Source organism: Diplotaxodon limnothrissa, linkage group LG23 (assembly GCF_057381915.1).
Source record: "Diplotaxodon limnothrissa isolate DT_005_m linkage group LG23, D_limnothrissa_male_GT1.1, whole genome shotgun sequence".
NCBI classification, from domain to species: domain Eukaryota; kingdom Metazoa; phylum Chordata; class Actinopteri; order Cichliformes; family Cichlidae; genus Diplotaxodon; species Diplotaxodon limnothrissa.
In genome coordinates this window covers 10,853,823-10,924,554 of record NC_140617.1, presented here as the reverse complement: position 1 = coordinate 10,924,554, position 70,732 = coordinate 10,853,823, and the positions used below count along the sequence as shown (strand labels likewise).

Sequence of the window (70,732 nt, the reverse complement as noted above, 5' to 3'; positions counted from 1 at the left end):
TTTTCTTTACCCTTTTTCTATACATTCATGGGTCTAAATAATCAAGAGAGTTTGGAATACTGAGTGACAACACTGTAAGCAGACAGATTCTTCCCATCCCAACTGATCCCATCAAAGTAAAAGAGCTTTTATACCACTGACATGCTCAGACTGTTACACAAGCAAATGTAAACTCTGCAATCTCAGGTGAGACTTAAAAGAAGCTCTCAGTCTGGATGAATATTCATGTTGCTGATTCTTGTGTTTTTGTCCTTTTCAAATCTTCAGATGGCAAAGGCAGACCAGCGTTTCGGCCAGCGGGATGGCTCTGACCAGAACTTCGACTACATGTTCAAGCTGCTGATCATCGGCAACAGCAGCGTGGGGAAGACGTCCTTCCTGTTCCGCTACGCCGACGACTCCTTCAGCAACTCCTTCGTCAGCACCGTGGGCATTGACTTCAAAGTGAAAACGGTGTATCGCAACGACAAGAGGATCAAGCTGCAGATCTGGGTGAGGACGGTTTGCTTGTCTGAGATGCCGGAGACGAACTGGCTTGTGGAAACAGATGCTGATGTCACAAATTATGCACATGGTGTCTTGTTGCATTGATGTCTTCAGTCTCTGCCTCTGTGATATTCTTTTTTTTTTTTTTTAGCTATAAAGTAAAAAATAATAGAAAGAAGTTGTAAGGCTGGTGGTTAGATGTTAAACCTGGTTCGCTTTGACGTCAGAGGACACCTGCATTGGTGTCAGGCCTCAGAACCAGCCCCTCTGTTAGGAAGAAGTGGTTTTGCAACCACAAAATGTTTTAGTCATAAAATTAATTATTGATCATCAGATTATCAGTTTAAACTCTGTGTTTGTGTGTCTGTTTTTTTGTGTGGCTCTTTTGTTAGTCAGGGAATGCGATGGTAGCGTCAATTAGCAGTGAGGAGTCAGCAGGAACTTCTCTTTGTTTATATTTTGTCTCATTTGCATCATCCTTACCTGGGCAGGTGGTAGGGTCCATGCAGGTAAGGCTGAGACGGTGAAAGGTGATGCAACATTACCTGGATTCTGTAACAGCCCTTTAAAAAGTTGGTACCAAACAATAACCTCTTTCCCTCATACAGACTCAGGGCTCAACACTGATGGTCATTCAGGGACGTAACACACAGCTGCTTCAGTATCTCAGGATGTTGTTTAAAAGGGATGATAAAAGCATGAGATGCACCAATGTGTCAGTCGGACCTCGGACTTAATGCAAGCTTCTTATCGGTGTGTCGTGGTGACGATGAATGCTGAAGCGGAGCTGGTTTACAGAAAAGTTTAAAGGGGGAATAATGATTTGATCCCAGTTGAAATGAAGAGTCTCTGTTTTTTATGGTGGTTTCATTTTAATGATGAGAGATGAATATCAACCAAAAAAACCCAAAAAAAACACATTACATAAAAATTATAAACTGACTTGCATGTCTTGTTGCCTTGTTGGCGATCAGAGCAGTAAGATGTTTCTTGTTGTTGGTCATTAGGTTTGCTCACTTCTCAAGTTGCCAACTCAAAGCCTTAGTAGCTTCACAGGACTTGCTTCTTTTTTAGCCACTCCTTTGTTGCCTTGGCGATATGTTTTGAGTCATTCTCATGCTGGAAGTCCCATCCTTGACCCATCTTCAGTGATCAGGCTGAGGGAAGGAGGTTCTGGTTCTAGTTTGGCGTCATACATCGGCCCCCTCATCATGTACCCTCAGCAGAAAAACAGCCCAAAGCATAATGTTTCCACCTCTGTGCCTGACTGTGGGGATGCTATTCTTTGAGTCGTACTCAGCATTTCTCTTCCTCTAACCTCAGCAGGAGACCGATTTTGGTTTCATCTGACCACAGGTCTTTCTCCCAAGCCTTCTCTCATTGATTTAAGTGTTCACTGGTAAACTTAAGATGGGCCTGAACATGAGCCTCCTTGAAGATTCCAATCCATTACAGTGTAACACGATAACATTATGAAGCTCATCCCATGGAGTTCTGGGCTGATCCACTACTTTTCCTATGATTATCCTCATCGCATGAGGCAAGATCTCGCATGAAGCTCCAGACTTAGACTGATTGATGGTCACTGAGTTTTTGATTGATTGATTGATTGATTGATTGTAATCTGTTCGCCACATGGCAAACAGCCAGTCTGTAGGAGGTTCTGGCTGGTTCGCAGAGCATCAAATACTTGTTTCCCTCAATGAACATACAGATGTATTTATAACGTTTATGTAATGTCAATTTCTGGATTTTCAAATAATATTCTGTCTCTGTCCATTAAAATGAAACTATCATAAAAAATAGAGACAGTTCATTTATTTGTAAGTGAGCAAACTTACACACTCCTACCCCACATATGACCAAGAGCTGTGGGCAGTGATGGCAGACTGAGTATACAGGCAGCAGAAATGAGCTTCCTCTGAAGGTTGTCTGAGCTCACCAAATACAAAGTTAACCTCAGGTTACCCGCTCAGATACAGTCGCTGGAAGAGTGACACATTTTCTCCAAGGTCTCTCCTTTTTTTAGATACATCTCTGTGCAAAAGTGAAGATGAACCATAGAGAAAGTCACAGTTTGTGAGCCAATCAGCCCCTCTTACAATGCTGAGCATCTCAGCTGACACAGCACCAAGTGAGCTGTTAACAAGGATGAAAGGTTTTCTAAGAGAGATCTTTCAGCTGAAAATGTTGTTGGGGAAATGGATGTCTGCTCACCTGCAGCCATTGGGGAAGTCTGGAGGTCGGGCCAGCTCCATGGACGCACCATGTTCCTCATCCTGTTCCTGGTGAGGTTTTGTGGTATGGCAGAACACGCTGTCCTGATGGGTCAGGAGGATGCTGACTGAGCGGACCCATTCTAAATACTGGAAATACTCCATGTGGTTTAGATGTTGAGCTGCAGAGCCAAAGTGCTTGAAGATGCACTTTTCACCAATCAGCAGAAATTCGGAAACACCTTAAAGCACTTGCCTGATCAAATCTTATGTGATTTAACTTCCTGTTCAAAGGGAGTTCTTTCTTCCTCCTGTTGCCACGTCCTGCTCACACAGGGGATCGTCTGATTGTTGGTGTTTTCTCTTTATCTTACACTATGAAGCATCATGGGACAATTGTTGCTCTGAATTGGTGCTGTCTGAATAAAACTGAATTGAACTGGAGCAGTTATTGTGAAGAATTACTGAAATTAACTTTTTTTTTTTTTTTTTAAATTTTTGCTTTCATGTCCATAAATAAAAACTGCATGAATAGAATGATCTCACATTAAGTCGAGATCAGACCACATCTTTCATGCATACTACACCAAAACAATCAAAAACCTTCCACAAACTGACCACAGACATCATCTGATGTTCATTTGACAGCCCAACGCTGATCTAAGGTTTGATCGAATCTTTAGCCGCTGCAGATTGCACTGATGCTTCCTGCTCTGTTTTTTATTTGATTGGCTTGATTGATGTGGATTTAGCCTTTACTTGTTCCATTCGGGCAGTTTTTGTAAAATTGTCTGTTTATTCCTTTAAATTAAAGTTTAAAAAGCATCTTTTCCCTGCAGGTTAAACTTGTGCCTCCATCTTTGCTGATGCTGAATCTCTCAGAGGGTTCAGTGATGTGTCTCCTCGTCCTTTAATGTCTCTGCTCTCGCTGCTTTAATACACTGTGACGAAACGTTACAATTCTGTGACGTCAGCTGTAATGTTGAACGTGCTGTGACAGAGCGCACGTCTTCATAAAGCGCAGTAATGATCAGCTGCATGCGTTTAAAGTGGATCAGCAGACTGAGCTCTGCTTGCAGCAAAAACACACTCACAGCTCCTTTTATCAGTGGTGATGTTGTTGCCATGGCAGCGGCCCTTTACGCTCACACACACAGGCACACACACACTCCGTTACTGTGTTGACTTTAGTGGCAATTAAAAGGAGCTCTCAGGGTGGAGAGGTTGAGACCTGGCGGGAGACAAAGGGCCCAGAAGGTGTTTGTGTGCATGCATGTGTGTGTGTGTGTGTGTGTGTGTATGTTGTTGACATAATTGGAGCCAATCAGAGCCAGCTGATTCAAACTGAAAGCATCGTTGTGAGTAAAAATAGACTGAACACAAACTGTTGGATGGAGAGCTATGACCAAAGCATCATGGGAGGTGTAGTTTATGGCTGTTAACTTCAACATGTTAACACAGATTTTAGATCACTGGCTCTGCTTACAGACACATGTAGTCACTACGGGCGACACCTCTGGTTGTCAAAAGTGTGATTGGATAGAAGTTTAAGAGGAGATTGATCCTCCCGCTCAGCCGAGCTCAGTGCAAACCTCTGATGAGTTTATGGCCTCAGGTCTTATGGAATAAAACGTGATATTTATTTTGGACTTTTTGGCTCTGTTAGTGTCATACAGGAGTAGGAAGTAGGAGAGTGTTTCAGCTGTCTGCATATTTTTGAGGCTGATCATCCTCCATCGTAAACACACACACACACACACTCCACAGTCTGAATTAATTAATCGTATACGAGCTCTCGCTGTGTCTCTCCGGATAAAGGCAGAATCAGGAAGTGTTGAGTCAGAGCTAAAATTAGCAGAGTGACTCGGGGCAGCTGTAGTGATACGGAGGATGAAGTGGTGGAGGACGGTGGCGTGAAAGTCACACTGTGGCCCGGCTGCTTGTTGCAGAGATCAATGGCCTGAGACTAGCTGAAAGAGTCTCTGGTGCTTTCTTAGATCATTTTTATTGATCGTCTTCAGTTTCCACAGTAATGATGTGTATTCAATCTGTCATATCACAAGTCAGAGTTATTAAAGCAGCACTGACACATATACATTAGCACAGGGAGGGATGCTGATGCCGTTAGCTGAATGACTGTTTTGCTTAAATATTAAAAACGAACTTTTTATTCATCACCCTTTACTCTTCAGAAGTTGTTCTTTCAAGCCTTTGAGCTTCTGCAGAAACCCAGCAGGTGTCTAAAGAAACACTTAAGCTGAATCAACACACTCATATTTTAGGTTCCAAACAAATTATCTATAATGAACCTGCTGTGTAGTTTATGTATTTGTGAGGATGTTTGTTTCAGGAGTTTTTCCCCGCTGTGTCTCAATCCAGCGTCTTCCTCTCTTTTTCTTCTCCTGCAGATTTACAGACATTTTTACAGCTTTATTTCTGGAGCTTCAGCACTGATGGCTTCATCATGGTAGATTCATAGAGTGGACCTTAAATATGGATGCAGCCACGAAGTCTGGAAGTTTTGGAGTTTACTTTCGGCCTTCACCGTGCTGTTTTTTTTTTTTTTTTTGATTGTTTCCAGATCATATTCAGACGAGAGGCTGGAATGCTAAGTTATCAGCTAATGCTCTTGTTATCAGTATGCATCTACAGACTGTATGGGTACATCACACAGACACAGATACCTAGAATTTCACTTCCTAGATGGTCTGTTAGTACAGTAACCTCACAGCAGCCATATTATTGGTCACATAATGTCATTAAAAAGGCTCTAACAGCACAAACAGGGTCCAGAGGTATTGACTGGTAGCAGCTACAGCCACTTGTGTCACCATTTACCTGTCAGTCAAAGAGGCCACGCCTCTAATAATGCAAACTTTCCAGGCGAGTGCTAAAACCACTCCCCCCATACTGTTGTTATAAAGGGGGAAATTATCGATAGAGACCAGACAAGCTTGTGTATCGAGCTGTAAATATGTTTATTTTTGCTGTAAACCTTTAACATCGGAGTCTGAAGGGGCTGACTCACTGCTGGAGCCTCTGCTGGACGTTGGAAGAACTGCAGCTTTTAGTACTTGGAGGCTGCTGATTAGTTAAAGTCTGTTTGCAGCTGGCACAGTCATGTGCAGTGTTGGTCAAGTTACTTGAAAAAAGTAATCAGTAACTAATTACTGATTACTTCCCCAAAAAGTAATCCCGTTACTTTACTGATTACTTATTTTCAAAAGTAATTAATTACTTAGTTACTTAGTTACTTTTTAAAAACATGATTTACAACCTGAATAGGTGATAAAGCGATAGATCTTTCAGCCCAATTCTACTCTTTCTACATAATCCATCACACAAAATGTAATCAAATGGAAAAGTATCTTTTTAAAACTTGTTTTATTAGTTTTAATCTTTTAACTTTATGCATCAAGCAAAAATGTAATTATATGCAACATTCTCTGACTGGAAGAAATTTGTTTAATATTTAAACCTATTTTCTGCACAGTCCAGCACATAAAATAAAATATTTTTTTGTGTTTACACTCACTCTTTCAAATAGATGAAAGTAAAACACAGCAGAAAATAAATAAAATCAAAGACTAGCGGTCCTGTTGCTCTATTTTCACCTGTAAAGCAGGAGTGGGGTAGGCGGAGGTTTACCCTGGTGTAGGTGTGCCGCAGCGGTCAGTGGAAGAATCCGCGAGTTTCTCTGTGAATTTCCCATTACGTCGTAGCGCACTCGGTGCTTGCTTGGAAGTTTAGGGGTTTTTTTGCTAATAAGGGGAAGTTTTCTTCCCACGCACAACGGACACTAATGTTTTTGTCACTTTTTACGAAATCAAACTCAAAGTAAGGTCAGTACCTCCACGCTTTAAACGCTGCACGCTCATACTCTCTCCCGCACTCCATATATGATCCCTTGTTGATCTGCACACAGCTGTTGTCACGAACGTCGCACTCGCTTACGTCACTGTCATGAGACATTCTCGCAAAAAAAAAGTAATCAGATTACACTAACGCGTGCCCATCTCTGGTCATGTGACTAGCTGTGTGTTTGTTTTCAGGACACGGCCGGTCAGGAGCGTTATCGCACCATCACCACAGCCTACTACCGCGGTGCCATGGGCTTCATTCTCATGTATGACATCACCAACGAGGAATCCTTCAACGCCGTCCAGGACTGGTAGGTGATTGGCTGGAAGCCTGTGATTCAGCTCAGAAAGTGAAACTCAGCTCAGGTCATGTTGCTGTGTGTTTGCAGGGCCACGCAGATTAAGACGTACTCGTGGGATAACGCCCAGGTGATCATGGTGGGCAACAAGTGCGACATGGACGAGGAGAGAGTGGTACCCCCTGAGAAGGGAAAACACCTGGCTGATCAGCTAGGTGAGACTCAGCTCTCTTTCACCTCAGGTGGTACAGACAGCAGAAGAAACGTTTCTTCTTCATTAGTTGAGATGGTTGCAGTGAGAGAAACACTGCCTCAGGGCCCCAAAAAGGAACCTAAAGAGAAAATTATATGAGCTTATTTAGTTTAACTATTCAAAGAAAAAGGGATGGCTCATCTCTTCCTTCAGCAGCTCTGTGCTGAGGCTCATGGGACATGTAGTATGTATGATGTAGTAAAAAAGTAGAAAAACCCATAGTGTGATTAAAATACATACACACAATCCCTCCCCTTCCTCATATTATCTAACATTTACCTGCAAACACCTGAGCATGAAGGCAGTGCAGGAGGAGCCTTCAGACTAACAGGGATGGTTTCTGCAAACAGGTGCGTTTTCACCAGGTGAGCCCTGTCTGCCGAAGAACTTTCTTTAAATTATACCTGTTGGAGGAAATCTGATTATAAGTTCATTTTATTTTTGCTTTTTCTTGGTCTGAACATTTAGAAAGTACTCAGTTTAGCTTTAATTTTTCTTTATGCACAAGAACACGAAGAACAAGAATATGAAAGCAGGTAAAAGCTGCGGCTCTCAGCACTGACAGGGCGAGTAGCTTTTTATTCCAGTAAAAGCAGCATTGCACTTTATTGTTGATAGATTTTATTAATGCACCACCCTACGTGAATTCATTTTCACACACCGTGTGCTGACTGCAGAACAAAGAAATGAATAACTGTGATTCAGAGCGCCAGCATTGATTTTTCCTTTGTTTGATGGTGTTTAGCCTGAAAATTATTATTAATTAAAGCACACTCATGAAAACACCTTCAAACTTTTTCGGCCTAATTTTACATATGATCAATAATGAACATGCAGAAAAATAGAAATAAACATTATCATGTCTGTACTTTACTGACATCAGACTTCACTCCCAATGTTTTTAGACGAGCTCAGGTGTTATTCAGGGCCCTCTGTTCAGGTCACGTGTATTCAAAGCTGCTCTGAGGTCAGTCCATCAGAGAGCTGTGCTGACACTGAGCCGAAAGCCTGAAACACCTTAAACACACAAATATGGGATGAGATGCTTCACTCTTCATGCTTTCTGTCCTAATGCAGATAATTGAGCTGAAACTGAGCCTTGCTGCAGCTCTATTAACTGTTTAACTCACCTTTCATGTAGCCTGAGAAAGAGAGTGAATCAGATTCTCCACATCAGCTAAACGAGCGTCTGTTCAAGTGTCTGCTTCTCACACAGTCTGATTTATTAAAAAAAAACAAAAAAAAAAAAAAAACCAGAAAATAATTTCCATGACACGGGAAAAACCTACTCGAATAGAAATGAGGAGGACCTCATGTCTGTCTGACAGCTCTTACATGAACCAATGTTCGCTCTCCAAACTTTAAGCTTTATTATATTAAGGATCTCTCTGGTATCAAATATGGAGTGTATTCCCTTTCATTTTTAAAACTAGAGCAGACATTGACACGTAGCTGAATGGCAACAGTTTTCATAAAGCAAACAGACAATATAAACAGTTAAAGTTCAATATAAACAGCATCTATCTTACTAAAGCTAGAAGTGAAAATACTCAGCTTAAAAGAAGAAAACTCTTCTGGTTCTTTTCCAGTAAGCGCCTCCATCTCATTCTCAGGGTTTTTTGTCTTTCCTCTTGCATTAATATTCAAGAATGTACTTAGTAAAAACATATATCTAAATGATCTTTCATATATAGCCCTTTTCTACTCTTGCAGAGCACTCAAAGCTATGTGCTTAAATTGTCAAAATCCGGTTGTAGGAACTCAGGCGCAGAGCGTTTAGACGCCTCCAAAAGACAGTTTATTTACAGCACCAGTGCACAGTATATACAGTGAGGGGAATCCAAAACTCCAGGGAATCACAGGGTAGCTCTCTCACACTCACACACGGCAGGGAGGTCACAGGTCCGGGGAGGAAGGTCTGAAGCAGAAGAGAAGGGAAGTCACAAACTAATCACGAATCTCAAATTACTAAGCACGAGTTCGCAGGAGCTGCAAGAAACACTAACATCAGCAGTACAATCATCCAGCGACGAGAGGATCTGTGTTCCAGCCTCAAATAGTGCTCCCGGTGATGACAGGTGATTGTTGTCAGGTGTGTGGGCCAAGGGCGGGAGCCCACAGTGAGCCCCGCCCAGGCAGAGAGGGAGAGAGAGAGAGAGAGAGAGAGAGAACCAAAACGGCAAATGTAGCCTTGTGGGGCCGGCCGGGCAGGCACGGAGACCATGACATAAATGTTTTCTATTGAACAGTCAAACTCAGGTTGATGCATCAGACAGCACGATGAGGTTAGTGTCTTGCCCAAGATGCCAACTGGAGCAGTCAGGAATCAAGCCACCAACCTTCTGATTAGTAGATGACCTGCTTTACCTCCTGAGCTACAGCCACCCCATCTGAGCAATACAATGCATTGTCATCAGCATGGAAAGGAAAGGAGATTTTATGTTTCATTCATTAAATTAAAGAAATAAACCCATGAGAAAGTTGTTTTCCTGCATAAATTGGAAGGTGGAGGTGTTGGAAAGGGTCCAAATCCAGAACACCAAGGAAGGTAGTGGAAAGAAAGCCTTTATTTGTTGGAATATCCAAAATTTTGCAATCCAAAGAAAACCCATGGAGATGCAGGGCAGCACAACACAAAGCACAGATAAAAACCTAATCTGACAAGAACACAGAGGGAGACAGGACTGTTTACACACACTAGACGAAGGGGGAAATAAGCCACAGTTAAACATATTCAAGACAATCAACAGACAGGAAGTAAAACCCAACAGAACCAGAAACACAGAAATAATGAAACACTACTGAAAGTGTGAACTGAAACTAAGTACGACCTAAAAACTAAAACAAATATCCATGAAAACACATCTGCATTACCACAAACTAACTTCAAAATGCTATAATAATAAAATCCAACAGAAAATTCAGAGAATTCAGACATGTAAAACACTAGGACAATGTCATTTCCACTGAGTTTAAAAGCACTTTGTTTATGAGCTATACAACATGGCATCATCAGCATAAAGGAGCATTTCGTTTATCACTAGTCTAATGTGATCCACTGAGTCCGACGCCTCTAAATGTTGCTGCAGTGGTTTTTAAGTAAAGCTCTTCTGCTTCCTCCTGCAGGCTTCGAGTACTACGAGGCAAGCGCCAAAGAGAACATCAATGTGCGGCAGGTGTTCGAGCGCTTGGTGGACATCATCTGTGTGAAGATGTCAGAGCGTGTGGACGTAGAGGCGCCGGCAGCTCCTGGTTCCAAGACCACCAGACTGACCGACAAACCTGCCCAGCTACCTCAGAAGTGCTGCTGATCGTCTGTCATACCCCAAGCTCTCAAAATAAGAAAAAGAAAAAAAAATATATAGATTATCTATTGTAACATTCCTCTGCACACTCGCTCTGCTTCATGTTTGTGAGCGGCCATCCATTACTACGCCTTCTCCAGGCCCTGCTAACTAACATCTATATAACCACTTTTACCATCCCAAGTGTCCGTGGGAGGCCCTTTAGCTGTCAGCGTACTCCATGCTAATGCGGATTTGGCGTGCTTGAAAAGGTTATTGTGCTGCTGGTGGTGATATCACTGTGACCAGTGACTGTTTTCAAAGATTTTTCTCTTATGCAGAAACAAAAAAAAGAACAAAGCCTTGATTATACTAGAAAGTGACACAGTTACAGACAGGCTGAAAAAGTGACATCAGGTACTTCCGGTTCGTTCTCTTAGCTGTCGCATGGATAATTAGCATCTGATGATGAGCGTGCACGGTTTATTTCATAGTTAACTGTGAAATGCTGACATTCATGTGTGTGAAGTAGAGGCCTTTTACTGTGGAGTGAGGAGTCAGAGGTCAGGACTGTGAGGAAGACTTTTGGTAAGTGGGGGGAATTTGTGAGTCAGGGGTGGAGAGTGGACTGTTTCCGCCAAGAAACAAATGCACTGAAGGAGTTTCCAACAGGATGATTAGATCTGCGCATTTTCTGTGCTGGTGTGACTTCAAGGTGGAAACAATTAATGTCTAAAAAGCTGCACAGCTGGTAACCACAGACTCAACTTCTTGCAAGCATGAAAGTCGAATCCAACAGAAGCTGATCCAGAATGCTGCACAGATGTGAAACATCCAGCAGGAAACCACTGCAGGTCAGAGTGACAATAGGATCCATCCAGTCCAGCTGCTGCAGAGACCAAACTGCAGATGATTGTTAACACTAGTAAAAGGCTTTTTTCTGCAAGCCGTTGCGTGCCACTCTGTAGTGCAGACTTCTTCACAGAGAAATAACCACTACAAAGTCGGTGGCTCTTGAGTTAAACTTTCCTTAACTTAAAGGTGAGCGGTTAAAGCAACTACCAGTGGAGTGAAGGACACCTCTGACTGACATATCAGGGGGTGGTAAATACATTAGAGGGCTACCTAAGCAACCACAGCCAGGAACAGCCATAATCCAGCTGCCATTAAAATGATGAAAGATGAGTGAATCACTTCCTGTGTGGACACCCCTTAAGAAGTGTGCTTCATTCGCATGCATCACAAAGATGCCGTCCGGCTTCTCTTTGTTACCCTGAAGATGCTCTCTTTGATTGCAGCACTGTGATGTTGACCGAGACACCGAGGGTGAATCTTCTTACTCTGCCTGAGATTAGACGCGATGATTGACACCTGCTTGCTCCGTGCTGTAATGACACGTGTAGTGAGGCAGCAGGCCTCTAACTGAGTAACACTGCGGGTCAAGTTTAGTGTCTCAAACACGCCAAATGCCCATTTAGTTGGAGTGTGATGTCAGCAGGGTCACAGGTCAGCACAGCACTGCCTTTCCTCTCAAAGTGTAGCACAACGCCACAGCTGCTCATGTGTTTACAGTCCTCCTCTGAGTCATCACTCATGCTGCTTCTCTACAGCTAGCATTAGTTCCTCTGATATAACATGCCTATAGCCCACAAACTCTTACTGGCCTTACTCAGACAGACGCTTTAAGGCTGCACCACCAACGCACAACTCTGACAGGGCTGCAGTCCAGTCGCTCGGGTCAGAGGAGCCGGGTCAGAGGTGAAGAGACAGCACCCCCTGGTGGTTGAACAGGGTCTTAAGATAACTACAGAAACTTCAATGAGAAGGAAAACACTTGAAATGGTGTTAAAACAAAGTATTACTGAGACAACACATAAGTTTACATCCAAGAAAAAACCTCCATTGGGAGTTCTGATCTGTAAAACCTCAGATTAAATCATTACTTTCAAGAGTCATATCGGATGAACAGCTGTGAGTATTGATGACACCTGTAACCAGGTGTGAAATGAAGCTGAAACTGCATTGTGATTTTATGGATGTTTGTATGATGATTTCAGTCTTGGTTTCAGTGATGCTAAATCCCAGAGGTGAAGATATTTTCTCTGCTCACTCTGTGAAAACCAAACTGAGATACACAGATGCTCTTTGAGCATGTGCAAACCATCCACTAAAAAAAAAACTCTGAACTCTGACTCAAATTGTCTGCATCGGGAAGATTATTAACAACAAACAGAACAAATATAAGTCTGATGTGAGCGTGTGCAGGAGCACAAACAATCCCTGTTTGTTATCTCTGTCCTCTCTAATCTGCAGCCTCCAACAGCTGCCCTCAGTTTGATGTTCTGCAGGACTTAACGTGATGCTGCTTGACTTTCAGCTCTCTTTGCATGTCCTTCATAGCTTATACAACCTTCCTGTTTCTGTCTGATGAAGCAGTCCTTCAGATCTTCACTGTTCCAGCCTTCAGTCAGTGTTTCTTCTCATTGACAGGAAGCCCCAAAACGTCTGCCCCTGTACCAGCTGTTTCCATTGTGTTGTGAAGGTGTGGAAGGATTTCTGAATGGACCAATGGGGTCCAAGACTTCCAAGGAATCAGAGGCCTCAGAGCCATTTTTATTTCTAAAGCCCGGTGTGGGTGTGGCTGCTGAAGCCTGAGTTCAGGTGCATTTTGCTGTAATGTAAGGCTGCGCTCAGAAGTGAGATGCAGAGTTCCTGCCTTCACAGAGCCGTGAGATTCTTTAAATACACGGCAGAGAATCAGTGATGACCCCGAATGAGATATGCTTTAAACTGAAACGCTGTCCTTCCTGTGGGACCGAAGCTCTGGATTCACCTCTCTGACCTCTGAGCTTTAATTACAGAGAAACAGAGCACGAGTTAAGAAGACTGGAGTTATTTAAAGCCACTGAGACCTGACGACACAACCCAGAGCTGCAGCAGTCAAACCTTCCAGCACCAACACACAGTTTTTCTGGTTCAGGATCAAGCCAGCGGACTCACATTAATGGAAGCTGCAAACAGCAACAGGAACTCCAAAGTAACCGACATGCAGGAGGTTTGTTTCTGAGGTTAACTGACGACTATCTGACCGTCATAGCTGAATGATCATCCACTCCCTTTGGTGGTGTGAGCGTGCTCATAAGGGCTTAGTTCACATACAAATTCTGTTCCAGACAAATGGAGACATGCTCGGAGCTCTTTTGGTGTTATTATGAAACAATCTGAGATGGAAAATGAGAGTGGAAAGAGTCGTGTTTGCATTCACACTAATCATCAACCTTCAGGTGTGAAGTGAACCTGTTTGAATTGCACTTTGCTAGAAGCTGAGTCAGAGTTCACGAGTCATAGAAGAGTAAAAAGCATCCAGGGTCTTGCCTCTGGCCAGTGCTGGAGTGCGTGCTCGCTGTAGTTTTGGTTTGACTTCCATGTCTGCTTTTTTCCAAAATCACAGAAGAACAAAGACAGGAAAGGAGATCAGGATCAGAGCCCCTGGCCCGGGCCACACTGAGCGCTGCAGCCCTGCTTCATGGTGGCAATCAGCTTTTGCACCGGCGACCGTGCCGCCAAGGCCACACGGAGACTGATTTTTAGTCACGCACACACGTGAGTGGAACTGATGAGTGAGGAGAGCACGTCTCTCGCCCCCTTTAGCAGGTGTAGTCGCACAGCCGCCGTGTTTGCAGTGTTTCCTACATGAGTGTGTGTGTGTGCGTGTGTGTTCGTGTTGAGTATCATGATATTTATCGCGTGTTCAGTTGTACGGGTTCTTGTGATATTTTGAGATCCAGTGCGTTTGTTCATGGAAGACTTGAAGAAACATTTGTTCTTAAATATTCTGATAAACTTATATCCTGCCAAACTGTTGTATAGCAACCACAGCGCACGTTGGTGTGTAACTCCCTGCCGTGTGTCTTCATATGGATAAGAACTTACAATAACATGGACATCGTCTTCATATGATTATTTTCTAAGTGACTTTGTAAATGATAGAGGTAGATCTGATCCTGGTGTTGAGTTTATTTTTCTGCAGTGTAACCATGGACTAATTCTTAGAGAGTTCCTGTAAACTTGTTGTCTTACGGTTTGCTCCTGTTCGGGGAGAAGCACAAAGTGATTGTACAAAATATTGTGAATGTTTGTATATTATAGATCAGATTTAGTATAATAAAAATCACAATCTTTAATCAGAATGCGTGTCGCTTTTCTTTGGTAGAATACATACGTACGCAGTCGTCACCAGAGAATCTTTTAAAAATTACATAAATCTGCAAACAGTTCTGAAAGTTGTGTCGAACCTCTGTGCGATTTGCTCCACAGGGGTCTGCTGTATCACTCCTGTTCACTTCATAATCCTCTCATGGGTCACAACACCTACAGAAGAACTCTGGTGGTTCTGCAGAGGTTGGATATCAGTGATGTCCAGGAGGACTGTACAGAATGTGAATAAAAGCAGAGAGATGGTGGTCAGCTTCAGAACGAAGATTGGGATGGGTGTGAGTGTGTGTTGGAGAAGTATCTGAGTGTTTACATCAACAACAGGCTGAACTGGAGGGATGACATAAGAAGGAGACAAGCAGGCTCTGTTTCCTAGGGAAGCCAAGATCCTTCACTGTGTGTAGCAAAATGATGGACATGTTCTATCAGTCAATGAGTTCTGCTGGAGAAGCAGCGTATTCAAGCTGACATAGGGCGAGAGGCAGGGTATACGCTGGACAGCTCACCAGCCTGTGGCAGGTCTAACAGAGAGACAGAAAACCATTCAAGTCTAATTATTAATCATCAACTTCATACTATGGGGACAAAGCTAGAGTACCCGGACATGACATGTAACCACACAGAACAACCTCAGAAACATCATGGATTTGAACCCATGACCTTCTTGCTGTGAAGCAGCAGTAATAACCACCACACGTGGTAGTTATTATCTGCATTATTGTTTTGGCTGCTGTAACAGCTTAACTGTGGATTTTCGCAGGGTTAAAAAAATCAAATCAAATCAAAATACAGTCAGCCCAAACGATGCAACTTTTTACTTAAGAAAACAAACGTTTCTTTATTTTAATGACAACAATAACCGAGACTGTGACAAACAGGAGGCATCTATAATTTATTAATTATTATATTACTACCGGTACCCCCTTCCCCAGCATGTTTCTCGCACAAGCTTTACAGCTCGATTAGTGGCAACCAATCAGACGGCCAGTCTTCTGTGATTAACGTGACCTCAGCCAATCAGAGGCCTTGTTTTGACCAGCTGGGTAGTACCGGGCTACTTCTCTTAAACTTCGGCGGCTTCAAAGACGAAGGTGAGTGTTTTATTCCTCCTGGCAGGTAAAAACGGCTCCTATCGTCCGTATGTTGGAGTCCAAGTGAAGCTGCTCCCAGCTGACGGACACACAGCCTCCACCTACCCAGCCCGGGCGGCTGGCTGACGCTACTTCCGAGTATCTGGAGTAGCTAGCAGTCCGCTAACCGCTAGGATTAAAGTATATTGAATTTATTAGCTGTGAAACGAGCCGGCAGAGCCTCCACCTGAAGCTCACGGAGCTCGGTGTGTTTGCGGAGACGCCGTCGGCGGTTATATGGAGTTTGCTGCCTCGGTCAACCCGTTAGTGCCTCCGCTAGTTTCATAACGGGGAAGCTAGCAGTTAAATAAACTGGATTTCACATGAGCTTCCGCTCAATTTAAATCCTTGTTAACGTTCAACGTTGTTCTCGCGAGAGACGATGCCGAGTCACCAAAATTCCCTCATAAAATCTGATATTTACCTTTTACCGAAAACCCTTACTTGCTGAAATAAAACCCGAGGTACTTTTCAAAGCAGGAGGCGTTGTTCTTCAATTCGGCATTCATTTAATCTATATATAGTATTTTATTATTGGCTACTTGATGCTGATTCTTTCTGTAAATTAGGAGTTTAGTTTTATGTATGAAGTGATTCCAATAACATCCATGATTAAATAAAATCTGCACAGTCTGGATTCATGTTTCTCCCACGCTGTCCTAAAGAAAAGTGACCAGTTTATGCCGATTATCACAGTCAGCGCTGATACATTTATTTCCAGTGAATTAGTCATTGATAACTTGTTAATGTGTGTGTCTCACTGTAGAGGACTCTCCAAAATGCCTCAGACCAGCAAATCGAGTGGTGCTGGTGCTGCCAGTCCAGCATCTGCGCCAGACCAAGGTGAGCCTCCGCCCCCAGAGGGCGCCAGGGCTCAGGTGGCTGCTGGAGACGGGGAGGAAAGAGCCACTGTAGACGACCAGGGAGACCCAGAGATCGTCAAATCACCTAGTGACCCAAAGAGATACAGGTGAGTGACACAAGCATTTATTCAACCCATGATGAGGGTTCAAATGCAACCAGAAAACTGCTGAGTCCAACTGACAGTTTAACCCCACAGACCTCCATTTCACATTTCAGGTGTTTGCTTCACAAGTGAACTCCTACCTGTGATTGGTTGAAACAAAAGTGTTCCAGCCAGTGAACTGTTAGAAATACTTTGTTTTGCCCCCCCCCCCCCAGGCTGTTATTTTTGTAAGGTCCTCCTGAAGGTTCATTTTATTTTTCATTTCAGAAAATTAGTGTTCGTTTCTGCATTTCTTTCAGGCTTTGCACTTTGTTTCTCTCAGTTTAGTCTGACGCCTCTCTGACAGGAACGTCAGTGTTTAAAGTTGTTACCTGAGATCCAGGTGTGACGTTACTTGAGCGTTCACTGTATAAACTCTTCTGGTCTCCTGCAGATACATCGAGCTGAGCAACGGCCTCCGAGCACTCCTCATTTCCGACTTCAGTGGGGCCGACGGGGAGGGAGGCGATGGAGAGTCGGCAGAGCAGGAGGAAGAGCAGGAAGAGGAGGAGGGCGGGGAAGAAGATGAAGGGGACTCAGGTGAGGGCTCAGAGGAGGAAGAGGGGGACAGAGCAGAGGAAGAGCAGGACAGCGACTTTGAAGAGCTGGAAGAGGAGAACCCAGTGAAGAAGAAGAAGAGCTCTGAGAAGCAGGTGGGTGTGTGGAGGATGGGTGATGAAGGCTCATCCTCTTCCTTGGAGTGTCTCTGAACAAAAACAGTTTAACTACGTCAGCTCTCTGTGACAGATCCACCGGCAGTGACCCTTATGTGTTTTCAGGCTGCAGCAGCTCTGTGCATTGGTGTGGGGAGTTTCAGTGACCCTGATGAGCTGCCCGGCCTCGCACACTTCCTGGAGCACAGTGAGTGTGAACGTCATCGCAAACATCACCTGAGCTTGTCTTACAAACGATCATCCATGGTTTTAATTAGAATAAAGCTTTATTAATGAGATGTTAAAGTCAATGAACAGTCATCATCAGGTGTCTGTTTCCAGCGTCAAACCTACCCACCCAAATCTACCCACTCTCACGGTGTGCTCACACCAAACACGAAGCAATCGTACACCTCGCCTCACTCACATGAATACAGCTGCGTTGGCCCTCACAGCCAACGAGACAAGGAGGAGTCCAGCCAACAGCTGGAATCAAATTAAACATCCATGTTTTCAGAAGGGATTGCAAAGTCCTCACTTTCCTCCACGTGCTTTCATTGTTGAATCGTGCAGCTCCAGCTATCCCTTAAACAGTGTCACTAAACCCCGCCTCACCGCCTCAGGAGAATCCTGATGATGCAGCACAAAGAGACTTTATTTCAGAAGCTAAAATGCAAATGCAAACTTGCCTCTGTTAGCAGTACCTGTTGTAAGTTATGAGTAAATAACATGAATTTACTGAAATCACTGGAGAAACTTTAATATTAAAATGCTGCCAAAATATTAGAAACATGCTTTTTTTCACTTGTATGAGTACTGCTGGAAAAAGAAGCTGTAAACGTGGTCAGTTCAGCCTGTGTGGCTTCGATCCGAGCCTCCAAAAGCTCATCAGGAAGTCCTCACTATGAGAAATGTTTAAAAAGCTAAAGACTTCCTGCTGCAAAGGGAACATCTGGGTGCACAAATCAGCACAGTCTGACTCTTACAGGTTGTTCTGACGCGTGGTGACGCGGCACTGACTTTTTAAGTGGTATTTCCCACGTAGCTGCTTTCACCAGCAGCCTGAAATAATCCAGACATCACCGTGAGGAGCCTCAAACATCTGAACGTTAACACGTTAACCTGCTGGACCTACAGACGATTACGTAGTTTAAACCCAGGATTGGGTCACAAGTTGCCAGGAGCTGCTGGCAACTTGTGATTGGCCAGCAGAGACATGCTCTGACCGCTCTGTGCTTCTTCCTCCTCCTCCCCCTCAGTGGTGTTCATGGGCAGTGAGAAATACCCGGCGGAGAACGGCTTCGACGCCTTCCTGAAGAAGCACGGCGGCAGTGACAACGCCTCCACAGACTGCGAGCGGACCATCTTTCAGTTCGATGTGCAGAGGAAGCATTTCAGAGATGCGCTCGACAGGTGAGCTCCTCGGGTTTCCTGTTACCTGCTGTTCGTGGGATCCGCTGTGAGCTTTCAGGCGTGTGAAGGCAGCGCCCTCGCTGCGAGCGGACGGAAGCTCTTTGGGCCATCTGGACCTCTGATGGGAGGTCAGCTGTTCACTGCAGACGCTGTGAGGTAACATTGTCCTGAGGCTGTTTTTAGAGCAGCGGACAGACGGACGGCTGAGGACACGAGCGATCTGGAGGATGGAGAAGCTGTTATACCCACTGTTTCCCGACATGTATTTGTGGTTCAGAAATATCAGAAACTGTTAAAAAGTTCCCACATTCTGCTTTCTCTGTGTGTACACTGCCAAAAACAGCTCTATTTGAAATAAGCCAAATACTCTTAAATCTGACAAAATTGTGTTGTTTTGAGAAGAAAAATCTGCCAGCAGCGGTTGCTCAAATCCAGGCCGGCCGCTCTCAGCTGTCAAATACAGTTCTTAAATTGAAAAGTTGTCTCGTTCTTCCAGAATAAGATTATTTTTCTTATTTAAAGAGTACGGTTAGATTAATTTGCTAATTTTAAGGAGCAACATTTGCTTTCCCCATTGGCAGATTTTTTTTTTTTTGTCAAAACAAAACAATTTTGTCAGATTTAAGAATATTTGGCTTATTTCAAGCAAAGCTGTGTTTGCAGTGTACCCTGTAACTGGTAAATAAAGCTGGAAATGAGCTGAAATATCTTATTGAGAAAAAGCTAGACATTTTTTTCTAGATTGAGCTTAATGTTCTTATGCAAAACTTGCTTGTTAAGAATATGAATAGAATAGAAAAAAAGTCCATAACCAAGGTTTTTTACTTTCTTGAAAATTGTTTTTTTGCAGTGTCGTCAGCTTATTTGTTTCCCATGTCCTCTGCTTGGCAGACATTTCCTTAACATTCAGGGACAAATGTTAACATTTCAAATGAAGAGGGTCGCCGTTTACAAAAAGGAGGAAAAGCAGCTTAACTGTTACACTCTTGCCGCCTGGTCGTTGTAAAAATCACACACATTAGTGTCATGAGCTTAAACTGTCCTATAACACACTGAGCTCTCCTACCAGACAAACTGTTGGACACAATATTTAAACTACACATATTGCTGCCTTTCTCAGTCTCAGCTGACACACCAGCTGTGGCTCTGACGTCCTGTCTGCGTTTCAGGTGGGCTCAGTTCTTCATCTGTCCTCTGATGATCGAGGACGCCGTCGACAGAGAGGTGGAGGCTGTCGACAGCGGTGAGTCCAAACATGTTTAAATATTAAAATCTGCCATACATTACGGCGCCCTCTCGCGGTCTTCTCCTCCCTCTCTTTACATCTCCCTCTGTGATGTCACTTCCTGTCCTCTGATACTCAGAGTTTCAGCTGGCGAGGCCGTCCGACTCCCACCGGAAGGAGATGCTGTTTGGGAGTCTGGCCAAACCGGGACACCCGATGAGCAAGTTCTGCTGGGGTGAGAACACACACACACACACACACACACAAGCTGACTCCACTGGCTTTGTTTGATGGTTCAGTCTGATCAGGGCTCAGTAACAGGGAACGTTTCATGAAGGTGTAGTAACACGTTTTTAACAGATGTCTAAATCAGTGGGCTTGGGCTCATAGCCTGTAATCTGCTCGGTCTGTTTTCAGTTCTTTTGCTGCACCTGCTGCATTGTGTTTCCTGCCCAGGCAGACCTGCACACACTTGTTGGTTGTGGACAGATTTTTGTGTTTAACAGGTGTCGTTTTGTTCCTGTCAGGTAACGCTCAGACATTAAAGCACGAGCCCCGAGAGAAGCAGATCAACTCCTACGAGCGGCTCAGGGACTTCTGGAGGAGATATTACTCAGCTCAGTACATGACACTCACTGTTCAGTCCAAAGGTAACAGTAGAACCGCCACCATGCCGGTCTGTCACGTGTTTTCACTCTGAGTCTGTGGGCAGGACTTGTCCTGCTGATGAGCTGAGTTCAGCCTTGCACCTGTTTATTCCTAATGTGTCACAGAAAGCAGCAAAAACACAAAGTGCCAACAGACTGGACTGAACGCTGTTTATTTATAGAGTAAAGTTCAGCTTTAAACTGAAACTGCGGATAGAAACGAGCTCTGTAACAGCTGGATCACAGTGTTTGTGTTCTTCAGAGACTCTGGACACGCTGGAGGAGTGGGTGAGGGAGATCTTCATCAGGGTGCCCAACAAGTAAGACACACACAGACACACACACACAAATATTTAGGTGATGTCACATGTCTGCATCCAATCACGTGTTGCTGTAGAAACCCTGAACTTTGTTCTGTGTAGAATTAATAAACAGTGATCATCAGAATCTTTAAATGAATAAATGATGAGTTCTTTCATCAGTTAAACCTGTTGATCAGCTTCTTACCTGATCTGTTTAAAGTGAAGAGGTTTGATATTTATTGATATTGATTACTGGACAGAGTGCTGATCAGATGGCTCAGTAATGGAAATTACGTCAACGTGCCTGTGTTTGTTTCCAGCGGTGAACCTCGACCTGACTTCTCTCACCTGCAGCAACCGTTTGACACGCCGGCCTTTAACAAACTCTACAGAGGTGACTCATACTGATTATTGATTTTTATGTCATGTTGTTGTTATTATTAGCAGCAATCCTTTGGTTATGAATATGGAGCATGAGCACCTGCTGCTTCCAGGTGTGTTTCCTGTCCCTGTTGTAGCACCTGGTTTATCACCTGTGGCTCAGCATCAGGTCGTCCTTAGTAAAACTGAGAGAGGCAGAAATCTGAATCTAAATCTAAACACCTCACAGTCAGGAGGAGACCCACTGCCTGATCAATACAGTTTATCAGAATCAATCTGTAATCACTAATGTCAATCTCTCGGGCCAATAAGACTATAACACTTAGATAACACTTCCCCTCTCTGACTGGCCAGTCTTCCATCACCTGACAGCAGAGTTCCAGGAAGTGAAGCCATTCGGTTTCCTCCCACATTGTTTCCATGGAGACGTCCTGAAACTCTGATAGTAATGATGTTTCAGTGAGAAATTGGGATTGATGAAGACTGCTTGTGTGTTGCAGTGGTGCCTGTGAGGAAGGTTCATGCTCTGACCATCAGCTGGGCCGTCCCGCCACAGGGGAAGCATTACAGGTGAGTCACTTTCTGACCTTTAACCCTCGACTGTTCAGCGCAGCTGGCTGGGATGTATCACAAGTTAAAGAGCAGGAGTCTCAGTCAGCTCGCACTCAGATTTCATTGCACAGCAATCACTGATCACCATTTTGATCGTAACACGCAGCCTGGCTAGTGCACGTGGCTGTTGTCTAACATCATAGTCACCATCAGTAAGACGAATCCTCAGTTTGAAGCTGTTTACTCTCCTGAATGAATCTGAAAGTTTTCCTTGTGCATCAGGAAATAGACCAATTCAGACGTGTTCTCAATCAGGAAATACTCAGAAAACACGATGACCACTCACTCGCTTTGACATCACTGAACTCTTAAATGCTTTATCCTCACATCATCGCAGACCGCCGTCACACAAAGCTTGTAGTGTTGAACGTCCGGTCTGATGTTTGTGTGTATGTGGATTGCGGCTCACGTCATTTGAAATGTTCACAGCTGAGTGTGTGAACACGTTTGTTTGTGTTCCTGTGTCAGAGTGAAGCCTCTTCATTACATCTCCTGGCTCATCGGACATGAAGGGACAGGCAGCATCCTGTCGCTGCTCAGGAAGAAGTGAGTCATGAAAACAGACGTGTGAATGAAGGAAGGCACTGCCCTGTGTGTGTGTTCTGTGTTTATAAGTATGAGTGTGTGTGTGTGTGTGTGTGTGCAGATGCTGGGCTCTGGCTCTGTTTGGAGGAAATAGTGAGACCGGCTTTGACCAGAACACCACCTACTCAATCTTCTCCATCTCCATCACTCTCACTGATCAGGGCTACCAGAACTTCTACCAGGTACACACACATACATACATGTTGGGTTTTCATATCTTGCTTTCCCTAGCCCCTTACCGTAACCACAACCATAACCTAACTGTAACCCTGACACTAAAACCACATTTTGAGTCTCAAAAATGCCTTCAAACTTAAAAAACTTAAAAGATATTAAACTTCTAATTTTTGGTTGCCACAAAGATATGAGTACATGCTCACTAGGGCTGCCACGATTAGTCGACTAGTCACGATTACGTCGACTATCAAAATCGTCGACGACTGATTTAATAGTCGACGCGTCGTTTGAAGCTTTGTAAGATCCCAAAAGACGCAGGAATAAGTAGTAGGATTTAAGAGTGTAATAACGGACTGAAACAGAAGATGGCAGCACTGCATGTACAAGGATGCCAGCTGCCGTTAAACCCCGAAGAAGAAGAAGAAACTGTGTCCCAGAATTCATAGCGCAGCCCAGCTCAGTTTCCAACAATGGCGGCAGCTTGCTAGTTTTAATTTTACTCTTATTATTCTTTCTGGGTTACAAAATAAACGTTTAACATATTTTCAGGCGAGAATGTAGCTGTGTAAACCTCAAATATCTGCTCAGTTTATCAGGACACCAAATATTTTCAAAAGCGCGCCGACGTTTTCGGAGACGTCTGTTACCCACTAGCTCGATAGCGAGCCGGGGGCAAGGCTAACTAGAGCCGTGAGAACACCGGACTCCCGGCAGATCGTTTTCAAACCCACCGCCGTCTTTCGCTACTCAGGTTAAATATATATAAGTCACTTAGATAACTTAACAATGTTATTGTTTGGCTTTTTTTTAGTATTTTATTTGTTCCTGAGTAAATCGGTTTGGCTGAGATTAAAGTTATAGTTTTTACACAGCTGAATAAACGTCAAGCAGACAACTGATTATCAGAAATGTGAGATGCTCCAGAATTTACTCCAGTGTCCTGTTATATTTTAGATAGCAAGGAGTTTATTAAACTTCACCGAAACAATCTGCAAATTTCATTAAAATTTAATAAACTATCATCTTGTCTTTATTTTTAGTTAGCACAGACCTTAAACACTTAAAGCTGTAAGCTAATGATAGTTATATAAGAGCAGATGCTGCTGGTGCAATAAGCTGTACGTTTTACGTCCAATGGATGCATGATCTGATTAGTCGACTAATCGCAAAAATAATCGGTGACTAGTCGACTATCAAAATAATCGCTTGTGGCAGCCCTAATGCTCACACACACACAAAAATGTGTTTGCTGATGTAAAAGCTTAGGTTTGGGGCCTCACCGTGCTGCTGTTCTCTCTGCAGGTCGTCCACTTTGTGTTCCAGTATCTGAAGATGCTGCAGACTCTGGGCCCCCAGCAGAGGTCAGGCTTAAAAACCTAATTCCCATCTCAGCTGCAGACGTCCATAGACAATGCTTTCTAGGTCAAATCTGGTCATCATCATTTAAAAACAATTCTATTTAGGATTTATGTTGTTGTTGAAAGACTATAAGTCATCTTTGCAAGCTGTTCCAAAGGTGTGAATTTAGCCCAATTCCAGCTGTGACTTCCTGTTTTCCCTCTGAGCAGCTTCCTGTTGATTAGAACTCTAATTGACATCTGATTGGCTCAGATGTAGAAGCTAAAATCTGTCACGTTTGGTTGAAAAGTGAGAGCTCAGCAGATGTCTCCATTACACCATTCTTCTGTTGAAAATCAGGTGTGTTGTTGCTGACATTGTATTTATGTATGATCACGCCACCGCACACCATCCACTCAGCGTCCACCGTCACTCATCTTTAAATCTACAAACATGTTTGTGTCGTTTCTCTTTTATCTCCATGTAAGTTTCTGTATCATTGTGAGCAGCATGCTGAGATGATCCATGCAATGATCCATGAGCGTCTGATAGTTTGAACTTACTGTTCCCTCGTCCTCGTGCGGCGTGTTGCTACAGCATTTAGTGAGGAAGAGGCATCCTCTCACTGAAAACCACACCCACACTGGACAGGAGATCTTTCTTCTACACATCACTTAACCTAAGTTGTCTATTTAGAGTTTAGAGACTCAGCTGCACATGCTCACATTCCGATACACCATACAGGCATCATACATGTTTTGCTCCTTTGTATCTGCTGTTGCAGTGCTGGATGTTCATATTAAACCGTAGTAATAACGAGGTCAGTGTATGTGTAGTAGTCTCTGTGAGCCAGCAGCTCAGATTGCTCGTTACCTCGGTGAACTGACATCACCGTGTCACAGATTTCTTTCAGACACGGCACGCTCAGAAATGAGAGAAGATCTACAGTTTCTGCTGCAGGTTCAGACTCTGGCGTGTTCAGATGGATCTGAGGAGGTTCAGGTTCAGTTTGTTTTTTAGAACTTTCACACTGGCCAGATGAGTGGGTTGTGCTAACAAGCTCCAGCCCCTCTGCAGGCTTTCAGAAGCTGTCCAATCAGAAGAAAGTTGTATTGGAGTGGGAGGAGCTAAAGCATCACTTTTCAGACAGGATGAACCGCAGGGCTAGACCCAGTTTAACATAAGGAAGGATTATTTTGAAGTCTGAGAATAAAACTGTGGAACGGCTTTAATCTAACTAACACTCATTAGATAAACTAACACTAACAGACACACAGTCTGCAGTACCACATCCAATCAGAGAATCCCATCTGTAATGAAAAGCACCGTAATTGGATCGATTTATTGTTAATTTTCTTCTGTAAAAGATGCTTAAACAGAACTTCAGTGAAGGGCAGAGTTCTTATCACACACTGAAGTCAGATGTTATGTGATGAGGGGACATGGCACTTCTGGTGGGAGGAGCCAGACACTTGTTGAGGAAGCTATGATGTCATCAAACTTTGTGAAAAATGACGTCCAGGAAAAAAATCTTTTTAAGCGTTAATCTGGGACGAAGTCACCGAGCTCTGAGATTATTTTATTTTATCTGCTTTTATTTCTTTTTCTTTGTCTGAATGAAATCCTCTGTTTCTGCTTTCTTTATTTTTCAGGATCTATGAGGAAATTCAGAAGATCGAAGCCAACGAGTTCCACTACCAGGAACAGGTAGAGGTATTGCACCACAGACACACAGTCAGGCTGAAGTGATGTAAGCTCAGGGAGGAGAGCAGAGGCTGAAGGTAGACACTCAGAGGAGGAGAAGGCGCTTCGTCAGGGACAGCAGAGACAGAGTAGGACAGAAACGATAGAGCCAAGCGTTGTGTAACTCTTCATGATGAGCTTCACTCTTTACTGTCTTTCTCTGTGAAACGCTCACTTCCAATTGTGTTGGGCAGACGGATCCCATCGAGTTTGTGGAGAACATCTGCGAGAACATGCAGCTGTTTCCCAAACAGGACTTCCTGACCGGAGACCAGCTCATGTTCGAGTACGACCCCCAGGTGAGCATCACCGTGATCCGGATCTTGATCCAGAATCAGTGCAGTAATCTGTCCTGTGTAGAGTTTATGCTCTCAGTGAACTGTTTGTGTTGTCAGGTGATCAACGCCGCTCTGTCCCTGCTGAAACCCGACAGAGCGAATCTGCTGCTGCTGTCGCCGGAAAACGAAGGCTGCTGCCTCCTCAAAGAGAAATGGTTCGGTACCTGCTACAGCGTGGAGGGTACGACGCTTTAACCACAGCACAGTTACTCTGTTAGTCTGCACCAAGGAGCGCGTAGCTAAAAGCTAACCCTAACCCTGAGGCAGGGGGAGGTCGTCGTGTTGGGAGGGCATGAAGCGCTTATTATTTTCATCACTTAACTCACACAGACCATTTTTATACGCTACTATAGTAACATCAAACTTCACCTTCGAGAACGTGGAGGTCTGAGGTAAAACGACTGTTTAGTTTAGTTTTTCAGCAAACAGTTGAACAAAATAACAAAAAATGTTTGTGTGCATGAAGCTGCAAAATTTGTTGTGTCGACATTACTGATACATGCGATTTTAAATCATTTATGGAGTAAATGTCTGCTTTGAAACAGAGTAAAGCTGTGAAGGCGACTTTGAGTCCTACCTGTTTGTGTAAATGTCTCAAATTTAAAATAATAAATAACGTAATAATAAACGTACAGCAGCCTGATAACTCAAAATTTAAAAAAAGCCAGATCCAGTGTAATTTACACTAAATGCAAATCAGCTGTTTATGTTTTCATGTACAGCTGATTCGGCTGTGAACCAAACATGCTTGTGTTTGGGCTGTGAGAGGAGGAACATGCAAACTGCAGCACTCCTGTTTCTTCATCATAATAAAGATGACTGAAGAAATCTGCCGTTAAACCTGCTTCTTTGTTCACAAATGTCTTCATCATCGCCATTACTGCAAAGTCTTCACAGGAAACAGGAAGTGACCAGACAAGCCAATCAGAATTAAGTGGTGTGAAGTTAGCGCAGAGTTTAAAGTTTCAGGGGGTCCTCGGCGGTGACAGTCTGACCCTGTGACTGCTTCCTGTTTGTCGCTAAATGTGGGTGTGTTTGTTTTGTCTCGTCAGATATCCCAGAGGAGTGGGCTGAGCGCTGGGCTGGAGACTTCGAACTCAACCCTGAACTCCACCTGCCTGCTGAGAACAAATTCATCGGTCAGTGTGAACGCATTTGGCAGCTTCAGATGATGAATAGCAGCTCAGGCTGAGTCCACATCAAGCTGATTTAGGATCAGCTGAAGGCTGAAAAGTTCAGATGTGCATCTTAGACTCCTACAGCAAAGCCGGGAACAAGTTTCCAGCCTTCGGAGAAGTTTAGATCTGAAATCAGTCAGGATTTAAGAATTTAAATAACAAAAAAAACCAATTTCTACATCCTGTAACATCACAGCGTAAAGCTGTACATCAGTACGTTTCAGTGTTTCAGTCATCACAGCATCATTACTGACAACCAATAAACTCAATCTTCTGGGTTTTTTGTCGCTTCTGCAGCAACGGATTTCACCTTGAAAACGTCTGACTGTCCGGACACAGAGTATCCTGTGAGGATTGTGAACAGCGAGCGCGGCTGTCTGTGGTACAAGAAGGACAACAAGTTCAAGATCCCCAAAGGTGAGCTGGGCCGGCCAGGTCTACTGATGGAGCTGAACCAGAAAAGGGAAACCAAAGTTTGGACCAACCAACAATTCAGAACCAAATAATCTCACGTTTACCTTCATGTAAGACAAAAAAGCCATCACGGTTTAGCCCCGCCCGGAATCCTCTCCTGCTGCCTGGTCTTTTGCGACTCTAACAGGACCAAAATGAAGTTTGTGTTTTGTGATTTAGACCTAACACCAGAAACTTATCAGGACAGACTTTCCTGAGCTCAGAGGCAGCTGAGCAGGAGGGTCACTTCCTTATAGACTTCTGTCCAGACAGACTTCTTTTTACAACCAGAGGAGTCGCCCCCTCCTGGACATTAGAAAGGGTTGCTGTTTAAGGAAATGCTTCCACCTTTATTTATAGTCTGTATCTGACAGTGAGCGAGTGCGGCAGAGTTAGAGGAGTTAATGTGCTAGTCTGACCTCTGCTGAGTCTGCAGCATCTTCAGGCACTGAGCACAAAGATGACGACCTGCAGAGTAAAAACTTTCAGTCAGTGTTTCAGTCCAAGTTTAAACCATAAATAAGATCTATACTGGTTTAATCAGACAGACCAGTTTAAACTATCCACCTGAAAACTGCTCAGGCATTAAAGCTCAATTTTATCAGGACATGTCTGATAGGAAGCAGGTGGAACAGCAGTGTCTTGTGGACACTTGATGTCATTACACTTTATCCAAATAAGAGTGATGCGGTGTGATGTCAACTCAATTAAAAACTGTATTTATACCTACAGTTACACAAAACACGAATCAGCAAGACAATAACAGCTGGAAACAGTCAGGTGTATCAGAATCTGTTTGGATAAATAATCACTGATGTGTTTTTATTTCAGCCTACATTCGCTTCCACCTGATCTCCCCGATGATCCAGAAGAGCCCAGAGAAGTAAGAGCCACCGACACACCTGAACATATTAGATCCACCTGCAGTGCAGCACAGTGTTACCTGGAAACAGTGACTGACACAAACATAGCTTTGTGTGCTACATATTCAGCATTTGTTAAATTTGAGCGGCACAGATGGAGAGTGGGCTGAGCCTCACTAAAGTCTCTAAATCTGTCGATGCAGTCACTGAGTTCTGAACAGAGAGGTGAGCAGAGCGTGGCGATCACAGCTCAGAGTGAGAGTTGCGCTCGGTCTGACGTGGTTCAAACGGACACGTAGAGAATTCAGATCTAGCAGTTCATTCACATTCTGAGATGATCACGATGATGATTATGATGATGAAGGTAACTCTCTCTCTTCTCCTCCTCCTCAGCCTGGTTCTCTTCGACCTCTTCGTGAACATCCTGGCTCATAACCTGGCAGAGCCGGCCTACGAGGCCGACGTGGCTCAGCTGGAGTACAAACTGGTGGCCGGAGAGCACGGACTGATGATCCGGCTGAAAGGCTTCAACCACAAACTGCCTGTGAGGACACACACAGACACTCAGACACACACATTTTGGTATGAAGGTTATTCCTGCTCTGCATGAACCTGCAGAGTCAGCACTTGCAGCTCTGACAGTCTCCATCTCGGCTTTTATCTTCTTTATTCTGAAAACCAAAGATTGCAGGAAGTGTCCTGCAGATGAGCAGGTACTTATTTAGGCATTTATACTAAAGCTTTTTCTAAATTAACTTAAACTTCAATCATCACCAGTCACATGTGATAAACTACTGAAGGGTTGCCCCATAAAATAAAATCCCACCGTCTTCGTGTCACTGAATTCTCACAAACTTCAGGAACTGTGAGTGCCGGTCTCTCTGATAATTCAATTCAATTTTATTTATACAGCGCCTAATCACAACAACAGTCGCCTCAACACGTTCTATATTGTAGTATAGAGACCTACAATAACACAGAGAAAAAAATAATCTCCAAAAGATAAAAGTCTCTACAAAACACATGGGTGAGTGCTCTATGCAGGTCTCATCAGCTTTTTTGTTGTGGGCTTTTGCTGAGAGTAGTTCGATGCTACTTGACTGTGAGGGTATCTGTTAGTTAAAGATGAAAGCACACAATAATGAAGTTGGTTTGATATCTGCGAGTTGGAGTGTTAAACATCATTTCAGCTGCTTTGTTTTCCTTCCAGCTGCTGCTGCACCTGATCGTGGATAAGCTGGCAGACTTCAGCACCGAGCAGAGCGTCTTCACCATGTTCTCAGAGCAGCTGAAGAAGACCTACTTCAATATCCTCATCAAGCCGGACAGGCTGGGCAAGTACGTCCACACAGGCCTTTTGAGTTCAGTATCTAGAGGAGCGAGGGGTTGAACCAGTGATTAGTGGATGACCTTCTGAGGCACAGCTGCTCCTGAACCAGTTCTGTTCTGTTTTAACAGCAAATCGTGTCACATTTTAATAAGCTAATCAGAAACTTTTCCATCAAATAAACGATTCCCAGTGATTTCCATCAAGCTGTGTTCATGTTCTCTGCCCCGTGCTCAGTCAGAGCATGCTCACTGATGTCAGTATGTGGGCTCGTACATTTAAGAAGATAAGATAAGATAAGATAGAACTTTATTAATCCCTCAGGTGGATTCCTCTGGGAAATTCGGTTTCCAAATAGCACAGCACCAAAGTTACAGAATGTGAGCAGAATACCATATAAATACAGAGACATATATAAATAAAGAGTATACAAAAGGAATAAATAGGAATAAGAATACAAGGGAATTGCACATTTCAAGTATTGAAGTCTATTGCACCGTTGGTTATTAACAAAAAGTATTTCACAGTGAAAAGGCACTACAGCTTAGTTGTTCCCCCCTCCTTTGTCCTCCTGTTTCCCCTCCCTCTGCCCTCCAGAGAGGAGTTAAACAGTCTGATGGCGTGTGGGACAAAGGAGTTTTTAAGTCTGTTGGTTCTTGTCTTTGGGAGAAGCAACCTGTCACTGAACAGGTGTGCAGAGGATGCCCAGCATTGTCCATAATGTCCAGCAGGTTTTTTTTTTAGTGTCCTTTTCTCTGCCACTGTCACCAGAGTGTCCAGCTTCATGCCGACCACAGAGCCAGCCTTCCTGATTAGTTTTTCCAGGCTGGGCATGTACTCCTTTGCTGTGCTGCTCCCCCAGCACACCACAGCATAGAAAAGTACTCCAGCAACCACCGACTGGTAAAACATCCTCAGGAGCTTCCTGCAGATGTTAAAAGACCTCAGCCTCCTGAGGAAATACAGTCGGCTTTGGGCTTTTTTATACAGGTGCTCTGTGTTGCATGACCAGTCCAGTTTGTTGTCCACCCACAGCCCGAGGTACTTGTACTTGTTGACCACCTCCTCTCCCTCTATCTGAACCGGCAGTGGACCTGCTCTAGACCTCCCGAAGTCCACAACCAGTTCCTTGGTCTTCGAGGTGTTGAGTTGCAGGTGGTTTGTGTGACTCCATGTGACAAAGTTCCTCACCAGACTTCTGTACTCCTCTTCCTGATCATTCCAGATACACCCCATGATGGCTGTGTCGTCTGCAAACTTCTGAATATAGCATAATTCAGAGTTGTAGCAGAAGTCAGAGGTGTACAGGGTGAAGAGAAGAGGGGACAGCACAGTTCCCTGTGGTGCTCCTGCGCTGCTGACCACTGTGTCAGACGTGATGTCCTTCAGCCTGACGTACTGTGGTCTGTCAGTGAGGTAGTCGGAGATCCAAGCGACCAGACAGGGGTCTCCACCTCCATCCTGTTTAGTTTCTCCTGAAGCATACAGGGCCGGATGGTATTAAAGGCACTGGAAAAGTCAAGAAACAGGATCCTGACCGTGCCTTTTCCCCCATCCAGGTGTGAGTGGGCTCTATGTAGGAGGTACAGGATGGCATCCTCCACTCCGACATCCGCCTTGTATGCGAACTGTAGTAGGTCCTGGGCATGCTGTAGCTTTCCACCTCCCGCTGTGCTGCTTTCATCTCCTCCTTCACTTTGCTCCTGAAAGCCTTCTTCTTCCTGTTGAGGACAGCCTTGACTTCCTGTTTTACCCACAGTTTGTTATTAGGATAACACCGTACCGTCTTAGCAGGGGCGACCGTGTCCACACAAAAGTTGAGGTAGTCTGTCAGACAGTGTGTCGCCCCCTCTATGTCCTCACCATGTGGGCTCAGAAGCACATCCCAGTCTGTGGTGTCATAGCAGTCTCTCAGAGCATCCTCCTTTTCTGGGGTCCATCTCCTGATTAAGCGTGTTGTGACAGGCTGCCTTTGGACGAGGGGTGTGTATTGTGGCTGTAGGTAAACCAGGTTGTGGTCTGACTTCCCTAGTCTGACCTACTGTATGCGTCTCTCACATTGACATACAGTAGGTCAATTGTCCTGTTGCTCCATGTGGGACAATTCACAAACTGGTGAAAAGCAGCCAGAGTAGAATCCAGTGTGGCATGATTAAAGTCTCCAGATATAATAATGAAAGCCTCGGGGTGTTGTGTCTGCAGTCTTGCTGTAACTGTGTGTATTTCCTCTGTATTTCTGAGGGTTTGATCAGTATCGGCTCCCAAACTGAGCATTTCCTCTGAGGAGAGAGACTCAGTCTAAAGTGGAGCTGTAGGTGGATGTGATCAGTGTGGTGTTTCCTCTGCAGAGACATCCGTCTGCTGATCCTCGAGCACTGCCGCTGGTCCGTCATCCAGAAGTATCGCGCAGTCTCAAAAGGTCTCACTGTCGACGACCTGATGACCTTCGTCAGAGGGCTGAAGGCAGAGCTTTATGCTGAGGGGCTGGTGCAGGGAAACTTCACTAGTGCGGTGAGACACACACACACACAGACTTGTTTTCATATAGTGAGGACATCTAAGGCTACGTTCACACTGCAGGTCTTAATGCTCAAATCCGATTTTTTGATCAAATCCGATTATTTTGTCTGCTTGTTCACACTACAAATAAAATGCGACAGCAAACGCTCTCAAGTGTGAACGCTCAAAGCGGCCCGCATGCGCAAAAGAAGACGTCACACACAACGCGCTCTGTTTAGACCCAGAGCAAACAGTATTGTTTGACAGATGGCCCTTAATATAAAGACTTCGGACTTCACGTTTCCCAATTTTTTGCTTTAAGTTATTTTGTTATTTACATAATAATAATGTAGATAACCTAATAATTATCCTTATTGCTGTTAGAGGAGCGGTGCTTCAAAGGATAGTTGGTGATTTCTGTCAGAATCTGCAGATTATTCAGTACAAATAAAATGTTCACGTTTCTCCAACGTTGTCTTCCCAGCAGTTTCACTGACATCTACATGGGATGGCCAGGAAGCGTTCGCGATGTCTTCTTGGGCGCTTCTCCGGCGCTGATAATTGGCGTCTGTCTTGTGTCAGTGACGTAAAAGACGGATTTAATGCGACTTCACCATTCAAACAGCAGTCGCTTTCTAAAACATCGGATATGTATCAGTACCACATACGAAAGTGAGCCAGATCGGATTTGAAAATATCGGATTTGTGCCGTTCACACTGTCATACCATGATCGGATATGGGTCGCATAGGGTCAAAAAAAGCGGATTTGATGTGCTTTCGCCTGCAGTGTGAACGTAGCCTAATTGACATAATACTTTCCCTAGCCGGTTACCCTAACCATGAAAAATGAATGACTAATCCTCAGCTTAAACCTAAATTTAACCATAACCCAACTGTAACTCTGACACTAAAACCACATTTAGAGTCTGAAAAAGGCCTTCAAACTCATGGGGAAAGGGCATTTTGTCCTCAAAAGGGCTGTTGGTCCCCACAAGTATAGTAGCATTCCAATTTTTGGTCCTCACAAGTATGTATAAACATGGTTCACATAGACAAACACGCACACAGAGCTGAGGTTAAAGGTAAAGTCTGTCAGCGTGTATCCTGGGACTGAGTTCCTCCTAAACAATATGCATCAAAACAGATAAAACCTCCACAGCGGCGCTGCTATACAAGAAGAAGAAACAGGAAGTACAGAAAATGCTGTTTTCTCTAGGAAGTTTTTTTTTTTTTAAACTCTAGAATCTCTGCTTCTCTAAGTCCTGATTGTGTCTTCAACCGCAACAGGTTACAAAGATCGAGGTGTGTTGAAACGCCACCGATGTGCAGATCAGAATCAAGTAGAAGAATATTTAGTTCAGGTTGAAGGTCTAAGCTCACTGATGATGTCATTTCCTCCCACAGGAGTCCAAAGAGTTTCTGCGCTACTTCACTGAGTGAGTATCTGCTGCTGTTCATCAGTTCACAGAGACATCTTCAGTCCTCTAAATGACGTCAGCGAGGTTTTACAGATTCAGGGAAGAGTTCAGCTTTCTGCTCTGATGTCACACCAACCTGTGTGCAGGAAGCTGCAGTTCCAGCCGCTGCCTGCAGACGTCCCCGTGCTGTTCCGGGTGGTGGAGCTGCCGCTGAAACATCATCTCTGCAAAGTGAAATCTCTCAACAAAGGAGACGCCAACTCTGAGGTCACCGTCTACTACCAGGTAAAAAAAACAAAAAACACAACACCACAGAACTGCTGATTCCCGCTTTGTCCAATAGGGGGCACTCTCAAGCTCGTCCAGAATGAACAAAACTGTAAATTTCATGATGTTCATCCTGGTTTTGATAGAAGAGCTCAAGACAACAGATATAATTCTATTTTTTATATTTTTGTGGTTTTATTTCAGTAAAATGCCTTAGTGCGAGTATCGGGGACATCACAGCGCCACAAGTTGCTTTACAGCATCCTCTATTTTACAGTTTTTTACAGACGCTAGGACACATTTCTCAATACTTAGGTCACTTTTGCAAAACTCCTCACACAGTGAGCACAACAGAAGTCTATGTGGGCTAAACTGAGGATCAGTTATCATTGTTTTGGCACGAAATGCATTCAATGACTACATCTCTCAAATTTCATGAATTATTTTCTCACTCAGACACAACAACTGCCAAAAATCTTTGTACGTACAGGACATTTTGCATGTACTTACATACTGTTTTCAAAACTGTTAAACTTCAAAACAATAACACAATGCAAAACTGAATAAGACAGCAAAATTCAACAGCAATATTTTATTGAAACATATTTTAAATCTAAAAATGCAGTTTAACCAGCCACAGCTGATTCTCATTGTAGATGAACATCTACACAGGTGTTACTCCTTCAATTTCATTACAAAAGGAGATAACTGCTGAATAGGTTTGTTTTGTGATGTAAACATGGACCCAGCCAGAAATGGAGAAGATTAGCATTACTATTGTATGTGTATCAGTGGATGGTGTGTATACAAATTCTTGTATTTTGGGATTACTTAGTGCAAAAAAATAAAAATACATAAACAAATATTAACGAATTCTGCATGATGTCTGATTCATTCCAGTAACATATATTGAAATTATAAACAGAGATGTGTCCTTGTTTTACACAAGACAACACTGTGTAATGCTACATGTTGTTAGTGTTTTTTAGGTCATTGTTTTGTGGGTGACAAAGTGTGTTTGTCGGCTGTCAACCTTTGCTAGTGTTCTGGAGGAATGTTTTTATTTGAGACCTGAATGAAGTGTTTTGGTAGTTGTAGTGCATTTTGAATGTGGAATGAACTGCTTTGCCAAGCTGACGGTCAGTTAGGAGGATTGTGTGAAGAGTTTTGCAAAAGTGACCTAAGTATTGAGAAATGTGTCCTAGCGTCTGTAAAAAACTGTAATTTGGGGCATGAAGCCAGCAGCGGTCTCCTGATAGTATCACCTTCAATCACAACCAGCTGCTTCCTGCTGGGCTTTAATTCTGTGTGTGTGTGTGTGTGTGTGTGTGTGTGTTGCAGTCCGGGCTGAAGAAGCTCAGAGAGCACGCGCTCATGGAGCTGATGGTGGTGAGTGTCGCCTCAAACACTGAACACAAGTTTAACATTTAGAAGCAAATTGAATAAATCCAGATCGTTCAGGTTCACAAAGTTCTGTGACTCCACCCATAAGAACCTGTAGCCGATGTAAAGATGGACGATCACCCCTCTAAGGTCGTCTCCCTGTACACCTGCTCTGACCACTCACCCTGTGATTTGACCTCAAACACGTTCGCAGAGCAAACACGAGCCTCTGCTCTGGTGAGGAAGGGGCGGTCAGCACAGGACTAACAGGAAGATATTTAAAAGGTTCAGAAGAGACCGCCTTCAAGGAAAGATCATCCAGGTTTAAGCAAGTGGGGTTTTTAAATCTGGGTGAAGTGATGAAGCTTTTAGATCACACCTCATACACATTAATTTTATCAAGCTAACACCTGTTCACTGGTACGTATTCTGACTGAAACTACAGGAAGTGAACTCATTACAGCTTCCTGTTTGAAGTTTATGTGTGTGTTCACAGATGCACATGGAGGAGCCCTGCTTCGACTTCCTGAGGACGAAGGAGACGCTGGGGTGAGTGTTCTTCCGGTTAACTGTCACACTGATTCAAACCACAGCATCAATGGGCCTTGACCCATTGTTGTGATCTGTACGCTCGAGTGGGATGGCCTTCGTTGTCCTCCAGGAGGTTTGTTCACTGGTGCATCTTTATTTATAAGGCCCTGCTTGGACAAATGCCCACCTACATTTGCGATCTGCTCACACGGAGGAGTACTGTTTCTTACAGCCTGCGTTCAAGCGATCTTTTTTTGCTCAATGTTCCATTTGCAAGAACTGAACTGGGAAAGAGGGATTTTACTTATGCTGCCCCTTTCACATGGAACATGATGCAAAAAGACTGGAAGATAGCAGATCTTATTTCATTAAATGCTTTTAAGTCCAGATTGAGAGAGCCAGAGAAAAATGTTTTTAAAATGTAATTGTTATTTATAATATGTATGTAACTTTGTAATTTCAACATGTTGTCGCGTCTTGGCCAGGACTCCCTTGAAAAAGAGGTTTTTAATCTCAATGGGACTTTTCCTGGTTAAATAAAGGTTAATAATAATAATCATCATGTTGATAAAGCAGGTTTCCTGAAACAGGTTTCCATAGCAACACAATCACTGATAATGAGAACCTCCATCAGCGAACAACTCTCCACCCTGAGCCAACAGGAAAGGAGATCCCACCTTAACGTCAGCTGAATAAAATCAGAAACCTTTAATAACAAACGATCACGTGTTCATATCTGTGTCACACAGACTGGAGTGTGAGCTGCTTTTACATTCAAAGAAACAGCAGGGGGCGCTAAAACGCAGAACTCCCCACATCATCACTGAGTTTTTAACTTGCTGACCTCTGACTTCCAGGTACCAGGTGTACCCCACCTGCAGGAACACGTCGGGTGTGCTTGGATTCTCCGTCACCGTGGAAACTCAAGCCACAAAATTCAGGTGAGGATACCTGTGTGAATTTAGCTGAGGTTTTCAGGTGAGCCAGTTTAATGCTTCTATTGGTCCTCCTCACAGCTCCGAGTTCGTCGAGGCAAAGATCGAGGAGTTCCTGGTGAGTTTCGGTGAGTGTCTGTCGGGTCTGAGCGACGAGGCCTTTGGGACTCAGGTGACGGCGCTCATCAAGCTGAAGGAGTGCGAGGACGCACACCTGGGGGAGGAGGTGGACCGCAACTGGTTCGAGGTGGTCACGCAGCAGTACGTCTTTGACCGGCTCAACAAGGAGGTGACGCTCATGTTTCTGCATCTGCATGTTACTTTACCAACATCCACCCATCCATCCACCTAGTCTCTTTTCTGTTTATGTAATTCAGGGTTGCAGTGGAGGTGGAGCCTATCCCAGCTAAGTTGAGATGGATGAATGTGAATCTTACCAGAAGTCATGCTATGAAGTTTTCTCTCAGCACGTTCTACAGGCTCAGGTTTAACCAAACCAGCCAGTGACCGTGCCAGTGCTGGTGAATGGCCTACCGACCACTCACTCTTACAGCTGGGATGGGCTCCTCCTTCCCTGAAACTCTGAACTGGATAAAGGAAAGGAAATGGATGGATCTATTGCGAGTTTGTCCCGGGAATTTGATGCTGAGAGGCTGTGTTGCTGGTTCTGGTCCCAGTTGATGACCGACTGTGGTTTGCGTTGCAGATTGAGGTTCTGAAGACGTTCACCCAACAGGAGCTGGTCTCCTGGTTCCTGGAGCACAGAAACAACAGCAGCAGGAAGCTCAGCGTGCATGTGAGTAAACAGGAAGCAGTATTTCTCTCTGAGCTGCGTTTGTAAGAAACAAGCTGTTTCAGTAAAGTTGAGTTGTTAAAGTCACACTCTTTATTTTCCTTCCTGTTCCTGTCTGCACTCAGGTGGTCGGCTTCGGCGTGGAGGAAGGTGATCAGAGCACCACCTGCAGCCCAGATTCTGCTACCTCGTCCTCGGCCTACGGTGAAGTGAGCGAGCTGACATTTGTGCCGACCTCGTCGCCATCTCTTCAGGACACCACGCTCATCACCGACATCAGAGCTTTCACCTCCTCCCTCCCCCTCAACCCCTACCACAAAATCATCAACTAGGCTACACCCCATAAAAGTGAAACGCCTACTGATTGGTCATGTTTCTGCTGTGTCCTTTTCCTCTCTGTGATTGGTTACAACAGTGCTACATTCACTTCTTGTGGGAACTAATATGCTCTGAGAATCAGATTTCAGGTCAGTTTTGGACAAAGAGTCCAGAAAAACTACAATCATGGCACCTTCATGGGTCCGATGAAATTCCCCTCCTTGTAGCTTTCAACTGTGAAATAATGATTTTTCCCACAAGACATGAATGCAGCGTGATGACTCAGGGCTGTGGTATCAATAAAGTCATTATTTTATTTGTAAACACACACGTGTTCTTCCTGTTATGCTCACTCCATGCTTCAGTTTGTCCTTCAGTAATAAAACATTTAAAGACATTTCATATTTCATCTCCAACTTCTTGTTTTCATTTGGAAAAAAATCCGAAATAAAGCAGACAAAAAAGGCAATCATTGACCTCCCTTAATATCACTGACTATAAAAACTATAATAAATCCTCAGATTTTTGGAATCCTGCAGTTTAGAAATTGGAATAACCACTAATAAAAATAACTCTTAGCTAGAATATGAGCTTAAATGAGTGGGAGTACATGCAGTGTTAAGCTTAACATATGCTTGGATAATGTGAAAGGACGCACAGGAGAACTGTTTCTTCTTTCTCGCCTTTTTATCCCCAGTAGTCCACACATTTATCACCGTATTTGATTCGTTGTTTTATTAGTTATTTAGGTAGTCTGATAACCTTTTTAAAAAGGCACACAAATGCAACAATCTCATTACGTAAGTTTACTGTTAATATAATCAGACAATGGACTCAGCCTGATCACCTCAGAGGGTCACAGCTCCATTTCAATGCAGTGGACTAAATGTCCTTGAGCAGCACAAACACTTCTCTAACCAGTCGGAGATGAATTTGCATTGCGTTTTTTCCTGCACTGCTGTGCCGGCACGCCACTTGCCTGTATATATTTGTGTTTGTTTAATTGATTTTATGAGAAAATTACATTTGAAAAAAGTGCCACATATATGTGGCACATATATATAGATATATATGTATATATATCTATATCTATCTCTCTCTCTCTACATATATATATATCTATATATATACATATATAGATATATATATACAACAGTGAAAAAAACCCAAATCAAAGTAAAAATAAAGTTAGCTAAAAAACAGTAAAACTAAGACTGACATCGTAAAGTACACTTTAACTTTGAGGAATACAGCTACTTGAAGTCATAATACAAACGTGTGCTTGTGATCTTAAGCCCGACAGGTGTGTTTACCTGTCATTATGTGGATTATCAAGCGTAGATGGCGTTTCAGAAAAAAGGGCCCAAATGCAAATACAGGACTGGTCCTAGGAAAAAGGCGAGCCAGATGATAATACATAAATACCCATTGAGTCCAAGTAGTACCGAGTTAAATGTACATACGACTTGTTTAAAACACGTGTATGAGCTCAAACATTTAGTAAAACAAAACTGAGCAACACACCTAATGCATGAACCAAAAAACAAAAAGCAATACAAAAACTGGACACATGGATGAACACAACACAATGATCCCTTAGTGACTGTTCCACAAGTATTTCGTCTTTCCTTTGAAGTTTGCAAGACAGCAGTTAAAAATTCTTTAAAGAAAAATGAGTTCAATTCTACATGACCAGTGATGTTGTAGACAAGCGAATAAGGAATTGCAATTATAAGAAATAAAAGCTTTAATAAGCATCTTTAGGAAGATAAACAAAAACTATACTTTTAACACATTTTACCTTATTTTAAGGGTCAGGTAACCATGTAATTAAAATAGCATGATTTCATAATCATATAGTACACCAGTGCTATGGTAAAGTTCTGTGGGTGATCTGCTTTTGGTAGTAAACGGTAAGAGAGACGGATGTTTTAAACGGGGCTGAAAGATGGGTACCCTGTGACAGATTTTTCTGTTTCTGACAATGGAGCTCACTAAATCCTGTGCACGGGTATTGCAGCAGTGATGTAAGCACCACAGGCATAGATACACATATACAAATAGAAAACACAGGGGCAGAGAATAAACACCTAATACTTCTGAATGTAAGCAGGACAGCTTGAAGTAATTAACACACATGCATATGAGATACTTCAATTTAGGGTTTTAAATGGCAGTGACAGGTGATTATGCACTAAAATGTTTGGTCTTATGAGTATAACATTATATTGATTATAGTATTTTGATTTTCCAATATATAAGTAATTGTCAGTGGCATTTATATTAATCAGGCTGAACTTTAATCATACTTTAGATCAACCTGTTTTACTTATTGTTTCATTTGTGCTTTGGTTTGGGAAGTTGTTTCTTTACTGATCCTTTCCTCTCTTCTGTTATTAGACTTGAGATATGACTGCTCTATGTTGTTGCTGTTCACGCCAGTCAATTCTATAAGACATGCTGTGTAAGTAAATACGACAACAGTTTGGTCTGAATTTCTTAAAAGATTATATCTCACAAACTTAGTTTAGAGGGTCCACATTGTCTACACTGTATATAGTGAAGTCTGCAAGTTTTTGAACAGGGAAATTTGCTTCTGCAGATCATCACAATGAAAAATTATTGTCCATGTTTGCATATCCCTTTTTAAAAAACTTGTTTTCATGACATTATTGTGTGTCGGTGGTCAGGGCTATCCAGACTGACAAGTGGGACATTGAGTGTCACCTTTCCGGTGGGGAGGGAGCCTGAGATTGTCTAAATTGAGGTCTGTTCTATAGCAAATGCAGGAAAAAAAATTGTTAAGAAAGGAAATAAGTTGGTTTTCTAAAAAATATGATTGTTTGCTTGTGGACCACCAGGACAGATGAGTCCTCCGTCACAGATAGTATGGTCAGTGAGGATGGTCACCTGCACTTTTAAGGCCATTACATCTCTAATCCACATCCACTGCCACTGTACCTAAGGGTAGTTGGGACAATGTTAAAGACTTTCTTCTGCACTTGCATGTGGAACACCTAAATCCATGACAGTCATTCAGGCAGTAATACCAGGCCTGGAACCAAGCAATCCTTAAAATATTACAACATACCAAGCTTCTGTGTTTGAACGCAAAACAAATGTTTTGTTTGATCCAAAGACAATAAATACATTTATACTGATTATATAAGTAATGTAACTTGCAAAACAAAGTTGTGGAAAGCCTAAACTTGGATTCAGAATAACTAAATCTGAGACTTTTTTTCATTGTAATATTATTACAATGATGGCAATGTAATTGTTTGTTGTTCAGCAGAGTCCAGTATGTTTGCTGATATACTTTTTTGCATTTGAAAATAAAAGTTGGGCTGATTTTAATACAGGAAGTGTTGTTAATTATTATTTTTGAATCATACTTGCATACAGTATAACATTAGTATAAGCGTTGTACTAGACATTTCAAGGATAATAAAACTGTTTTTTAATCACATTAAGTTACCACAAATTGATTTTTAATTTAGTAGAACTTGAAATTTTAATCAGTGGGTAAACAATTAGTATGACACAGTCAGTCAAATTATTCTTGGTACTGTATACTTGCAATGAATAAGTTGTTCTAACATAGTTATCTTAAGTAAACATTACTAGTTCTGGGAACTAATTAGACTTTATAGTGTATTTGAAGCTGATGGTGTCTCTGGAGTCGCGGTGTAAGATCCTTCAGAGGCTTGCAGTTGTGCATAAACCTGCCATTCAGCCATCCCTAACCAATACCCACAAGCAGAAGCAGTTGCAGTGGGCCCAGAAATGCATCAAGATTAATTTTCAAACAGTCTTGTTCACTGATGAGTAGTGGATGGCAACCATGTCCCAACTTGAGTGCAACATCAGCAAGGAGGTGGGGGAGTCATGTTCTGGGCTGGAATCACAGGGAGAGAGCTGCTAGGCCCCTTTTGGGTCCTGGAAGGTGTAAAAATGGTCAATTATATAGAGTTTCTGACTGAACACTTTATTTATGGTACAAAAGGAAGTGTGCATTCTGTAGCAAAATTATCTTCATGCATGACAATGCACCATCTCATGCTGGAAAGAATACCTCGGTGCCATTGGCTGCTATGGGAGAAAAACTAATGCTGTGGCCCCCATCTTCCCCTGACCTTACCCTTATTAAGAACCTGTGGAGCATCCTCAAGAAAAAGATCTATGAGGCAGTTCACAACCAAACAGCAGTTGTGGGAGGCTATTCGGACATCTTACAAAGAAATTCAAGCATAAACTTTTTAAATATTCACAAATTCAATGGGTGCAAGAAATGTGAAGTTTATATCAAAGAAGGGGTCCTATATTAGCATGTAATTTGACCTGTTAAGATGTTTTTGATTTAAATAGCGTTTGGTTTCAGTAAATATGACCACCCTAAAGCTGCAAATTGAAGAAATAACAGCTTTCAATTCTTTACAACCAATAAAATGTTTTTAAACTCTGTTGTGCATAATAATTTGGAACAGTGCATTTTGAGGTTTTTTTTTTCTTTTTTGCAAAAACGTAGATATCATTGGGAGGTTTTGAATAATGCAATTTGAATTGTGCTCTAATGGCTGATGACTTGAAAATTATACAGACTGCCATTTGTATCAACTATATTATTTACATAATAATTTGGAACGCAGTGTGTTTTCAGGCTAAGATTTAAGACTTTTCAGCCATTAATATCCACGCATGCTCACAGATTTGACACATTTACAAATCTGGTTACACACAAATGGATTTCAACATGTACACATTTATTTCCACGCAGACCAAAATGCGCACACACATTGCTAAAACAAAACCAAGTTAAACCACCTGTGTAGTGATGGCCCGCTTGAAGCTGACGCTCCGGAGCGTGTGTCGAAAAAAACAACACACTGGTTCAGAAGCACTGTGTCGAGGCTTGCTTCGTTTGGCAAAAGTCACGTGACCAGTGACGTCCGAAGCTTCATTACGCACGTAACTGCTTCGGTACCTGATTCAAACGGATATAAGGAAGTGAATCATCCATATTGATATCATATTGATAACAACAATGTTAATGTTAAAGGAAAATATTTAAATTAAGTGAATGTCTCTATTTAAAAACAAACAAAAAACTCATGATGTGATATTATAGTATATAGTATATCAGAAATCTGTTCACTATTTTTATTACAAATTATATCAGTAAGGAAGCTGACTAAATATTAACTGATAATTTATGGCAAAGGGGTGGGATTAAATAAGTGTTTACTTCTTCCCACTCCCTTTCAACATGTAAATTAATCAGAACGGGGTTTTTTGGGGGGGGTTTTGTATGTAATTTGTATAGTATTTTTTTCTCTCTTCTTTTCTTTTCTAAATGTACTTGTATATTGTTCACATGTTGAAATAAATTACCAATCAATCAATCAATGTTTGTAAATAAACAAATGTATTAATCATGTACATTTCCTGCACCTGTCATAGATGTCCACATGACATCCAAAAATATTACTCAGTCCAAAGTTCAAGTTTTAAGACCAACAGACTCAAGACAGACATGATCTGCACGTCTACCCGACGTCCAGTGTTTAGTGGGAATGTAATATTTTTACAAATATCTACAGAAAACCTGGTTTTCTGTAAAACTGCTGTGATAAACAGTGGATCAGTGTAACAAAGGCTTCCTGGTGTTATGCTCTTCAGTGCAGGGATGTTTGCAGAGGTGCTTCACTGAAGCTGGCTCGAGTACACTAGTGACATGCAAGAGAAGATAAGGAACCACAAAGAGAAATTATATCAGATGTCAGAGGTCGAGGGCTTATCTTAGTTAGCAGCAGCTGGGTGCACTCTCATCAAAAGGTTCCCATGCTCTCTTCGTGGCAGTATAGCAAGTCAAAACTGTATCTGCTAAAAATGCTAAGTCTCATTGCTTTTTCTACATTGACATAAGCATTCTGAAATCAGCCGAGTTTGTTGCTTTTAGTAAAGATTTCAATATAATAACAACAAAATGATTAAAAGGCTTGTTCACTGTGTGACGTGGTTAACTGTCAATACGTTGGCTGAGCTGAGCACCATAAGTTATCTAAGTTATCTCTCTACACCACAGGAATGTTGAAGACATTGCTGTTTACTGCAGACACTGGGCGAGTTAACATGTACAGACATTCTGTACTTAAGAAAAAGTACAGATACTAGTGTTAAAAAATACTACAGTAAAAGTAGAAGTACTTTGTTCACGTAAAAGGGAAAAAGTACAGAGTCTGTGAAGGTTCTCAGTCATCCAGCTCATTGTAGTCTAAGGAGCTTGGAAAGAAAAGCGTCTGGACTTCTTTAAGTTGCTTGAAGACATTTCACCTCTCGTCCTCTCATCCGAGAAGCTTCCTCAGTTCTTCAGCTAGAACTGAAGAACTGAGGAAGCTTCTCAATGAGAGGTGAAATGTCTTCAAGCAACTTAAAGAAGTCCAGACGCTTTTCTTTCCAAGCTCCAGCATAGAGGTTCTCGCTTTTCTCTTTTCTGACCTCTGCAAACTACATTGATCCTTGACACAGGTTTTCCCTTCTTTCTCCTGTCCTTTGCCTACTCTCTGCATTACTGCACGCTCTCTTCTCTGTTGGCCGTCAGCGGTAATGTCGACTCTCTCTCTCCTGTATTTGCAATTCTCAGTCTTATTGCTGTCTCTGCCTTATTGAAGATTTAAAATTCAAGAAGATTTCATTGTGATTTCTCAAAGTATCTACAGAAACACACAGGCTGAAACAAAATATTCTTGATTGATTATTGTATTCTGTAGTGTAATAATCAGTAAAAAAAATAAAAAAAAAATAAAAAAAAGAAGAATACAGTAATAAAAACCCTAAAATGAGTATAAATAACAATCAAACCGCAAATTGTCCGAGACACTCGGCAAACACAGGTGTAAACAATCACAGTCATTCAGCCAGCAGCAGTCCTCACAGTCACTGAGAGGGACACATTATTTCCATTAATTGTTATTATTAGATGTTCTGGCCTTTTGTGGGCTTGAAGCTTAATACAGGCTCTCCTTTTTTCTCCTGACCTTTGTTTATAATCATCATCATCATCCTGAGTATTTAAGTCCTGAGTTTCCTCCAGTTCATCGTCTTTGTCATTTTTGATTCTGTTTGTCTGTTTCCAGTTCAGTTCGGTCCCGTCACGTGCATCAAGATCTTCCTGAATTTCTTTGTACTTGTTTATGAGGTGTGATTTACTCTCAGTTTGTTTTTACATGTAAACTGTTTTTCTGGTCGCTATAGAGAAAGGTGCTCATGACAGCACACATTAGTTGGAATCCCGCAAGAGTCAAAATATTATCAAAATTAATTAAAGCTTTAATTTGTCAGATGGTGATGCTTTATTGAATCCTGGAATTTAAACTGAATTTAAATTCATTTTAACATTTTATTGTTTAAAATGAAATTTAATTTACCATAAAAACAATTTGGTGCAAACTCAATGGACTTAGGAGTGACGTTAATGAGTTCACAGGATCATATTTTTAGACATTTTTCATGTAAAATAGTAAGGCGATATTTACCTTCCTTAAGAATGTGGTTCAAAGCCACATCACTGAGCATGCGTATGCAAATAGCACAAATATATAGGAAACATTTCAGGGTGAAAATGATCAGAGATTATTATTTCTCTTCAGTATCTCAGCTGAACTCTCGACTGTGATCGCACCATGATTATTTACTATAAACTGACATTACTGACACTGGTACTGAGCTTTCATCAACAAGGTAAAGATCTTTACATATTTTACGCACACATTTGATTTTGTATGTATATACTTTATTTCACTTTTGTCTCAGGCCATGCGATCATTGGAGGTCACGAGGCTGTGCCTCACAGCAGACCTTACATGGTGCTTTTGCAGATGAACAGCGCAGGTGGTCAAAGAGCCCACTGTGCTGGCTTCCTTCTCAATGAGGATTTTGTGATGACTGCTGCACACTGCCAAGCCGAGTGAGTTTAAGTAACTTCATATTTTTCTATGATGTTTTTTTAGACTGATGCACTGAAAGTTTAAATACATGAATAAATAGTCTCTGTAGGTGCACGAGTTCTACATTCTCACAGAAACACTAATCATTGTATTCTTAGATGATTTTTTTGGCATAATTTTGTGTCATTTCAGGTCTTACACTGCCTTACTAGGAGTTCACAATGTGAATAGTAATAGCGAAATACAGCGCATATCTGCGGAACAACCATTTCCACATAAAAACTTCAACCAAACCTCTTTAAAAAATGATGTAATGCTTCTGAAGGTAAGAGTATCCCTGCACAGAAAGTACAATATAATGAAAATATTGAGTCCCACATTATTATTTTTAAATGCTCCCTTGAATTCGAGTTTGAAAAAAAAAGTTCAGTTTACATTTTTAATTTTATTTTATTTGTTTGTTTTTTCCTCCAGTTGAGCTCCAAGGCAAAGTTCAGTGAGAATGTGAAGCCTATTCCTCTGGCGAGTCATGATGATGGTACTTTGCCAAAATCATGTATACTCTCTGGCTGGGGACGAACAGACAGGAATAATAAATATTTGTCTCCCACACTCATGGAAACTAGCATAACACTGGTTGACAATAAGGAGTGCACCATGGAAAACTTCTACTGCTCTCAGGGAGACACTGGTCCAAGTGTGGTATGTACATCTTTATAAAATAAAGTGAACTGACTTCGTTCAGTTAACTCACTTTTGAAGCATCACTGCTTCACATGCTGAATATTTACTTCCAGGGAGATGCTGGTGGTCCATTGGTCTGTGAAGATGGAAAGGCATACGGTGTGATATCCAGTGCAGTTACTCCACACTCAGGTGGCCCAGACATCATTAGATTCACTAAAATTCCTGAATCCACTGAAACACAGCATCATGTTTGTATTAGACCTGCTGATTAGTCAGTTAATGTGGAAGTTGCAGAAATGAGAACAATCTAAGAAGTACCACGTCTTAATGCAAAATTAAGAAAAAATCTATAATCTAAAATAAAGCATTGATTCTCAGGTTTACTAACAATTAAATTAATAATCTCTTGCTGCATTACTTTTTTGGATAGTTCTGGGGCTTTACAACTGATTTCATATCTGCAGACGTCTGAAATCTGAATTTTGTTCAGTGAATTTAATATTTTATGTCATTATTGTTCCGTCTTCATATGTTTTAAAGAGATTCTTCAATCTAATGAGAAAATAAGATCCTCTAATGTTGTTTTATCTCATATTGTCTAAAAATAAACCTTTCGTACCTGTTTATACATTTCTCTGTTCAGCATTAATTAGAATCATTTGTATAATGACTTCTTTGTGACTGTTTGTATTTACTTTTTCAATTTAAATTGAACAGAGTCTAAAGAATAATGGAAAATGTTCACTTTTTTATAGCACACCATTAAAAAAAAAGACTCAGCAATAAGCCACGGATAACTTTGCATTCTTACATTTGTACTGCTTGTATTACTACAGTAATACTGAAGTATTTCTATTTTTGTATTAATTTTTTTTACTTATTCAATGTATCATATTTGGCAGGTCAAGTGTACAGCACTTTGTCTTCAGCTGGGAGTTGCTCTGAAAGTGCGATATAAATAAATTCCTTGCTTCAGTCACGTACTTTGCACAATCTGACTCTGTCATTTCTGATCATCTCTGTTGCGACTCAGATTCACACACACACACACACACACACACACACACACACACACACACACACACACACACACACACACACACACAGAGCCCCCAAAAATTTATAATAATCCAAAAGTAATACAAATCGATGAAAAAGTCCATACAGGTTATGGAAATTCTGTACAGGCTGACAATTATGACTCCAGATGGACTAATGAGCACTTCTTTTTGTGCTCAGACAAAGGCCCTAACCAATTCTGGACATCCAACCATGAGCCGACATAGACGTCAATATGACATCTTTATTTCATCGCCTATTAAACTTCTAGTGTTGACATCATTAGGGCCTCCATGCACGGGCTATTTATAGTCCAAATATGGTCATTGTTCACGTCTTTTCAGAGTCAAACTCCAACTCATTATAGATGTTGATTTTATACTGCTTCTAGAGGCTCTGTAGTCCTGTGTTTCCAGAGGGTGGAGGACAGAAACAGTTATGTGTGGAGGTGTGCAGAGTGCTCAGCAGGCTAACACATAATAAATCAGGTTTGTTTATAAATATCTGTATTCATATATATCATATTGATAACAACAAGCTTAATATTTGTAAATAAACAAACGTATTAATTATGTACATTTCCTGCACCTGTCATAGATGTCCACATGATGTCCAAAAATATTACCCAGTCCAAATTTCAAGTTTTAAGACCAACAGACTCAAGACAGACATGATCTGCACGTCTACCCGATGTCCAGTGTTTAGTGGGAATGTAATATTTTTACAAATATCTACAGAAGACATGGTTTTCTGTAAAACCGCTGTGATAAACAGTGGATCAGTGTAACAAAGGCTTCCTGGTGTTATGCTCTTCAGTGCAGGGATGTTTGCAGAGGTGCTTCACTGAAGCTGGCTCGAGTACACTACAGGGAGTGCAGAATTATTAGGCAAATGAGTATTTTGTCCACATCATCCTCTTCATGCATCTTGTCTTACTCCAAGCTGTATAGGCTCGAAAGCCTACTACCAATTAAGCATATTAGGTGATGTGCATCTCTGTAATGAGAAGGGGTATGGTCTAATGACATCAACACCCTATATCAGGTGTGCATAATTATTAGGCAACGTCCTTTCCTTTGGCAAAATGGGTCAAAAGAAGGACTTGACAGGCTCAGAAAAGTCAAAAATAGTGAGATATCTTGCAGAGGGATGCAGCAGTCTCAAAATTGCAAAGCTTCTGAAGCGTGATCATCGAACAATCAAGCGTTTCATTCAAAATAGTCAACAGGGTCGCAAGAAGCATGTGGAAAAACCAAGGCGCCAAATAACTGCCCATGAACTGAGAAAAGTCAAGCGTGCAGCTGCCAAGATGCCACTTGCCACCAGTTTGGCCATATTTCAGAGCTGCAACATCACTGGAGTGCCCAAAAGCACAAGGTGTGCAATACTCAGAGACATGGCCAAGGTAAGAAAGGCTGAAAGACGACCACCACTGAACAAGACACACAAGCTGAAACGTCAAGACTGGGCCAAGAAATATCTCAAGACTGATTTTTCTAAGGTTTTATGGACTGATGAAATGAGAGTGAGTCTTGATGGGCCAGATGGATGGGCCCGTGGCTGGATTGGTAAAGGGCAGAGAGCTCCAGTCCGACTCAGACGCCAGCAAGGTGGAGGTGGAGTACTGGTTTGGGCTGGTATCATCAAAGATGAGCTTGTGGGGCCTTTTCGGGTTGAGGATGGAGTCAAGCTCAACTCCCAGTCCTACTGCCAGTTTCTGGAAGACACCTTCTTCAAGCAGTGGTACAGGAAGAAGTCTGCATCCTTCAAGAAAAACATGATTTTCATGCAGGACAATGCTCCATCACACGCGTCCAAGTACTCCACAGCGTGGCTGGCAAGAAAGGGTATAAAAGAAGAAAAACTAATGACATGGCCTCCTTGTTCACCTGATCTGAACCCCATTGAGAACCTGTGGTCCATCATCAAATGTGAGATTTACAAGGAGGGAAAACAGTACACCTCTCTGAACAGTGTCTGGGAGGCTGTGGTTGCTGCTGCACGCAATGTTGATGGTGAACAGATCAAAACACTGACAGAATCCATGGATGGCAGGCTTTTGAGTGTCCTTGCAAAGAAAGGTGGCTATATTGGTCGCTGATTTGTTTTTGTTTTGTTTTTGAATGTCAGAAATGTATATTTGTGAATGTGGAGATGTTATATTGGTTTCACTGGTAAAAATAAATAATTGAAATGGGTATATATTTGTTTTTTGTTAAGTTGCCTAATAATTATGCACAGTAATAGTCACCTGCACACACAGATATCCCCCTAAAATAGCTAAAACTAAAAACAAACTAAAAGCTACTTCCAAAAACATTCAGCTTTGATATTAATGAGTTTTTTGGGTTCATTGAGAACATGGTTGTTGTTCAATAATAAAGTTATTCCTCAAAAATACAACTTGCCTAATAATTCTGCACTCCCTGTAGTGACATGCAAGAGAAGATAAGGAACCACAAAGAGAAATTATATCAGAGGTCAGAGGTCGAGGGCTTATCTTAGTTAGCAGCAGCTGGGTGCACTCTCATCAAAAGGTTCCCATGCTCTCTTCGTGGCAGTATAGCAAGTCAAAACTGTATCTGCTAAAAATGCTAAGTCTCATTGTTTTTTCTACATTGACATAAGCATTCTGAAATCAGCTGAGTTTGTTGCTTTTAGTAAAGATTTCAATATAATAACAACAAAATGATTAAAAGGCTTGTTCACTGTGTGACGTGGTTAACTGTCAATACGTTGGCTGAGCTGAGCACCATAAGTTATCTAAGTTATCTCTCTACACCACAGGAATGTTGAAGACAGACACTGGGCGAGTTAACATGTACAGACATTCTGTACTTAAGAAAAAGTACAGATACTAGTGTTAAAAAATACTACAGTAAAAGTAGAAGTACTTATTATACTTTATTTAAGTAAAAGTGAAAAAGTAAAGGCATAGAGGTTCTCGCTTTTCTCTTTTCTGACCTCTGCAAACTACATTGATCCTTGACACAGGTTTTCCCTTCTTTCTCCTGTCCTTTGCCTACTCTCTGCATTACTGCACGCTCTCTTCTCTGTTGGCCGTCAGTGGTAATGCAGACTCTCTCTCTCCTGTATTTGCAATTCTCAGTCTTATTGCTGTCTCTGCCTTATTGAAGATTTAAAATTCAAGAAGATTTCATTGTGATTTCTCAAAGTATCTACAGAAACACACAGGCTGAAACAAAATATTCTTGATTGATTATTGTATTCTGTAGTGTAATAATCAGTAAAAAAAATAAAAATAAAAATAAAAAAAGAAGAATACAGTAATAAAAACCCTAAAATGAGTATAAATAACAATCAAACCGCAAATTGTCCGAGACACTCGGCAAACACAGGTGTAAACAATCACAGTCATTCAGCCAGCAGCAGTCCTCACAGTCACTGAGAGGGACACATTATTTCCATTAATTGTTATTATTAGATGTCCTGGCCTTTTGTGGGCTTGAAGCTTAATACAGGCTCTCCTTTTTTCTTCTGACCTTTGTTTATAATCATCATCATCATCCTGAGTATTTAAGTCCTGAGTTTCCTCCAGTTCATCGTCTTTGTCATTTTTGATTCTGTTTGTCTGTTTCCAGTTCAGTTCGGTCCCGTCACGTGCATCAAGATCTTCCTCAATTTCTTTGTACTTGTTTATGAGGTGTGATTTACTCTCTTTGTTTTTACATGTAAACTCTTTTTCTGGTCGCTATAGAGAAAGGTGCTCATGACAGCACACGTTAGTTGGAATCCCGCAAGAGTCAAAATATTATCAAAATAAATTAAGGCTTGAATTTGTCAGATGGTGATGCTTTATTGAATCCTGGAATTTAAACTGAATTTAAATTCATTTTAACATTTTATTGTTTAAAATGAAATTTAATTTACCATAAAAACAATTTGGTGCAAACTCAATGGACTTAGGAGTGACGTTAATGAGTTCACAGGATCATATTTTTAGACATTTTTCATGTAAAATAGTAAGGTGATATTTACCTTCCTTAAGAATGTGGTTCAAAGCCACATCACTGAGCATGCGTATGCAAATAGCACAAATATATAGGAAACATTTCAGGGTGAAAATGATCAGAGATTATTATTTCTCTTCAGTATCTCAGCTGAACTCTCGACTGTGATCGCACCATGATTATTTACTATAAACTGACATTACTGACACTGGTACTGAGCTTTCATCAACAAGGTAAAGATCTTTACATATTTTACGCACACATTTGATTTTGTATGTATATACTTTATTTCACTTTTGTCTCAGGCCATGCGATCATTGGAGGTCACGAGGCTGTGCCTCACAGCAGACCTTACATGGTGCTTTTGCAGATGAACAGCGCAGGTGGTCAAAGAGCCCACTGTGCTGGCTTCCTTCTCAATGAGGATTTTGTGATGACTGCTACACACTGCCAAGCCGAGTGAGTTTAACACACTGTTATGTTTTTTGTTTTTTTTTACCTGTTTAGTGTTTAGGGGCCTCCTGTGGAATCTGTAATCTCAAGATTAAAGTCAAGTCACATATTGAGAGGAGGAAATCTGTTTTTATGCAGCTTCATGGTTATTAGATAAAATGACCCAAAAATATTTTATCTTGTGAACACAAGACCAAAAACTCATTATTTTTATCAAACAAATAATACACTTTTTTTTTTTTTTTTTTTTAGGTCCTACAAAGTTTTTCTGGGACTTCATAATTATCATGATCAGAATGGTGTACAGCATGTTAATGTGCCTGGGAGAAATGCATTTCCAATGAAAGGCTACGATCCAGTTAATATTAAAAATGATATGATGCTTCTTAAGGTATGTATATATATAACAAATATGATTGTACTTTTGAAGTTCACCATATTGCTCTAATTTAGTCTTTTTTTCAGAATCTCCAAATTTTTTTCTCTTTTTTTTTGGCTGTTGCTCTGTTCATTCAAGTTGTACTGAAATCCTGTACATACTGATTTTTATTTTACTTTTTTCCCTCTTCGATTTACTGAAATTGAGCCCAACTGAATACAGCACTAAAACAGACTGTAGTTAACAGTGCTAATATCTTTTAAAGGGTTTTCTCTCTCTCTTCCTTAAGTTGAGCACCAAGGCAAAGTTGAACGACAAAGTGAAACCCATCGCTCTTGCTGACCGTGATGATGGATCTCTGCCAAAAGCATGTGTCATTTCTGGTTGGGGAAGCACAGAAAACAGCAAATATATGTCTGTCAAACTCCTGGAAGTAAATGTGACCCTGACTGACAATGAGCTGTGTGCTAACACAAACATGTACTGCTCTGAGGGTGAGAGAGAACCTGGTCAGGTAAGTGTATTTTTGTACACTAACATCGAGAAAAAAACTTTGGTCAACAACGGAAATTCTCTTCCAAAGCAATCACTAAATACTGTGTAAATACTGAATACTTCCAGGGAGACGCTGGTGGTCCATTAGTCTGTGAAGATGGAAAGGCATATGGGGTGATATCCGCCGACATACCAAACCCAGATGGCTCAACAATTCAGGGTTATACTAAGATACCTGACCACAGAGACTCCATCAAAGAACATAAGGGAAAGTTACATTCTCCGACAACCGATACAGTAACCATCATTCCTGTTTCTAAGGAACATCATATTTGTGTTAGAGATGCTGATTAGTCTAATAATACATGGTAATTAACAGAAATTAAATCAGCTGTTCTGATGAACAGAACATTTGATAGTTTGTCAGATATGTGATTTTCCACAGATTACAGCAAAGGGAATATTTTTGGGTTTTAGACGGCTGGAGAACATTACAGAGGCTTTGGTTCCAAGCATTTTTTTGTCATTGTTTATTAAGTTAAACACAAAACAAAGCTCAACTGATCAGGAAACTAACTGTCAACAATGAAAATAGTAATCGCTGGAATCCTTCAATCTTCAAACAACATGAGGTGCATTTAAAAATCAACATGGACTCAACTGTGGTCATCAAATTGTGTAATGTATGTGTCCTTTTACTTAAAAAGAAAAAAACAGCTCAAACAGCGAGAGAAACCTTCCGGTGATAAACTGCAGATTCACATCAGACAGAGGAAATGGTGACAGTAATCTGCACTTCCTGATTATTACAAAAATAATGAGAGACGCAAGAACATTTCCACATGTGTGACTAAACCAGATACACGAAACTGAGAAACAAACTGGACTTTAAATGATTCATTTACTGAAAAGGGTAATTAAATAATTATAATGGGTAAAAACTTGGATTAAAAACCTCCATAATTAGAGGCTTATGTGGCCATAGAAAGGCGATGCATAAAATAATAGATAGCACATGAATGAGTACAGAAAACCCTTTCACTCGGTAGTTGGTGTAGATTTACAACAAAAATATGTTTTACCACATGTGCATTAAAATTTAATGTCATAACATTTATCTTTTCACTTAAACAGTGGTTGTCCTGCAATAGTTGAACAAACAGTAACGGCATTTCTCTGCAACTTAAACCTCTATAAGACAAACACATTAGTGTCTTTATTGAAAAGAATTTTTACATTTAAATTTAAAATTAATTGACAAGACAAATATATTCAGAAATTTAAATCAATGTATAAAGGTATGGTTTTCATGCAGTCCAATGTAATAAATTCTCATGGTTATACAACATTTGGAAGCAGCTGCACAATTACATGACTGAGCTATGAATATGTGAAGGTGGTGGTAACACGTGTGTTACTTCTTCCCACTGCTTTTTGAACACTGGTTGTACTACAGGACAGTATTTTCCTTTTCGTATATATGCTCTATTTTGTATGTATGTACGTATATGCTTGAAATAAATGATCTCTCAATCAATCGCCTCGGTTAATAAACATGGTGAGCTTCATGCAAGCACAGCTTAATGGATGGTGGCCAGAAACACTGAGACTGTGCAGTGAATTAAAACTTGATTGCATCTGCTTGTTCACGCCAGACTGAGACAAAGCAGGGAAAGAAAGACTGAAGTCAGGTTTGTGTTTTATATAGATTTTAGAGACCAGCACAATAAAGAATGTAAACAGCAGTTTGTATAAAAGGTAGGATCTCCTCTGGAGTGCAGTCACCCATCTGCACACGGACTATAATACCATCTCATGTGGAGAATAAATTTGGTCTGTTTATCTATTTTTGAAGAAAGATGTAGTAACTTACTAATAACTTGCGCTGTTGTAGGTTTCCACTTGCTTTTATATGTGATTTTATACATCAGCTTTTTTAATGATCTGTACATGGCAGGCCACGAATCAAAGCAAACAGGCTGTATCCCAATTCAGAGCCCTGAGTACTTTCTCCCACACTGAAAACACTTGAATGATAAAATTATGGGAACATTGCCTAATAAGATTGATTCAGGACAGACAGTTAGTTTAAACTTTTCTAGCAGTCCTTCACAAACAGGGAACAGTCTGTCTATTCTCTTCATCTGTCAGCTGCTGCGGGCTCTTCCTCCTCCTCTTCCTCACACACTGCTGAGTTTGTCCTGGTGGATCATCAGGGGTGCAAAGCCTCACAGATGATGTGCAGCAGTGGGTCCCTCAGTCTGTCCTCACTCGGGACACTTGCTGTTGTCACACATGGAAATCAAATGTGTGATAAGCTGCAGGATTCAAACACAAGTGTAACTTATAAATACATGTTCATACTTTTATTCCACAATCAGAGAGAAAGAAACAGAGAGAAAGTGCAGGACAGACAGACAGGTGACAGTCTCAGGTGTATACACTGCTACAAAACAGCACCAGAGAAGGAGGATTTAGTCAATACGCCGTCATTCAAACAAAGGTAAGTCAGCTTGAGTACTGCAAGTAAAATGCATTTAATTTCCCCCGTATTTTCAGATTAGTGCAAGCATCAATTCATTAATGAGGGGGAAATTACAGTGAGAACATGTGGAGGCTCTGTTAGATGGATAACATAGTGAGTTCAGTGCATTGATGTGACATTGTCCTGAAGCATTTAGTCATTCTCTATGGTTAAAGAAATTGCAATCATTAATTCATATTTATTATAAATAATCCTAATTATACATCTTGCTTCCGTGTTTATGTCCTGTGTCACTAAAATACATTCTTTTTTTGTTTTATACATTGATTAATGACCTGCAGAATCTCCTTATCATATTAAGTGATTCATATTTGTCACTTAAAGTCAAACTTTATGCTTTCTCCCTCTTGAAAGTGATTACATCCTTGCATTACATAATTTAGGTTCATTTTTTGCTGGCAGATTAAAAAAACAAAAACAAAACAGGCAGATTTAGAATATAACATGCAACATTCTATAGATGGATACTGTTAATAGGAAAATTGTACTTAGTAGTCAGTATAATCTTTTAATGATATAAGTTTGCATATGGTAGAATGCTGCATGTAATTATTTGTGTGTAGAAGTATATGGTTGGTGGCATATTGAAAGAATGTCTCATCCTAGGAGGTCTGTAACATTCTAGGGTGTTCACCCCCACATCCTAGGAGCATGGGAGAGGTCGTACCTTGTCTTATTGTTTTACGGTAGGATTAACGTAGCTATATCTGTTTTAGTCTAAGTGCCTTTTGGTTTGATGAACTGCTGGACTTCGAGACCAGCAGGTTTAGGGAAGTCTATATGGGGTCACACTCTGACCCCACACACACACACACACACACACACACAAGCACCCACTGAAGTATAAATAAAAGACCGGGGCAGTTTCTCAGCGCGAGTCTCTCAGTCTGGAGGCTGCCCTTGCTAGCAAGAAGTTCTGTGTGTTTCTCTTCTCTGAGTCTTTACTGAAGAAGTGTTTTAGAATATATTTCTTAACAAATATATAAAAAGATTTTTTTAAAATTACATGTATTGTCTTTAAATTAACTTTGTGTGTGTTTCAGGTGCACAGCACTGAATGAACCAGCATTGCAGGCATGGGTCATTGTGAGCATCACAGGGAAGGTTGAAACCGCCCACTGCACCTGTGTGCCCGGAGTCGCGGATGCCTGCAGCCATGTCACCCCTCTTCTGTTTAATGTAGAAGCAACAGTGTTGATCCGTGGCACAAGGACGGTTACAGATGAACCTGCATACGCATACTGGGTTTTGCTGGGCAATATGACCATGATACAGTCAGAGGTTGGCCATAAGACAGACTTCTCTTCAGCTGCCCCGAAAAAGGCTCTCAATCAAAACACAAACAGACCATCTGTAGTGACAGGTAAAAGAAGCCATCCTCAGAAAAGAAAAATTCCACCTGCTAAATTCAAATCAAATTCAAATTCAAATTTTATTTGTCACGTACACAGTCATACACAGTACGATATGTAGTGAAATGCTTGGACAACTGCTCGTGACCTAAGGAAAACAAAAAAGGAAAAGGCTATGAATAAGATAGGAAATAAATATGAAAAATTAAAAAGGGTAAATTTAACTAGGAAGGAATAAAATATAAATTAAGGTTAAAAAGGAAATAACTGTACAACACAAATTAGAATGAAGGGTAAATTAAACTGGGAAAGAATAAGATAAAATATATAAATTAAAGTTGAAAATAAAATAACTATACAACAAAATACACAATATCAGTGTTGGGACTAACGCGTTATTAAGTAACGCGTTACAGTAACTACGTTATTATTGTGGTAACGAGCACGGTAACTAGTTATTATGCCAAAACTAGGAACGCATTACTTGTTACTGGGATTTAGATAGGGTCGTTACTCGTTACTTCGTGTGGTGGCTATCACGGAGTTTATCGCTCACTTTGCGCCGAAAGAGGAAACCAGCGGATGTTGCGCTAAACAACAGCAGCACGTTTAAGCTTGATCAGCTATTGTTAGAATTTATTTAATATTAATTTCTAGTATCAGCTGATGTTTGCTGGAGCCACAGCTGCAAAAAAGCTGCTGGTCATGATATGGTTTGGTTATCTGGTGAGAGGGAAACATGAAGATGAAACCAGGAGATGTCCTTACTGGATCATCAGAGCTGAACAGGTGATGGAGAAACAGGTTAACCTTTTAGGTGACATGAATGAGTTGAAGGGAAGTTATGAACTGTTTCTGAGAGACAAATAACCCCAGGATCCTTTTTTAGGTAGCTGACAGCTGGTAACTGTGCAGGGGCGGGTCTAGCAAAGTGTTGCCAGGTGGGCCAGGTAGGGCATTAACAGGGAGAGGTGGGCACAAAGAAATACTTTTCTTTCTTATTCTCATTTAAAATGTCTAGCTTTTAAAAAATAATTATCTGAATCTTACAACAAACGATTGATAGATTGATGCATATATACCATCAAAACAGTGTACATCACTATAACAACAGCGTTTGTTTTCATTCAAAGGCTTTATGATTTTTCCTATAATGGTGGGCCAGTCTCTAGTCAAAATGCCCAGGATGATTTTTTTGTCCCAGTCCAGCCCTGTATGCAGCTCATCTGCAGTCTGGTGTTGCCTACATCTTCCTATTCAGAAGGCAGAATTTCCGAGTTCTGAGTACAATCGAAAGCACCACGACTGCAGATTTTGTGTTGGATGTAAAAGGCGCACATGACGCTGTGATGTAGGCTAGAATCATGGCAGCAGTCAATGACGGTCCAGGCGTGGGATTTCTCTCGTGGAAATATGCACATTATCTTTTTCTTTCTATTGGTAGGTGGCACAGTGCACTTGTGGCAAGTAAGCAAGCTAGAAGACTGGCAAAGTTATGGAAGCAACACATTAACAAGAAAATTCTGAGTAAAACCAAAGTTACTTTCCCTAGTAACTAGTTACTTTGAAAGTAACGAGTAACTTGAAGTAACTGAGTTACTTTTGAGAGAAGTAACTAGTAATGTAACTAAGTTACTATTTTAAACTAACTTACCCAACACTGCACAATATAAGAATGTATGAAGAAATGTATGAAGAAATATAAATAACGCGACTGTGGCTCAGGGGGTTGGGAATCGCATCTGTAACCGGAAGGTCGCCGGTTCGATCCGTGGGCTCTCTGTCCGGGTCGTTGTGTCCTTGGGCAAGACACTTTACCCTACCGCCTACTGGTGTTGGCCAGAGGGGCAGCCTCGCTTCTGTCAGTCTGCCCCAGGGCAGCTGTGGCTACAACTGTAGCTGCCTCCACCAGTGTGTGAATGTGAGAGTGAATGAATAGTGGTATTGTAAAGCGCTTTGAGTGCCTTGAAAAGCAAGAATTTCTCCAAGCATAGTTCTGTTCTGAATAACCCATAATGTTTTATTTAGGGGGTCTACATTTGTGTCTGAAGCGCATTGCCATGTAAATAATTTGCATTTACTGTATATGTGCTTACTAAGTAACACTGTTCAAAAAGTTGAATAAAGAAACAAAATTATTTTTGCCTTTTAATTAAAACCACTTTGTAGAATATCACATCAGTTACAATGTAGAATCAATGTATAGTTTACAAATGACAAAATGTTCACATAAAATCATGACAACATTTAAATAATATCACGCACTATTAGCGTTCTGTAATTTCCTGTCTCTTTTGAAAACTTATAAGTACATACACAGCACAAGACTTTTAAGAGTATTTAACAAGAGCATTTTCCCCTGGTTTTACTACCACTCACTCATTCACCAAAACGCAGAAACCTTCACTATCTTATCCAAAAGGGTCACCTCTTCACCCTCACATGGAAGAACTAATCTGATTGGCATAGTGGTATGCTATGTAGCGTGTAGTTTGAAGCAGGGATTTCATAGTGCCCCATATGTAGCATTGGAACCCAGTCAGGATTTGTGCCATCCATTGCATAGGCTGGTTGGCCTGCAATAATGAAAAACAATTAGCAACTCTATAAATAGAGTGAGTGTTTTAACCAATGCATGAAACGATACATAAGTTGTAACGGCTGCCGTTTTCTTCGTGAGTATTTATTCAACGGCGTGCTGCGGGGAAAGGCCTGTTCTAACGTTTGAGTCTAAGGTTTATTTTTAGCACCTGGCGGCTCTTTTTTGCTCTCATCTATGGGCTCAAATTGTGGTCATAAATATTTTGTTATTTATTTGTGGGGCGGTCGTGGTTCAAGAGTTGGGAGTTCGCCTTGTAATCGGAAGATTGCCTGTTCGAGTTTCACATGTACTTCTTGGCTAAGTCCACACACAAATCTTTTTTACACATACAAATCTTTTTTACAAGTACCACATATTTATGACCACAATTTGAGCCCATACTCATCCGTAAACACTCTTTCACGTCATTCAGTTTATTTTGAAAAGCAGTGGTGTGTCCAGCGGGGTGGCCTGGGGGGGCACAGGCCACCCCTCCAACCAGACTGGCCACCCCAGGTGCCACCCCGAAGATAAAACAATAAAATTTTATGAAATATCAAATGTACGATTATGGTTTCACAGTGAAGCTCAGATATCCGAGGGTAAGTGAATGCAGCACCGGCTTCCACACTATGCGCATCATGTTAGCAAAGGTAGGAGAGCCAAGCACCAAAGACGGCACCGCAGAAAACATTTTTTCTGCGAAAGATTAACAAGTTAACATAGCTGGACTAGCCATTGGACGTTTGCATGGTGGGCTGATGACTTTTTTTTTTTTTTTTTTGTAATGGCATGAACAATGAGAGGTGGTGGCTATGGCGGAGCTTCCACAGAGGCAACAGGTGGATGAGGGAAGGTGAGGCAGGAGGAGAGACCCGAGGCGGCTGCCGGTCCGAGTGTCAGGTGAACTGAACTTCAGGTAAGAAGTTATGACCTGCAGTCTATCTGGGTCAGATATAAACCAAGTTTAGGTGGAGTTTATTTTCGTTGTGCTGAGTTTTTACAGTCAGTTACAATAACTCGTACTGCGTGAGCTAGCATGATGAGTTTATACAGCTGTTCGGTTGCTATGATGTTACTGATAGTGAACTTTATTTTATTCATAAGTTTAGTTAGTAGAGTTGCCAACAGCTCCTTAAAAAATGCAATGGTCCCTCATTTAGAGAAAATATTACGCGTTTCGTATTGAGCTGAGAAGAGACACAGTTTGTCCCGTACTTCAGCTAGGATGGAAAAAGACACAAAGCTGGAGTTATTCTGTCTTTACAGCTGCCTCTTCTATTGCTACTTCAATCATGAAACTGATCAATGATCAGCTGATCATCTCTCTTGTTTGTTTATCGCCCACTTTGCGCCAGAAACAGGAAACCAGCGGATGTCGCGCTAAACAACAGCAGCATGTTTAAGCTTGATCAGCTGTTGTTAGAATTTATTTAATATTAATTTCTAGTATCAACCGTAAAGCTGGTGGTCATGATATCTGTTTGGTTATCTGGTGAGAGGGAAACATGAAGATGAAACCAGGAGATGTCCTTACTGAATCATCAGAGCTGAACAGGTGATGGAGAAACAGCTTTACCTTTTAGGTGACATGAATGAGTTGAAGTTATGAACTGTTTCTGAGAGACAAATAACACCAGGATCCTTTTCTAAGTAGCTGACAGCTGGTAACTGTGCAGGGGCGGGTCTAGCAAAGTGTTGCGAGGGGCCCAGGTAGGGCATTAACAGGGAGAGGGGGGCACAAAGAAATACTTTTCTTTTTTATTCCCAATTCAAATATTTAGCTTTTATTAAATAATTATCTGAATCTTGCGAACAAAGTTTTTATCTGACGTAAAATGTATAGAAATCATACATATACCAAAAAGACTGTACATCACTGTCACAGCAACATTTGTTTTCATTCAAAGGGTTTATGGCTTTAATACCTGGTGGGCCGGTCTGTAGTCAAAATGCCCGATTTTTTGTCCCAGTCCAGCCCTGCAGGTTAATACTGGCAGTGTCACCGGCACGGTGACACTGCCAGTCAGCTGGCACAGCTGACTGTATTTCATCATCAGCCAGTGCTGTTCTTTATACATCAATATTACCAAAGTTTACCATGAGGCAGCATATAAAGTATTTACTTGCTTTCAGGTTTTATTCAAATGTTAGTCTTTTCAGTTGTTTCCCCACTTTTTTCCTGTTTCAAAATCAAACACCAGTTTGTGAGAAGATTATCTTCTTTTTTTTAACAGGCATTGGTTTTGCATTGACATTGGCTAATTTGCCAATTGTATGTTAAAAATGTTTTTGCCCAAAACATATGTGCACTACATGTCAGTAAAAATACTATGCAAATATTGATGTCCTTGAATACTGAATAAACACTGACTGATTGTATCTCTTGTACTTTATCAACGCAGTATCTAAAAACTTTGCACCGTAGTGGTTAAAATCTCATTCTAATAAGAGTTAAAAGCGCATTCGGTTATTAGGTTTATAGGGTTATTGAATTATGGTTAACGGTTGGTAGAATTGTTTTTAACATTATCTGCCAATTACATCTGCCACGCTTCTCCAAATCTGTGCCCCTACCTGGCCCCCCCAACAAAAATTTTCTAGACACGCCACTGTTGAAAAGTCTCAACAGGATCTTGAGCTTTATTGTGAAAGGGAAATAAACAAGCAGACACGATGGTTTTACCGTCCTTGTTGCTAACGACAACACCTAAAAACAGTCGCTACACCCTCTCCAGTGACATCACACTCCAGAGCAGACGTCGGTGTCACGTGATACATTTTCAGCTTTGATCTGGTCCTACCAGCTCATAAATAGGGGCGGAGGCAAGGCAAGTTTATTTGTATAGCACAATTCAACACCGAGGGTTTGCTTTGCAGAGACATTAGAAACAAAAGTTATTACAGACACTAGTAACGGGATCAGAGAACAGCACAGAAAAAACTCAAATGGATTCCTTTAAAGGAGACTGTCCACAGGAAACCAGGCCCATAGAAATATCTGAAGAGGAGATGCAGACACTTCTCTTCAAATCCGCCTTTATGACCCGTACACAGGCAAAGAGACGAGAAATGGATGAAAAAAACTTTATCGTTCAGTTTGTTGTAAAGCTTTCAAACACCATTACAACAAAAACTAAATTAGTCATAAAACCCATCGACATGTTTTCACTCATCAAAACAGTCACAGAAAAAACTGCAGGAAAATTACCTGCAGAACTGCCAACATCTATAAACAGGGTGGTTAAGTCTGTTTTCCATGGACTGCAGAAGATGTACAACTCCAAGGACTTGCTACAATTTTTGATTGTATTTCGTCAGTCAACATTTGAAGAAAATGTCACAAGAATTTTAATATCAGAGATCAATAAGGTAAAGGAGAAAAGGATAAAGGGTTCTGTTGTTTGGGAAAATCAGACCAGTCCTGCTGAAACGTCTGAAGAACAGATCCCCAGTCCAGGGCAAAGGACACAAGAAACTAAAGAAAGAAACTTTATAATTCAGTTTCTTGTTAGGCTGAACAACATGGTCGCCCTAGAGACAGGCACAGCAACAAAGCAGGTCAACATTTTTGCCATTTTAGAAAACGTCATTGAAATGGCTGTGGGTAAACTACCCGCACAACTTCCAAAATCTTTAGACAAACTTGTTAGAGCCGTTTATAAGAGTCTAAAGAAGACATATAAGTCTAAAATGATGGTACAGACTGCCATGGAATTCAGGCAGTTAAACTTTGAAGATAATGTAGCAAGAATGTTGATATCTGAAGTGAACAGGATGAAGGAGAAGAGGATTAAGGTTTTTGTTGTTAAGGAGAATAACAACAATTCATCTGAACAATCCTCTTCAAAGACCACTAGGAACTGTTGTTCTTTTGGGAAATTTTTGAAAACATTGTTTCCCTACAAAATCATAGTCGAAATCAGGCTATGATTTCGACTATGATATATACAATTCACAAGATTTCAACAATTTTAAAATCCTACAGTGTTGGTTCTGTCTCGCATCAGCCCCATCCAAACAGGTCGCGGCAGATGGCTGACCCTCTCTGAGCCTGGTTCTGCTGGAGGTTTCTTCCTGTTGAAAGGGAGTTTTTCCTCCCCACTGTTGCCAAGTGCTTGCTCGTGGGGGATTGTTTGGGTTGGAGCTTTAATTTTGTAAGGTTTTTACCTTACAATTTAAAACACCTCGATTCAGAACCTCTCACTGTTGTTGAAATTGTTTGGCCCTTTCTGTGAGGGCACTGCATGTTCTCAATCTCATTGGGAAATGCTACATTTTGCACATGAATGCAGATTTATTCTAAATTGCAAAATGCATTTGCTAAAAATAAACAAACTAAACTAATGCATGGCTATGGTGTATTTTTATGAATCTCGTACTCAGGTAATAAATACTTTTGTCTTATTACTGAGCAATAATAAAGTTTAAAAAAAAAACCTCATGTCTTTTAATGAACCGCTTGTGTTTTAGTTTAGTTATAGTTATAGGTAGTGGCCGAAAGAGTTTTGGTCCCTCTTACTCCAATGTAAGCTTGTGGAAAAAGCCCAAGAAGTGTGTTCAAGCCTGTCTATTGAGCAGAGTTTAGATTATGAAACTCTTAAGAAAACTGTGCTGCAGGCGTGTGAACTTGTCCCTGAAGCATATCGGCAGAAATTTAGGAATCTTAATAAAACTGCTAACCAGACTTTTGTTGAGTTTGCGCGAGAAAAGAATGTGTTGTTTGAGAAATGGTGTTGTTCATGTAAAGTTAAAACCGTGGAAGAGTTAAACTCTTATTTTGCTGGAGGAGTTTAAAAAGTGTTTGCCGGAACGCATCGTGACTTATTTAAACGAACAAAAGGTGTCGTCTCTCACTAACGCGGCACTCCTGGCTGACGAGTTTGTTTTAACGCACAAAAGTGTGTTCTGTGCACAGAATTCGTTTCAGGAAAATTTCTCTGAACGAAAAAAGTCACCACGAGCAGTGCGTAAAAATGTATCAGCGTTCATTGCTAGATCAAACGGTCGAGAATGTTTTTATTGTCACGACTCAGGACATTTGATTGCTGCGTGTCCAGTATTAAAAAGAAAAGAAGCGAGGGGCACTAAATTCCCCGCAGGCGTGGGTTTGATTAAAACCGCTTGCTCGCCAAAGGTGCACGCGGAGGCTGAACAAAACCCGAAAACTGACATTGATCCGCAGTTGTGTCATGCGGCTTTGTTTCATTGACGGGTGAAGAAAATGATAAAGTGCCAGTCACGATTCTTAGAGATACGGGTGCGTACCACTCATTCTTACTAGAATCTGTGCTGCCTTTGTCTGAAAAAACATCCTGTGGTTCCAACATAGTAGTGTGGGGAATAAAAATGAGTGTCACCAAAGCCCCTCTGCATATGGTACACGTGCATTCGCCGTTAGTGTCGGGCTACGTTAAAGTCGCCGTGTGCCAGCGATTACCAATCGAAGGAGTTTCCTTCATTCTTCGTAATGATCTAGCTGGTGGGCATGTTTTTCCCCCGCCAGAAGTTGTTGATGTTCCTGCCCTTGCTGCTGACTCAGGCTCCACTGCTTCAGAGATGTTTCCTGCGTGCGCAATTACTCGTGCTCAGGCTCGTAAAATGGGTGAGATTGTGGATTTGTTGGGGTCGTTTATGGCTATGCTTGATGAAGACGACTCTTTCGTGTCACCCATTGATTCTGTAAAAAATCTCCACATGTGACGTCCCTGAAATGATTCCTGAGGACATTAATCAGAGCTTGAATATGACCAGAGCACAGCAGAGTGATCCTTCACTGGTGCCTTGTTTTTCCTCTGTTGTGGACAGAGAGGGATCTAAAGCTCCAGTGAAATATTTCATTTGTTTTAATTTGCTATGACCTCAGAGTAGGGATGTGCGATGTGACCAAAATCACATATCCTAGTGATGGGATTTCTGGCTCTTTTTAGAGATCCGGCTCTTTCGGTTTGGCTCGCTAAAAAGTGCCGGCTCTTTCGGCTCCGAACCGGCTCTTCAGGTTGTTTTGTTGCTTTAATTCATTTATTATTAACAATAATATAAAATTATGCACAAAAGGAATTACTAACGTAAAAAAAAAAAGTGGTTTTATTTATATGTTTATATAAAAATATATGCGGTGGCCCCTAGAGACAAAACACGTACAAACTCCAAAACACATTTCTAGCATGAACTGAACTTCCAAATCAGAGCTACTAGATCACTTAAATTACACAATTGAAAGCATATGTGTGTTGTTTGTGTATTTATACACAGGCACTCATATATATTCAAATAATTTAAAAAGAAAGTTCATTTACCTGTTACTACCACACACCAAATCCGGTCGTTGGTACTTGCTGGCTTGTGTAGCCACAAGATAACAAAAGCTCAACACTGCGCCCAGCATCCTGGAGCACTTCTGTTGTCTTTTGTACGTGTTTTGAGTTTTTATGTGCTTCGGAATTTTTATGTGCTTCGGAGTTTGTACGTGTTTTTACGTGTTTTGGAGTTTGTACATGCTTCAGAGTTCGTACGTGATTTGAAGTTTGTACATGCTTCAGAGTTCGTACGTGATTTGAAGTTTGTACATGCTTCAGAGTTCGTACGTGATTTGAAGTTTGTATGTGCTTTGTCTCTAGGGGCCACTGTAAATATACTTTTATTTATTCACTCCACATAAAATGTAATAAATAAATCATATAATACAAAAATCAACTATTCACATTTCAACTTTTAACTATTTAAATTTTCAGCTTTTTCCTTTTACAAATTTAAAGTGAAAACAACACAAAACACTGCAAACCACAACACAATTAAATATAAATTATAATATGAAAACAAAAAGAACATGCATATTCTCTGTCATATGGGCCTGCATGAATAAACTTTCTGAATCCTTTATCATCTGCAACTGAAAATAGTTGTGAATGATTACTATACCTTTCTAATGTGACGTTGTTGTCCCTGGCTCTCTTTCTCTCTCTTTCCCTCTGGCTCTGTTCCTGTGCTACTGAGTGTAACTACCGCCCCTCCCCCCTCTGCCCAGCGTAAAGCACAAGGCTCCCGTGCAGAGTGAAGTGGAAAAAAGTGCGAGAGAGTGAGAGAAAAAAAAAAAAAAACCCACGTGCCGGCTCGCAATAAGGAGCCGGCTCGCGTCGTTCACGTCAAAGATCGGCTCTAAGAGCCATTTCGTTCGCGAACGACCCATCACTAACATATCCCAATATAAGCATCTATCCGGTTGTTCAGTCTGACGTCACTAGCCGTGTCTGGGTCTAAACTCCGCTGCAGGTCCATATATCAAACGATCACTATAGCATTACTGAGAGTTGAAAAACTGTCTAAAGTCTTTCATCTTTAATAAAATGATCAGCGTTCTGCTCTACCAGGTGTAACAATTGAGTTTAACATCCAGGCATCCATGAAAACGGAATTTATGACATTTAACGGAGTTAGAAGTTAGCAGGGGGTTAGCTCGCTAGCTTCTATCTAAATACAATATAGCATGTCCTGACTGCGGGGTTTTGGAAACAAATTAAAACGTACAGCTCTGCTATCACTTCCAGCATAAATGAAGACAGCAGTGACGTTTGTAGGGTTACTGAAGTTGGGCTAGCTGGTATATAATGATGTGCTACGTGACCGCTAGCGACACAGCTATGTTAGCATAATATAAACAAGCTAACTTTTTTTCCACTCGATAAAAGTTAACGTGAGTGTTCTCGGTGGTCAGGAACAAATGTAATCGCATGGCAGGATGCTGTAAAAGGACCAAACTTCAGCCAGGAGAACAACTGAGATAATCCATCCACAATACGAGGTTAGTCATTCATATACTGCTGCATGGGCTGGGCTTGAAGAAAATATAATCTGATCAAACATTATTCAGCTTTAAATATTGTTCAGCTTTAAAGTTACTGTGCAACTGTGTAATAAAAATGTGTGCTCACGACTTTGGCCTTGAGAGCGATAAGAAGCGATCGCCTCATCCTGCAGGTGGAAGATATCTGCAAGCGAAGAGGCTAGAACACCCAAGGCCGCTTTCCTTTTATGGAGTTGTTTTTCTGCTAATGCAGCACTTTCCTCACAACCCCCTCCTGTAAGTTTTAGAGAATATATACCCATCCTCACAGCAAATATGAGGAATCTCCTGATGTGAGCTGTGTTGAGAGATTGTCTCTGTCTCAATAAAAGTTCACTGATTCCCCATCTGCTGCAGGTGTCCGGTTGTCTTCATTCTCCGCCAGCCTGGTTAAGTCAATTCCTCCTTAACATCTAAAAGAACCTATTTAATGAAGGAAGACGGGTTCACTTTGTGTTTAATATTATTCTATTGCTGTTGTTGTTTTTTTATATCCTTCAATTGGCGTCACGAACAGGATCCGCTCCAGGTCAACTGGAACGGATGGGAGGACTTCGGCCGTGGTCTGAGTGAACGGAGTTTGGACAAAAGCTGTGTGCACACAAAAACAAGGTAAGCAGACCTTTTATTTCTGCTATATTGAACATTATAAAAATACTTAGTGTCCAAACTCCTAGTAATTCATAACCAAAAATTGTCTGGCTTACTTAAGGCTTGTTGAGAATCAGACAAGTGAATAAGAGATAAGTGAATAAGAAATAAGTGAATAAGTGAATAAAGATAAGAGTGAACTGAGGTCTGACCACGGTTGCAGCCGACGGGTTGCTCTCCGGTGTCGGATAAATACCTCAGTGCAGGTCTGGGACCTTGAAAGGGTTTATTAGTAACGCCTTTCTAAACAAATTAAAAGGTTAAAGGCCTTGAGAATATTTTTTAGTAATATTCTCTAAACTACAGAAGGGTTAGGAAGGCCCAGAGGACTTTATTAGAAAAGATCCTCTAAAACTTAAAAAGGAGAAGTACTGGTTGGAGTCCAAAGGAGGGGTCCCTTTGATCAATAGGAGAAAACGGATCTCTTCTTAAAACCCCGATGATTTCAGTGTTTTAAATGTTTTGATGTTCTGTTTGATATTGGACACACATAAATACACGCTGAATGCTTGCTGTGGAACACTGGGCAGGACAGTTTGGTTCTCCGTTGTTCACAGATTACACAATTAAAGGAACTAGGTTCCTCTTTTGGTTAAAATAATACACCACACATAGAATTTTTTTTTTTTTTTTACACATTTATTACATACATAAGGAGGGTAATGAGTGACTGCAGGTAATGTATGAAGTGTGAATGAGACGTGTGAACAAGGTGACAACCAACTAGCACCCCTATCAGGAAGCTCTAGGCAAGGTTACCCGCCAGACTCCGGTTTGGTAGAAGCTTGGTAACACCTGAAGGGATATTTCAGTGCTGACTCACCTTTAAAGCAGCGCCCCAGCTGTTAGTGCCTAACAGAGGCAGAAACCCAGCTGGCCCAAATTCTCCTTTAAAATCAATAAAAGAACACTCCTCCATTGACAGTAAAATGGATGGAGAATTAGATCGAGAAACTAATGATGATGGTTGGGGTCCCGGTGTTATTCTTAGCACATTGGGAGAACAATTAACATGTGTTGAGACAGTCATCAACTCCACACACCAGCCTAAAGAAGCAAAAAAGCAGAAAGAGTCATTGAGGAAAACAGCTGAAAGGTTAATGAAAGAAAAGGGAAAGGACGAGGGGAGTAGTGGTAATTGGGGAATAATTTGGCAGAATAAGGCTATGCAGGCAAAAGAGAAAGAGGAAGAAGCCAACTCAGCAGCAGCAGGTGCAGGTGTGATGAGCGGGGTGAGACACAGAAAGGAAGCAGATAAGCACGCAGGCCGCAAAGCTAAATTTAATCACTGGGTGTGTTTATGGGAAACTGCAAAACCACACATGAAGAAAAATAGGTCTCAGCCACCTCCCTATTCTGCCTCAACTCCTCCCTCAGCAGGCATATATCCGGTACTTAATATCTCTGGTGGAATAATGACTATTGGAGAAGAACCGCCCGTAGCTCCAACTCCCATAGATACCAAGCATTTATGCCCAGGAAGCTCCTCTCTGTCGGCGACATCCTCAGCTAGTAGTAGAGCCCCCTCTTCTATGTCCCAGTGTTCTGGAACCGGATCTGAGGGCCTAACTGACCCATTTGCGAGCGCACCATTTGCGGTTCGAATGAACAGACAGGAACCCACTGAACAACAATTAACTGATCTAGAAGCAGCATTACGCAGCTGCTTAAATGAACATAGGTCAGTGGTCCAGGTGAATAATCGTGTTGCGTCAGCCCCCCTTTCCCGGTCCAACCCCTTTGCCAGCACTCCTGTCGCTGTTAAGGGAGATCTGACCGCTACTGCAAAAACTGAGCCTGGCACTTCACCAAATGTCACAGTTACCATGTCTTTGGTGGGCCGTCAGGATCCGGAAACACAGATGAGTTTAGCCCACGTTTTTGCTGACACTGCTAACCCACCAGGCAGAAAAACTGAGGATACTGATGATGAACTCAGCGACCTTAACAATACACCCCTCTCTACCTCTCCCAGTTTAGGATATCAGACTAGATCTAAGGGCCCTGTGCCTCAGCCTCCAGGCATGTTTCCCCTGGTCCAGACTAAAGCGCAACGTACACCAGTGTATCAACCTTATTCATTCGGAGATGTCCAGGCCCTAGTGGACAAACTCCCTGACATAATGGAGGGAGGGAATGCCTGGTTGGCTGGTTTGGATAAATACACAGCTGGACAGGACCTCGCACTGGGAGATTTTAGAGCTATTATAACTAGGTGCACATCCCGATCTCAGGCAGCGGACCTGGAACAAAATGCGGGTACTACCATGCATGAGAACGAGGTGCCACTGATGCAGGCCTTGAGGTTTATTGGACCGGCCCTGCGCAAACAATTCCCACCCAAAAATCAAGGCACCTTACAGAAATTTAAATGGGAGGGAAAGCAAAATCCCACCCATTATCTAAATCAGGCTGTTGAAGACTGGGTGAACCATACAGGTCATCACCCCAGTAGGACTTGTTCACAGAGCATGTGGTTTAGAAGGGCGGTGCTGAGGGGCATTCCGGAGTCAGTAAGCCAGAAAATGGAGGATAATCCTGATTTGCAGGACTGTGACTTTGCAATCTGGAAGAAACATTTGATTTTTAATCTTAACAAAGTGCAGATTAAGTCTGATGATAAAGCGGAGAGCGTCGAAGA

The 70,732-nt window shown here is 41.6% G+C and overlaps 5 protein-coding genes across 5 annotated transcripts in view; all 5 read left to right on the top strand.

Moving 5' to 3' along the window:
- The first annotated feature begins 267 nt into the window (after window positions 1-267).
- rab3b (RAB3B, member RAS oncogene family) lies at window positions 268-10,425 on the top strand. The gene is made up of 4 exons (XM_085348777.1): window positions 268-492; window positions 6,755-6,873; window positions 6,952-7,076; window positions 10,241-10,425. Exons 1-4 carry the CDS (start codon window positions 268-270, stop codon window positions 10,423-10,425), a joined length of 654 nt encoding a protein of 217 aa, XP_085204903.1.
- Window positions 10,426-15,648: 5,223 nt separating this feature from the next.
- LOC146607591 (nardilysin-like) lies at window positions 15,649-38,517 on the top strand. The gene is made up of 31 exons (XM_085348839.1): window positions 15,649-15,704; window positions 16,510-16,713; window positions 17,144-17,402; window positions 17,529-17,610; window positions 18,662-18,815; window positions 19,985-20,058; window positions 20,180-20,275; window positions 20,568-20,690; window positions 20,950-21,007; window positions 21,310-21,383; window positions 21,871-21,940; window positions 22,451-22,528; window positions 22,629-22,749; window positions 24,047-24,105; window positions 25,735-25,789; window positions 26,020-26,124; window positions 26,221-26,344; window positions 27,216-27,302; window positions 27,639-27,758; window positions 28,626-28,677; window positions 29,051-29,201; window positions 29,868-29,995; window positions 32,333-32,495; window positions 33,889-33,920; window positions 34,049-34,187; window positions 35,511-35,558; window positions 36,049-36,101; window positions 36,941-37,024; window positions 37,100-37,307; window positions 37,725-37,814; window positions 37,937-38,517. The coding sequence occupies exons 2-31, from the start codon at window positions 16,523-16,525 to the stop codon at window positions 38,141-38,143; spliced, it is 3,285 nt and encodes a 1,094-aa protein (XP_085204965.1). The 5' UTR covers window positions 15,649-15,704; window positions 16,510-16,522; the 3' UTR covers window positions 38,144-38,517.
- Window positions 38,518-45,811: 7,294 nt separating this feature from the next.
- On the top strand, window positions 45,812-51,491 carry LOC146607590 (granzyme G-like). The gene is made up of 7 exons (XM_085347921.1): window positions 45,812-45,869; window positions 45,942-46,095; window positions 46,268-46,400; window positions 46,550-46,777; window positions 46,873-46,990; window positions 48,588-48,656; window positions 51,424-51,491. The coding sequence occupies exons 1-7, from the start codon at window positions 45,812-45,814 to the stop codon at window positions 51,489-51,491; spliced, it is 828 nt and encodes a 275-aa protein (XP_085204047.1).
- Window positions 51,492-51,967: 476 nt separating this feature from the next.
- Window positions 51,968-53,473, top strand: LOC146607589 (granzyme B(G,H)-like). The gene is made up of 5 exons (XM_085347920.1): window positions 51,968-52,025; window positions 52,098-52,251; window positions 52,498-52,636; window positions 52,914-53,138; window positions 53,246-53,473. The coding sequence occupies exons 1-5, from the start codon at window positions 51,968-51,970 to the stop codon at window positions 53,471-53,473; spliced, it is 804 nt and encodes a 267-aa protein (XP_085204046.1).
- A 15,251-nt stretch (window positions 53,474-68,724) lies between these two features.
- LOC146607588 (uncharacterized) overlaps window positions 68,725-70,732 on the top strand; it is a 2,577-nt gene continuing 569 nt past the window's right edge. Inside the window, exon 1 of the mRNA XM_085347918.1 lies at window positions 68,725-70,732. This exon is cut by the window's right edge and continues 569 nt beyond it. Within this exon, the coding sequence (XP_085204044.1) occupies window positions 69,021-70,732 (1,712 nt within the window). The 5' untranslated portion in view covers window positions 68,725-69,020.

Excerpts from the sequence above, each read along its gene's own strand:
- rab3b (XM_085348777.1), top strand. The coding sequence starts at position 268 with ATGGCAAAGGCAGACCAGCGTTTCGGCCAGCGGGATGGCTCTGACCAG. Across the intron at positions 493-6,754 it reads GGATCAAGCTGCAGATCTGG|GACACGGCCGGTCAGGAGCG; the intron begins GTGAGGACGGTT and ends GTTTGTTTTCAG. Across the intron at positions 7,077-10,240 it reads ACACCTGGCTGATCAGCTAG|GCTTCGAGTACTACGAGGCA; the intron begins GTGAGACTCAGC and ends TTCCTCCTGCAG.
- LOC146607591 (XM_085348839.1), top strand. The coding sequence starts at position 16,523 with ATGCCTCAGACCAGCAAATCGAGTGGTGCTGGTGCTGCCAGTCCAGCA. Across the intron at positions 29,996-32,332 it reads AAGCCGGACAGGCTGGGCAA|AGACATCCGTCTGCTGATCC; the intron begins GTACGTCCACAC and ends TTTCCTCTGCAG. Across the intron at positions 37,308-37,724 it reads TTGACCGGCTCAACAAGGAG|ATTGAGGTTCTGAAGACGTT; the intron begins GTGACGCTCATG and ends TTTGCGTTGCAG.
- LOC146607590 (XM_085347921.1), top strand. The coding sequence starts at position 45,812 with ATGATTATTTACTATAAACTGACATTACTGACACTGGTACTGAGCTTT. Across the intron at positions 46,096-46,267 it reads GCTGCACACTGCCAAGCCGA|GTCTTACACTGCCTTACTAG; the intron begins GTGAGTTTAAGT and ends GTGTCATTTCAG. Across the intron at positions 46,401-46,549 it reads ATGATGTAATGCTTCTGAAG|TTGAGCTCCAAGGCAAAGTT; the intron begins GTAAGAGTATCC and ends TTTTTCCTCCAG.
- LOC146607589 (XM_085347920.1), top strand. The coding sequence starts at position 51,968 with ATGATTATTTACTATAAACTGACATTACTGACACTGGTACTGAGCTTT. Across the intron at positions 52,252-52,497 it reads GCTACACACTGCCAAGCCGA|GTCCTACAAAGTTTTTCTGG; the intron begins GTGAGTTTAACA and ends TTTTTTTTTTAG. Across the intron at positions 52,637-52,913 it reads ATGATATGATGCTTCTTAAG|TTGAGCACCAAGGCAAAGTT; the intron begins GTATGTATATAT and ends CTCTTCCTTAAG.